The following is a 72,089-nucleotide window of genomic DNA, read 5'->3' as shown; positions in this document are numbered from 1 at the left end:
GGAGGAATAATAGACCCCCTGCTTTTTCCAGCTCCCTTTAAGCATTGAACGACTTGCCTTTTTGTGTATCTTTTGCCCTCTTGCCTTTTTGGAGGCAAAAAGCCTCTTAGACTTTTTGGAGTCTAAAGCTGACTCCATCATCAGGATCCTGACTCCTCTTCCCTATCTCTTATTCTTATCCAGGGAGGGAACTTAGTTTTATGGTCATGTCTCATAGATCAATTTTAGTATACTAATGACAAGTAGGATTTGAACTGGTGATCTAGCGGTGAAACGCTCTATAACCCCATTACAAATTCCTTAGCCATCCGTTGTTCTCCTCCATTAGGATGTTAAACAAAAAAATTTTTGGAAAAACTTTTCAATGTAATTAGTTCTGTCTCAAGCCCAGCTGATGGATTAGCGTAGAGATCTCTCTCTGTACAAAATACCAGGTTTCCAAAGCTCCTATAAGAAACCTCTCATGCTCACCCATTAGTGATTGCCTCTTGTTCACTACACCTAAATTAATTCTCTCTCAGCCTTTTAAGCTTGGAGAATTAGTACACACATAAAAGTGTGCCTGTCAGATTGGATTTACTAGTTTCATCTCCCAGCTATAGCCAACAGCTGAACATTCTCCATCCAGTGGTCTATGAAAGGGAAGGCGTAATGTACTATGAAGCAAAAAATTCAGAAGGCACAAAAATTGCAATGCAGGCTTTCTTCAGAAACTGAAATAATTACCATGTGGCTGTTGTGATTGCCTTTTATGAGGAGAAGGAAAACTATTCAAACCTCAGCCACTCCTGCTTTGGTTTGGTGGTAAAACAGAAACACAGAGTGTGAATTTTTTTTATGTACCATTAAAGTATCTCAAGCTGTAATAAAGCAGAGAGTGCATGATTTCATCATGTCTGTAAATGTTCTCTCCATAGTGTAATCATGCATATTGTTAATGTATTTTGTAACTCCCTCCTGCGCTTTTTCTTTGGTGATGATTGTAACATCATGCCCATACTATTCCAACTCCCCACCCCCATCCAAAAAATGGATTTTTCTGTGCATTTGACACAGTTTTCTTCCTCATATAGGGAATATTTCCACTTCTTCCTTCTTATTTATCACCACTAAATTAATAGAAGATAGAGAGGGAAAAGACCTATTAGATCATCCTTCTATCTACTAGTATATTATCTGCAATATATTTATAAGTGTGCAGTCCAGTCTAGTTTTAAACATAGCTTCTGCCACTTCCCATGCACTGTTCCATGGCCTAATATATCTCGATCATAGGAAGATGAGGCAAATGTATTCTACTTCCCAACCTTTATGGAGTGCTGTATATGTTTGTGTCCGGGGCGGACCACCACTCTCTGAACTCCAAAACAGCCTACTTCTTCCAGATGGCACAAGTGAGAAATAAAGGATGCTGAGACCAAGGTAAGGCTCCATGTCATGGTGATAATCATGGGAACAATTTTTCTTGCCCTGATGCTGTGGAATGGGAGCTTGCCTACTGATCTCTACCACTCTGAAGAATGAGAAGGGAGGCTGTAGGCTTCCTTTCAAATCCCCATGACTATGGCAGATGAGTGTGGTGGATTAACAGACACCCTTTAGAGAAGAGGGCAAGGAGGTGGCTTTTGAGTTTAATCATAAACAGTTCTTCACAACTCTGCTTGTGGACAGTTATGTGCTCCATAATTTGAAATTCATAGGCCTGTCAGTCTCTAACATCTATGATGCCATCTGATTATCTAGTCAGTTTTCCTAAGTTGTACATCACTGACCATCTTCAAGCTGAAGACAATTTTTTTCCTCGACTATCACAGTATAAGAGTAGAAAATGCTTGTCTTCTGTCTTTTTCATGTTTAAGTGATACCTTTATCTTGTGGCAAGGCAATTTGTGGTTAGCGAGACTCTGCAAGAGATATCATTCCATTAACCTTTTATCCAAAACATGGAAATGCATTAATTAACTATTCAGACTTCTTCTTTGTTGCTGCCTATTTCAAGCTTCATTACAAATTAGCTCTACATGACAATACTGGGAGCAAAACCACAACTAACAACTCTCATTCCTTTAGCTTCCTAGTTGTGGTTTTAATTAAAACATGATATGAAGCCCTTGAACCTCAGTCTACATCCCGAGAGAAAACTCCAGTGAACGTGTGGGACTAGAGTTCAGAAACAGAAAATGTTTGTAATGTCCTACAAACACAAAGTTGGAAATGGTGTAGCACAGCAATATTTACCTAAGGTACCACTACAAGCCAGCACTACTTTGGGTGTGATCCAATGCCCATTATAATCAATAGACTTTGTTGATAGGCATTGAACTAGGCCCTGCTACTCTATATTTTGTCGGGGACTATTGTACCCCAGTTGGCCTCAGGGTTTGCCATCTTTGCTCTTTTTTCCTGTGTTCAGAGTGCTGCTTCGATGCACCTGAGAATTCAGCCCAGTTGTTTGAAGGTAAGAGTGGAGGCTAAAGTGGGCAAGGCCTACCCAGAGATGCTTTGAGAGGCACTGTGAGTATTGCTAGATCAGAAGTCAAGGTTCAGATTGAGAGGCCATGGGGAACAAGCAGAGATGGTATAATTGTGATCTCTAATTGTGTGCATTTAACACACAAATGTCTGGTCATAACTGCCGTTTGAACACCATCAAAGCAACATAACTCTTTAACTTCTCCATGTATAAATATCTTTAGATCAGACTGGCTAAACAGTGAAAGAAAAGACTTGCAAATAGAAGTGCTGAGGGTTTGCCTCTTTTGATGGCCTTACTCATTAATCACATATATTTGACTGACAGCCAGGGAATTTGTGAAAATGTTCACAAATTTAAAAACATCATGAATTTTAGCATGAATGATTGTAACAAATGTTTGCTATTTTCCTGTTTAGACACCTTCTCTCATGGAGCAGAAATGTGATCTCATATCTCACAACATGCATAACAAATAACAAACAGTTGAAGGGAACATTTGATACCTAGTTAGCCAACACTCAAAGAACAAACACATTTGCAGAAACCAGAGTTGGTTTCCAGAAAAGTCACTAAGCAAAGAAAGGGAAAAATTTGCAAATTATATTATTGTTCACCGAGATGGACATCAAGCCCAGCATTGCAACAAAAGGGAATGAAACAAGTAAGACCCCCGTTCTTAAAATTGGGTATCGAAAGTTGGGCACTTAAATCCATATTTAGGCACCTATGTGTCCTGATTTTCAGAGATGCTGGGCATTTGCAACAGTGAAGTCAATCCAGGCCAGGACAATACTGTGCAACATTTTTTGCTAATCTCAGCAAGTGATTCCCACTGCCTGTTTCCGAGGCACTCCAGTTCCAAGTTTGATGAAATTCTGATCCCACATCAGTATGGAGTCTGGACTAGTAGTTTTATGACATCTATAGAGACTGCAGGCTGAAGCAGTCAAGCAGACTTGTGCAGTAAACTGAAGTTAAATGTGTTTAAATAAAGTATTTAAGGCTAAGGCTCTTAACCTTGAATTTTCATTGTAGACATTTTATATATATGTAAACTTGTAAGTTTAATGGTGCCTACCATCTAGTCAGATTAAATGACTTTAAGTCTATTTGTTCCCCAATTAAGGCCCCATGGTTTTTGACGATGATGATTCAAAGTATAGTAGTTATCTATACATTTCACCGTCAAAGCCAGCCAAACTAGAGATGTTGATTCTTTTCCTCATTAACTCTCATTTTATATAATTCTACCTGCCCTCCCAGTGACATTCTTGGAAACCATCCATGTTTCTGTCCTCCTGTTACACATCAAGGTTGTCAGAATCACAAGATAATAATTCATATTCTGGACCCTAGATAAAAGAGTCTTATAGTTATGAAGTGTTGTTGGAGAAGGAGACTGAAACCTTAGCTTTTTGGCTCCTCGTTTGTACAAAGGCTGTGTACTCTCACTAACCCTTTCTTTGTGCTTCTGCAGTAGGTCAGTATAGTGGAAATCATTTGGACCATGAATCACTCTCCACTTAGTTTAGACAGACAGCCCTGGTGGCCCTGCCTGTCCTTCTGCTACAGAAAGCAAGCTTTGGCAACAAACCTTGTAAAGTTCTACAGAGGCTTTCTTAGCTTTCCTTCATTGTGTGTGAAAAGTTTAGAGTAACAAGCCACTCTGTAAGTTCCTGGCCAAATCGGCCTGCCAAATGCTCACTACTTCTGCCTGGTTCACAAACACTAATCCATACCAGACTTCCTCTTACCCAGCCTTATGAGAGAGGAAGGAAAAAGAAACTCTATTTCAACCACGCCTCTTTGATGTTTTGGGGTTCAAGGTGGACCAGTGAGGGGCTGCATCATTGCCTGCCCTGCAACTCTGGGTGCCTTAAATGCTCTGCTGCTGTGGCTCACAGCTCGGACATGAACAGTCAGTATAAAAGCATGCAGGTCACACTCTAGCTTCCACCGCCCAGTTAAGGTTTGCAGAGTGACCCCAACACACACACCCCAGTCCTGAATTTCCCCCAAACTGTCTCCCTGCAGTGTCCAGCCCTCTCCTGGAACACTCACAGAAATTAAGTTTGCTGCTCCTTTAAAAAGACACAAACAGCAGCTTGTTATCTTGACTGGAGTTAACAATCACTTCTGTTCAATCAAAACACTGGGTTGGTTTAGATAAAAAATAAAACAAGTTTATTCAATCATAAAGAGAGAGTTTTGAGTTCAAATATAAGGGATAAAGATAGACAGGGTTTCAAACAAACAAAAGTACCTTTCTAGTACCTAAGCCTTCACTTAACAAGCTACAGTCTTCGTTCAAGGTGGTTTCCTCACCAATCTTCCTTTTCCAGCAATGGTTGATGAGCTCTTAGTCAGGATCCCCAGAGAGTCAAAGGTGCTGGTTTTTCTTATCTCGTTGGGTGAAGGACAATTTAGGGGTTCTCTGCCCCTCTCTTTATAGGCCAGAAAACCATTGAAAATTATCTCCTTCAAAGTTTATTGACCCTGCTTCAAGAGGCAGGAAGGCTTCCTGGGAGTGCAGTCTCCATCCCCCATTGAGATGTTAAGTGATCATTTTCTCCCCACATGTTCTCCTGATGGCTTTGTTTGCCTGGCCTGCATGATCACACCTTGCTCAATTTACATGGGAGACACTTCAGGCAGACGGAACCGCATTTCTTTGTCTGGAAGAAAGAAATGTTTATCAGTTTCCCCAGACATGTCTGGTTTAAACACATTTTAGTCACAATTCCAGCACATCTGTATAATCCTTTGTGGATTGACGGCAAGAATATTAATGATCAATGAACATTAGTTTCCAATGACGTATTACACAACACTTTTTAGATACAGATCATAGAAATAGTGAGTTAGGGAGCACTGAGCTGCTCAGGCCACTTGAAAATCACTGCTAGATACCTGGGGGGGCCCTTGCCATCTGTTACAGGGATGCTGTTAGGGTCACACACAGTCATCTAAGTCTCTTTGTGTCATGTCTTCTCTTTAGGACCTGCGGGATCGGTCAACGCTACGCACAGCTCATGCGGCGCCTTATGGTCTCAGACACCATCCGATGGTCCAGGGACATCTACATTGAGCATATCACCGGCCACCGATAGTACCAGGAGGCATGAGCCAGAGTGACATCGTTCTCCCACTACGAGAAAGGGACCAAGTGACCTTTTCCGTTGGATCATATGAACCGGAACCATAAACTCCCTGAACATTAAAACTCACCAAATTAGGGTCAATCCTTCCTCATCATCATATCCACTCATTATACCCCACACCCGAACATAACCACTCTATGAACTTCATACCCTCATATCTCAATGTCTGTACTTTGACCCATCAACCTTTTACCCCCAATCGCGGATATTGCAGATTATGTATTCCTTATGACACCCGATCTTAAACCAAACTTTGCACCCTCAATAATATGTACGTTATTCCCTGATAACCAGAAACTTCTATGCTCAAACTCTGCACACTTTTTTCTTATCTTAAAATTTTTTTTAAATCTGTCTGTTGGTCCCTGCTTCAAAGAGCCTGCAATCTCTATGTCTTCTACAACAGTGAACACATCCATCGTGGGCATGCGTGATGGGGTATATAAACCCCACACTAGCATGGAAATGGTTAATGAGCTGCTTTGAGTTGGAGTGGCACTGCCCGACTCCACCTACAAATCACGGCAGGACTGGAGGAGGAGTTTAAAAGAGAGAACCCCACTCAGATGGGGGCAACCTTGGGAAGGGATCAGACGGCTGAGTTTCTCCAGTTGGGGAGAGAGGACTGATGGCCTGGAGACTCTGTCCTCACAGAAGGAGGGTGCTGAACCCCTGAGTTGAAGGGGGAAAAAACAGGCTGGCACTGGAGCCCAGTGAGCTCTGAAGTGGACATTGATACACCCAGGACCCTCTGAAGTAAGGGAGTCCCATATGCTGGAGGGAGCTGCTTATGGGTTTTTCTTTACCTTTCCTTTGTTTAAGCTCTTTTGCTGACTATGGGCTGTTTGGTGGCATCACTGAGGACACAGAGTCAAGATTGGGACAGCCACATAAAGCAGATCATAGCAATGCTCCAGGGCCTTGCAGACGCCAGCCTAAAGGCTTATCTGGCAAAATGCAAAATAGGGAACAACAAAGGGACCTATTTGACCTATATCATGGAAGGAGGCCATCTGTGGCCACTAGTCTACTATATCTAAGTGTCGACAGACTGTCCAGTGACAATGAGGAAGAAACAAGTACAGGGATTTTTGCCACTATTGCAGGCCTCCTCACAGATCTAAAAAAATGGATGCCTAAGGAAGGCTCAGTGATCGGAGGCCTGTGATAAGGCCTCCAAGACATTGCAGGAGTGTTACGATGAGAGCTGGTCCTTTTTAATCTGGACTTCTCAGATGTGGGGTTTAGGGAAAGGCCTTTTGCAGGAGATTGAGGGCGAAGAACTTTATATAAATGGGAAGCTGTTTTCCTGAGAAAAGGTATACTCTGTCATGGAGAAGAAAGCAATGATGATCAATTGAGTCATGGACTTACTATGGTATTATTTTCCAGGAAACTTATTTTCTTTGTTCACGGACCACACTACACTCAGGTGCTACAAGGTTAAAACTGACCAGGTCTTACGCTGTTAAATATTTGTGCCATATCCAGTTTCTTTTTATCTGAAAAACTCTTATGTCCCTCCCAACCCCTTTTCTTATGGAGCAATACCCAATGAGACTCTTACAGTGTTTACTTCCTTGTTGTAAAGAGGGTCAAGGATAGAAACAAAATTTTGGAAATAGGTTTTTCGTTTGGTTACCTTTTGCTCCCTCTTCTGGCTATTCGCCTTAGCAGCAGCAGAGCAAAAGATTGGAAGTCTATGCATCAATGGTGGCATTATTTTGGTTTATCTGAAATTGCTTACATATTCAACAGCTGTTGAAAGTCCAGAGGACATTCCCTATTTGCTTTAGGACAATTTTAAACCAGCCCACATTCTTGACCTAAACCACAATAACTTCAAGATTTACTTTAAAGATTCCTTACCCCCTTACATACTGAATTGTCGCATTTCCTGGACTAGTGCTGAAAAGTACCAGAGTTCAATACATAAAGTGAACAAGAACACCCAAATTTATAAGAAACTGATTGGATGCCCAAAAATTGAATGTGTTGAGAAAAGTTTATGGGTTGAAGAGGAGGAGGAGGATATTTTGAATAATGATAGCAGAATTGCCTGAATGCTTAAGTAGATACCATGACTAATGGACTCCCAGCCTGATCGGAGTGGACCGTTCTTTTCTTGTTCTGTTATTCTGTTTCCTGACTCAAACTCTCTTCTGCTATGAGTGATAGTAAGCATTCTCCCTTATCCCTTGCCAGTCAGGATTAATTTAGAGCTGTCTGCCCCTATAACTGGCTAGGATACATAAACACAAGCATTACTACATTAAGTGCTTCTTCCAGTGGTAAGAAAGACCACAGAGACAACTGGACCCAGGATGTTGAGCATATGGCAGCCCACAGGACTTCCAAAGAGTGGCCATGATGATGAACCCAAAAACAGGCATCAGGAACCAGACTTTGCACCCATCAACTAAAAAGGCCAGATGAAGCAATCCCCGATACTTAAAGGAGTTAGACCAGAACTTTGGCTTCCTAGGATTAACAGCTGCTGTACAGAAGAGGTGCGTCATTGTGGCAAAGGCCTTATGGTTCACTGTCGGATATGAATATGGTTGCACCACAAAGGAGAGATGCATTTGTATACTGAACTGACTATGAAGACCCAAGGAAATACTTTAGCTATGTAGAAAATAATTCTACTACAATATTTGATGTGATTGAAGGCAAGAAGGGTGTAGCATCTATGAGTATACAGGATTTGTTGGGAAACCAAGGAAAGGGAGTTTATGTATAGAAGTTAATAGAGTCATAGCTTTTAAAGCCAGAAGTGACTATTAGATCATCTAGTCTGACCACCTGTATAATACAGGTCATGGAATTTCTCCATTATCTCTGCATAGAGCCCAGTATTTGAACACATATGCAATCTATAATCACAACCACCAGAAAAAACAATGATGAAGAGAGAGACCAAGGAACAGAGTCTATACAAGAAACAATCATTCCAGGCACCTAAATGTTGGGGTCCTTGTGTGGCACCACAACTCAAGAGTTCTTGGTCAAGGGAAAGAAACTCACCAAGTCAGTCCAGACCCATGGCCTGTCAAAGATCTTGCTTATCTTACTCTATCAATGAACTACATGAAGTAGCTGATATTGAAGACAGAGAACATGCTCTTTGTACCCAGATAAAACAGACTGTGGTGCTGAGACCTAGGTTTGGCTGAGGTGAGACCTTAGAGAGCACAGGGCAGCCCAGTAATACAGAACCCCAGTGGACTGAATGGAGAGTTGTGTCCCTTCATAGAATCATAGAACCATAGGGTTAGAAGGGACCACAAGGGTCATGTAGTCTACCGCCACCACCAAGATGCAGGATTTGTTGTGTCTAAACCATCCAAACAGATGGCTATACAGCCTCCTTTTGAAAATCTCCAGTGAAGGACCTTCCACAACCTCCCTAAGCAGTTTGTTCCATTGTTCGACTGTTCTTAGGGTTAGGAAGTTTTTCCTGAGATTTAGTCTAAATCTGCTATGCTGTAGTTTGAACCCATTGCCTCTTGTTCTGCCCTGTGTGTTTCCATCTTTTTTATGGTAGCCTTTCAAGTATTTGAAGACTGTGGTCATGTCTCTCCTTAATCTCCTCTTTTCCAAACTAAACATACCCACTTCCTTCAGCCTTTGTTCGTATGACTTGCATTCCATCCCTTTGATCACCTTTGTCGCTCACCTCTGGATCCTTTCCAGTTTCGCTACATCTTTTCTTTACATTGATGACCAAAATTGGACACAGTACTCCAGCTGAGGACTAGCTAGTGCCGAGTAGAGTGGTACTATCACTTCCTATGATTTGCATGCTATACCTCTGTTAATGCAACCTAAAATTGCATTTGCTTTTTTTGAAACAGCATTGCATTGTTGACTTATGTTGAGATTCTGCCCAGATCCTTCTCAGCAGTGCTGCTGCCAAACCAGTTATTCCCCCTTCTGTATTTGTGCATTTGGTTTTTCTTCCCTAAGTGTAGCACCTTACATTTGTCTTGGTTGAATTTCACTTTCTTGTCTATAGCCCAGTTCTCTAATTTATCAAGATCCCTTTGAATTTTAGCTCTACCCTCTAAAGTGTTGGCAACCCCACCTAGCTTTGTGTCATCTGCAAATTTGATCCGTATGCTCTCTATTCCTACAGGTCATTAATAAAGATGTTAAACAACACTAGACCCAGAACAGATCTCTGTTGAACCCACTTGAGACCTTCCTCCAATCTGACAGGATTCCATTAATTACTCTTTGTTTGCAGACCAATGCTCAAACCACTGCAGTTGTTTAATCCATTATGTTCCACTGAGCCTGCACTTCTTCAGCCTACTTATCCGAATGTCATGTGGGACTTTGTCAAAAATCTTGCTGAAGTCCAGGTGTATTATATCCACCACATTCCCCCTATCCACCAAACTGGTTGCCCTGTCAGAGAAGGAAATCAAGCTAGTTTGTCATGATCTGTTCTTAGTAAATCTATGCTTTACAGTGGAACCATGCGTCTCCCTGGAGGGGGCAGAGAACCAGAGCAAAAGTGTTAGCCAGAGTGACCAGGAAAAGGAGGGCAGGGCACTGGTGGATCAGGAACTGGGACAATGAATGAGGTTGGTGTGTGCAGTAAGCTACAGAGGAAAACGCAGGTAGCAGGAACTGATGGGTAGCCACAGACAGAACCCAGGAGAGCTGGGAATGTCTCTCATCTCTGCTTTAAAGTATATATAGCAGGTATTTTGTGGCACAAAAGCATATATTTGATCCCCAGTGATTATTGCTGAAATTCCTGAGAACATGACTCAACATGAGCCGTGGTTAAAGTAGAATGAAATAGGATGGAGAGCTCTCACTGCACCAGCCAAGGAGAAGGAGGAGCATTGCTTTCCCCAAGCCAGGGAGAAAAGAGGGTCACCCCACTGCTTCCTGCACAGAGGGATAGCGGATCTTGTCTCCCCTACTTTTCATCTTCCTTACTTCAACCCCTGGACATGAGCCATTGCAATAACAGATGGATGGCCAGCCTGCTGTCCTCAGTGGAACCAGTCCATTGATGCAAATGGTTCTAGTATATCCAGCAGCAGATCTTCAATACTGAGGAGTAAGAGTGCACACTGTCTTGTCAGCACTGCTGGGATACTGCAGTCCTTGCTCAGGCAAAGGCCCTCGTTGACTTTAATGGGGGTTTTGCCTGGGTAAAAAGGATCAATCCAAACTCTCCTTACAATGAGAAGCTGTGAGAAAAAGCATATTTGGCTGCCCTCCATAAAAGCCGGTGACCTAGTTCATATCCATCTCATCCCACTCTTACCCACGGTGAGTGCGTCTCAGTCATCACGCTTGCTGTGCTGTTGTCAAGTCCCTTGTTAACATTTCCCCTTAAAAGTTTGGTCTTTGAGGACTTGAGAATCACTAGTTTAAACCTCACAAAAGCTAGCTGTACAAAGGAATAAAAACCCTAAATACAGAACAGATGCTCAAGGGCATGTCGGAGATTAATGTATTTTGCATGTGGAGGCATCATCACACCATTTCACAATCATATCTTCACCTGGGCTCATGTGCTGTACATCTGTGGCTTGTTTGAAAAGCAGAAAATTATAATGTGGGAGACACTCACTTCTGAGGTGATCTTTTATCTTGTATTTCCTTTCTTTCCATGGTTTCTCCGTGTTTTTTAAAAATCTGGTCAAAGGAAAATGGCAGTAAAATAAGGAATCCTTCTGATTGCTCCATCTAATGACAAAGGAGATTAGAAGAGTTGATTACCTTAAAATTACAAATGGTCTCTTCTTTATTTAGCTAGATACATATATAAGGTAGAGCCCTTGAAAAGGGACTAGAGATTTTGGGTGGCTCAATGCTTGGGTGTCCAATCTGGCACACCATAAAGGTGCCATGCTTTTGGAGGGTGAGTACTCAGCACTTTCTGGAAAATGAGGCTCCCTTTAACATATCTAAAGTTGAGCCCCCCAAAACAGTCATCTGAAAACACGGGTCGCTCTTAACCGTGTGGGTCTAAGCCCCCATTGCTGCTGTACCTGAACACCTTGAATATAATAAGAAACGCAACCACAAGAGCTGTTTGATTCTTACTTATTGAATGTGCTAATTGACAAATGTTTCTCATTATTCATTGATAAAGCTACTGCCTTTTTTCCTTCTTCTTCTGCCTTTTCCCAGTATTTAACTAGCCTAGCAGGGAGCTGTCCTCTTCTGGATCCACGATTGAGACACTGGGAAATGCAGCTCACCACTGGGGTGCCTGGGGGAAGTCTATACTCTCAAAAGCTGCTAACTAAACTCTTTTAAATGAATGAAAATAAGTTTTCCATTTTAAGTAAATGAGTTAATTCAACAGGGGTCAAACCCCTGTTTCAAAAATAAATAGAAATGGTCATCCAGTCACTTGGAGAATGAGCTTCTCCCTTCTTTTCAAATGGTGAGCTATATTGCCTGGGCCTGATCCTTCTCTCAGTTCCACCAGTGTTGACTCACTAACTCAGGTGTAAAAGAGATCAGATCATCTTTGCCTCAATCTATGCATCTGAAGAAGTGGGCTGTAGCCCACGAAAGCTTATGCTCTAATAAATGTGTTAGTCTCTAAGGTGCCACAAGTACTCCTGTTCTTTTTGTGGATACAGACTAACACGGCTGCTACTCTGAAACCTTTGCCTCAATCTGCTTCCTAGTGGGAGGTTGTCTCTAATGTACCAGCAAGCTGCCAATCCCTAGTAAAGGAGTCACTGGCACCATGCACTGAATGGAGGTGCTGAAACAGCAGCAGAAAGTTTTAAAAGTAGATTGGACATTCATTTAATATGTAATAGGTATCCTTATTTGGGGCCTGATTCTCCTCTCATTGACACCATTGTAAATCAGGAGTACCATTCACTTTGATAAAAAGAACACGAGTACTTGTGGCACCTTAGAGACTAACAAATTTATTAAAGCATAAGCTTTCGTGAGCTACAGCCCACTTAAATGGAGTTACACCAGAGTAAAACTGGTGTGAGAACAGAATCAAGCCTTTTATTAAGTATTTCTCCAGATACCTAAGGGATTATATGTAATCACTGCAGTTTTCTTTTAATAGAAGGAAAAACAGAGCCCCATATCACATGGCCAACTCTCATAATCAGTAGGCTGTGGAGGGGAAAACACCCCATAGGAAGATTTGAACCAACGTCCCTAGGTTTGTAACGTAATCCAAGGGATCACTAGACCACCCCATAGCAGATAAGAAATAAGGTGTTTGGGAAGCAAATGAGCTGAATTTTTATACTGAATAAGCACAGTTATGTAGCACAGATGTTTCTGCAATTATACTAGTGCTGGGAAAATTCAGGGTTGACTGTCCTTTAAACTTTTACTTCCTCCTTTAGCATGGTATTACAGTGTCAGTATGCTCAGTATTAATAACAACACAGGCAGGAGTACAGTGGCCTGCTGAATCCCCACCAAAGGTAGTTGTCTTGCATTGCTTGTGCAACTTTTATCATTGTCTTTATTTAGCATGTAAATGAAGAAACAGCTTGTGACAGGTCCCCCCTCCAAGGGTGCCACCTGGAACTGAGGTACAGCTGAGCCCTCTGTTTCACCAATCTGGGTTCCCTCTTGCACTGTGAGGTTGTAACAAGCTGAAAAGCCCTACAAGCTTGCACTCACAGCAACATCCACAGGCAAGGACTACCCTCAGGTGTGTTCACCAGCTCCCCAGCCTAAGATCCCAGAGCTGTACCGTCCTGCCCTGGTCAAGACCTAACCAGTATGAATTTATTACCCAGTCCACCACTTCTACAAAGGAAAGAAGATGTAAACCAATTCTTGTTCGTGAGCTGAGATTTATCCACTTTGTACTTCAAACAACACACAGTGTTTTAGGTAAAGTATAAAATAGATTTAACTACAGAAAGATTTTTAAGTGATTATAAGTGGTAGCAAACAGATCAAAGTAGATTACCATAAGAAATAAAACAAAACTGCAATCTAAGCCTAATCGACTAATTAGTATTTGAACCAAGCAGTGTCTCACCCACTTATATAGTACAAGCAGGTTAGCTTTTACATACACAGACAGGCTTTCTTCTTTCCTGCCTGGGACCAGCACCCCCACCCCCCTTCAGTCTTTTTCCTCCAATACTTTAGGTGTGTTGTTGTAGGGAGAGTAAGGTCCAGTCATTATGTCATTTCCTACTTGCTGGAAAGTTCTTTTGCTGTGACCTGGATCAAACAGTTCCCATTGTGTGGTGCTATCTCTGAGAGGTTTCTATTGTACACAGTTTCTGGGGTAATCCTTATGCTTGTGTGTATTTCCTCAGTAAGCCATTAACATTGTTTGGCCTTTTTACTGTTGTACCTGAAAGGTTGCTTGGGGTGTTCTCAACCTCACAACATGTTTCAGTAGCACATACATAGCCAAACTTCATAACTTCACATACAATGATAGCACATACAATCCAATGAGATATTAATGTCTAGCAGATCAAGACTTGTAGAATACCTCACAAGGCATACTTTGTACAAAACATATCATAATTATATGACAGTGGTGAATATGGGGGTGCCAGGGTGTCACGTACCTTTTAAATCGAGGGATGGATGTGCACCCTGCAAGGTTTATAGCTTCATTAAATCTCCAATCTGCAAATCTCTCAACAATATGGACGAATGTCCAAAGCTTCTATAAATGTCTTTGATCTACAAATTTAGGTTGGAAATCTCTCAAAAGAGAGAGCTTTCTTTTGAGCTTGATGTGTCTTCTGACTTCCAGTCAGTGAGGAATTATCATGAGATCAACTGGCTGGAAATTGGTGGCACATGAACAGCAAACTGTTTTCAGGCTTCCAAAAAGGTGAGAGTTTTGTTTGGAGAATTGGTGAGGTGCCTATTGTTAACCCATTGTCAGTTCAAGTAAGGTACAAAGGAATCATCTAACTTGGCAGCTTCTGTGTAATCAATTAACAAGACACAGGTAGGACTGCAGCAGAGCAACTGAATAATACCTGATTGCAAGGGGATGTGGTGACATAGCGCTAGTACTGAGGTTTGCTTATGCATCCTATCGATGGCCCTGATTCAGAAAAGCACTTACATCCCATTACTAGTGTTTTCCCGAATAAAGGAGGACTAAAGCATATGTGCAAATGCATTCCTGGATTAGGGTTTGCTTCTCTGCTTAGCTCATCTCTGTACAGTCTGGAGGTGTCTTTGAACATACCTGATGCGATGGGATCTGAGCATGCATCCATCATACACTTTGACTTTTTTCATCCTGTGTTCAAAAAGTAAAATAATAGAAATGTTGGCAAACAGTGAGGAGACATGCAAAATGCTCTGAAGGGTGAGAATAGTAGATCTGGGCTAGAAGCTCTTAATCTCATCAAGAATTTAATCTTGTGATTTTTCTGTAGTGGTAAAGTGCCTGCGACCCATTCTGTCTGCCGAGAGGGTGCACATTGGGCAGAGAGAGGGTGAATAGACCATGGTTGTGCTTCCTCTTCACTCCTTGTGGGGAGATCTGTGTTCCTGGAGGTGCACAGATTCAGCACTCTGGGATTGTGACTGATCTTTCCATGGAGATATGAGGAGCAACTTTGGGGCCAGGGAAATCTGCCTCTCAGCTAGAAGAAGCAGAAAATACTGGCAATGTCTAACACATGTCTCGTGTGGGTAATATCACAAGCTATTCCCCAAGCCTACAACTCAGATTATGGGAAGTGTGTGCGAGGCTCTGCTCTGAAAACATTATAGGCTTTCTTTGTTGACTGTCAGGTTCAGTTCCTTCTAAAACCAAGTTGTGCGCTAGTTGGGACAGCTCACCTGAGGAGAGAGACAGAGACACTCTGAAAAGTCACAATCTTAGGCTATGGCTACACTACAGAATTTACAGCGGCGCAGCTGCAGCGCTGCTAGTGCAGATGCTCTGAGCCAATGGGAGAGAGCTCTTCTGTTGACTTAATTACTCCAGCCCCCCCCAGTGACATTAGCTATGTCAGTGGGAGGACATAGCGCTGTCCACACCAGTGCTTAGGTCCGTGTAACTTATGTCACTCGGGCGGTGGCATATTCTCATTCCTGAATGACATAACTTATACCTATTTAAGCTGTAGTGTGTACATAGCCTTAGAAACAGAGAGATCTTGGGTATAAAGAACTGTAGTACTAGGTAAAGTAATTCCACCCTGCTCCCCACCTTAGAGCAAGAATAATCTGCCTCGCTGCAGGCACAGCTGGATGCAGCTGATGAGGATGATGGTGATTGACATTTATAGCCTGTAGCACCTTTCTTCCAAAGATGTCAACAGCCTTGAAACACTTTAAAAATGATATCTATCTATATCTGTAGACATACACACACATAAGGATCATTTCACCCATTACCTGGAGTGAGTCGCTACTAGGATGGGAGGCAGCAAAGCACAGCAATGCTACAAACTCAGGGCAGAAAGTTAATTACTCGCCTGAATTTCTAAAGAAAGTGATGTAGTCAAATGGCTATTTATATGTATTTCAGTGACATCTGAAAGAACCAACCAAGACCAGGACCACATTCTTGTAGGCACAATTTGTATACAAAGTAAGAGACGGCCCCGTCTCCAGAGAGCTTATAGTCTAAATAGATAAGACAGATGGGAGAAAATGAGTATTATCCCCATTTTACAGAGGCACCGGAGGAAGAGGAACTGAGATAGAGAAATTAAGTGATTTGCCCAAGATGTCACAGTCAGACTGTGACAGAGCTGGGACTAGAATGCAGATCTCCTCAGTCCCAGGCAGTGTCTTAACCACAAGGACTTTATCTGAAAAAATAGTTGAACTACAGTTTTGCCTCTACTTTAGAAGTATGTACTTGGAATTTAGTCAGGGGGAAATGGCTGTCAAATGGCAGAGCTTAATAATTGCATTTAAACGCAAATTTGGGGTTCACAAAACTGGACCAAATCTTCCAAAGAGTACATGTCTAAGCTGTGCGTGTAGCTTCTGATGCAGGCAGCCAGTAAGGGACCTAGTCATTACAGCATTGTAACTTGATTCTGCAATGTGACTGTAACATGGCTTAGTCCTACCTACACAGTCACAAAAACATCACTGGGGCACTGGCCTCTTATAACAGGGCCCCAGTTTTTGGTTGCATGGTTTCCCCTGCATTATATCTAGGTGAAGTTATCCATGTGTGTGTTTACGGGCTCAAACCATTAGGCTGGGACTTTTAAAAACATTTATTTATAATAGCCCCCATGATATGTGATGCACTTTCCAAACATCCAGGACTCAGAGGAGCTTGCCATCTGAGGACAAACAAGAAGCCAAAGTTTAAGGGAAGGAGAACTGGGTAATAACAGGTAACTTATATACAAGTTGTATCAACTCCCTATAAGCAGCATGGCTGAAGCAGCTAGCAGTCTGGCAATGAGCTATGGGATGGTACCATGTGTAGGGAGTTATATGGAAGAAGGCACAGATTTGGTGATTGTAAAAGGAGCTGACAAGCAGGGAAATGAAGCTGGGAACATTAATGGAGTGAAGGGGATGAGGGCAATGTGAATCATACACCACATTCCTTATAATGATTACACCACTCTTTGGTTCCATCTACACAAGCAAAACCAAAGCATGTTATAACCTGGCTGGAGCGCTATCATGTTGTGACAACCTTCATTTTGGTAGTTTCTACTATCTCTAAGGTGGTTTCAGAGTAGCAGCCGTGTTAGCCTATATCCGCAAAAAGAACAGGAGTACTTGTGGCACCTTAGAGACTAACAAATTTATTAGAGCATAAGCTTTCGTGGACTACAGCCCACTTCTTTGGATGCATATAGAGTGGAATAAATATTGAGGAGATATATATGTACATTGGCCAAACCGGACAGTCTCTACGCAAAAGAATTAATGGACACAAATCTGACATCAGGAATCATAATACTCAAAAACCAGTGGGAGAACACTTTAACCTGTCTGGTCATTCAGTGACAGACCTGCGGGTGGCTATATTACAACAGAAAAACTTCAAAAACAGACTCCAACGAGAGACTGCTGAGCTGGAATTGATATGCAAACTAGATACAATCAACTCAGGATTGAATAAGGACTGGGAATGGCTGAGCCATTACAAACATTGAATCTATCTCCCCTTGTAAGTACTCTCACACTTCTTATCAAACTGTCTGTACTGGGCTATCTTGATTATCACTTCAAAAGTTTTTTTTCTCTTACTTAATTGGCCTCTCAGAGTTGGTAAGACAACTCCCACCTGTTTATGCTCTCTGTATGTGTGTATATATATCTCCTCAATATTTATTCCACTCTATATGCATCCGAAGAAGTGGGCTGTAGTCCACAAAAGCTTATGCTCTAATAAATTTGTTAGTCTCTAAGGTGCCATGAGTACTCCTGTTCTTTTTGCATCTCTAAGGTGAATACTTTGATAGAACCACATTCAGAAATCTTGCCAGAAACTTGATGAGTGATACTCTGTCCAAAGCATGCTTGTTCTAAAGGCAATCCCTGTCCACACCTAGAGAACCAAACCATGATAAAACAACGTCAGCTTCACAATGTCCAGAACTGTGTCTGGCAAACATTTTAGTGTAGAATTCTCTGCTCGTGCAAATTAGTATAGCTCTACTGACTTCAATGGAATTATGCCAATTACTATGATCAAACAATTTGACCTTTTTGATCTTCACAGTAGTTTATCAGTGTCTGCTCCAGTATAGGTAGAGTCTGTTCTTTCGGTGGTCCAGGTATCAGATGGAACAGTGATTTTGTTTAGGAATTAAGCCCTGATCCTGCAAACACTTTTATACTTTGTACATAACTTGATGCACAGGGTTAGTTCCATTGTTGGGTTGAGTTGCATGTATAAAGTTAAGCATGTGTTTAGAAGAGTTTGTGAATCAGGGCCTTAGTCAGAAAGGATTAATTTTTTCCTGCATTGAGAAAACCCAATCATGAAGGGTAAGGATCAGATTTTTAGGGCAAATTTTGTACTCAGATTTGTCTGTTTGCTGCAGGTTTTTGTTTAATAAACAAAACAAAACAAATAAAAGAACAGCCTAATCCATTTATTACTTTTTTGCAAAGGCCTTGTTACAAAGACACAAACTTCACCACAGCTGCAGACGAGGGTAACCAGTCCTCTGTATTATCAGCAGAGCTTGGAGTGTTGGGGATAAAACCACCTGGTGAGTCCACTTCCTTATTCCCTCATGCACAGAGGGAATTGTGTTAAAGTCAATCAGAATATCAAACGGAGGAACATAAGAGGAAAGCAAGACAAACGGAAGATAAAATGGAAGTTGGGACCAGTTCCAGAACTGTGGAGCCAAACACTCCTGAACTTTGGTGACAGTTGGTTCCAGATTAAAATCTTGATCTGAACCTCCTCTAAATAAACTCCAAATCATTGACAACATTCTCCTTGCTTTTCCTGATCTCAAACTCTCTGAATACATTGAAACGTGTGTTGCATTTTGCCCTTCATTGACATCTTTTCTCCTGTCTCCCAGGTCTTTTATGATCTGCATATGTCCAAGTGCTCCTTTGAAGCTTAATTAAAAAAGGATAATTCTTCAGACTGGAGGAGTCTGAATTGTTTGTGATTGTTCAGGTTTGCCTCATGAATGCTGGGATGTTTACTCTCTTCTTGCTGGGTGCTCAGAACTGCCACTAAAGCTAGTGGGAGCCATGTGCATCCAGTGAGAGAAGTATGTACCCCCAATGTATTTTTTTTTTACATCCCGTATTGCTCAAGCTGTGCTCCCTCTCCCCTCTTCTGATCCACCCTCTCACTAAAACAATCAAGCACAGAGGAAGTTCACAATACAGTGCTCTCCTTGTGAAAGTTTCCTTATAGTTTCAGTAGCTCTGTCATCTCGGGGCCTTGCAGCAGTTTCAATTTTCTGGCAGCTTGACTGCTCAGTGGCTCAATTTTTTTTTTGACTTGCCCTTCATTGGGAGCCTAACTATCTCCAGATGTTCAGGAGCTTTTGTAAGTGAGCGGGAAAGGACTTGATCGCCAGTTTGAGTGTCTGGCAAAGAGCTCACTGCAGCCCTTTGTTTAGGCATCTAGTTTACCAGGACAAAGCATGCAGCATAGCCTTACTCCTTAGCACTGTATATATTTAAATACTCATTACAGTCAGCATTAGGTAAGCAACCCTTCCTTTTCCCACAGCTTAGTTATGTCTAGGCAGCCAAATAGAAAACTAGTAACATGTCATTGCTCTTCGTAGTATTTAAAAGTACGTCAGTAAAGTGTACAACAAGAAATGGCCTACGTGGTATAAATCAGTTTCAGATTAGTAGGATGGCCACAATTATTGAAAGTGATGTAGCTTTTATACATGTGTATACCAAAATCCAATCCCCAAACCACACTCTAATACCAGCCAGTATTTCAGAGAATGAGGGCATAATTTTCAGTTTGGAGGAATGGTTAGTAAATCATAATGCTGGCAGAAGCATTGATAGTTATTAAGGGCTAGATTGTGACTTGGCCTATACACCCACACAAGGCAGATAGGGGGAGCAATCCCTCTTGTGTCCTTGCCGGAGCTACTTGGACCTTAAGTTCAGGCATGTGAGAATAAGAGGACGTTGTGCCAGGAGCAGGGGGACAGGGAATAGGTAGAGCCTTGGCTCCACCCCCACTTCATGCCGGCCACTGTAGCTGAGCAGACACGGGGTGTTTTCATGTGCTACTGTACAGGCCTGCAGCAATTTACTCCCATTGGAGCAAGAAGGAAATAGGGAAGGAAGCATGATTCAGAACTGAGTCACAAAGCCTCCTGCCTTGAGCCTCCTAGGGCTGCCTTGAGGACAGGCAAAAGGGGCAGTTTGCCCCAGGCACCTTGGTTTAGAGGGCCCTCAAACCAAGTGGTGTTGCGATCTGGTGCACTCAGGTTTGGTCCGGCGGCCCGGCGGTCAGGACAGAGAGGTGGCTGGCTCCTAATCTGAATGAGTGGCGCCAGAGCATGCTGGAGCAGGGAACCAGGCCCAGCCTCTTGGGACAAGAGCCGCTGTTGTGGTATGAGTGAGGGGTGGGCTCGCTCTCTGGCTTTATCCTTTCCCCATCTCCTCACCCCAGACCTCCCCTCAGTGTTTTTGACCCTGGGTTTTTTTTTTTTTTTTTTTTTGGAAGGGTGCAGGAGCCTTGGTTTCAGAATTTGCCCCAAGACCCCCAGACCTCTGTTTGGCCCTGCATGCACCATCCTTGTCTCAGATCTGTGTAGAGTTACAATCTAGCCTAAAGGTGTGGGGTGCATTATAAATATTTCAGATGATTTTGAAATGTTGGCGGGATTATAAAAATTGCCATGACGCAATCAAGAAAGTGAATATAAACCTTCTAGCCATGCTGTGCTACTGAAGTGGATTTCTTCAGGGACGCATGGGAGAAATAATGGTACAGTCTCAGGAAATGAACAATTAAAGAACATGTCTTTAATGTAATGGAATTTTTCTTTATTTTCTCTGCCTGGTTAACGGCTTGCTTTCTTAGGGATGGAGGAAATGTAATAGAATACTGTCTGTGACTTTGTAATTGAGAGAGTCTATTGAGTTAATGAAATGTTTCTTATATGCCTATGTTGCTTTGATTCAATGAGGTCTCTTGCCAGGGAGAAAACAATAGCACCCATGTAAGAACATTCCAGTACACACCTGAAAGGTGGCAGAAAAGGTATGGGCTTCAAGGATCCTGCATCCTGTCTCCAGATTGCAAGACTTGGTCTGCCAGTGCTGGGAGCTAATAGGACTATAAACAGTTAAAAAGTGACTTGGGCCCAGATCCCCAAAGACATTTAGGTGTCTAACTCTTTGGTCCCTGCAAGGAGGGTGAGATTAAAAGACTGAGCAGGCATTAAAGACACACACCTGAAAGCAAAGGGAGTAAACTGGATTGTGAATGAAGGGAATGGACTGCCACCCAAATCCTAGAGATCTTGGGGAGTCTCTTGAAAGCTTAGACCTACCAGGATTCCCACATAGTATATGAATAGACACCTGGTAAAGTCAACATGTTTATAGTCTGTTTATTGTTTCCAGATGTTTGTATCTGAAATGCTTTGGTTATGACTAAATAATACTTTGCTTTCAGAAGGCTAATTGGTCAATGGATGCCACAGATCATAGCTTCTGAGGACCACAACTGTAGATACTGAACCTAAGGTGGGACTATTGAGATAATCACAGTTAGCACCAAAGGAATCCAGCTCAAGGCTAAGTCTGAGACTGGAAGAATCTTGTGAATGAACCCTGAGAGAGAGGTGACCTTTGAGACGGAGATGTGAGTGGGGGTGAACTCAAAGGGACAAGAGGTCCGAGGTTCAGACAGCCTTGTCATGGTGACAACACCATCAAAAAAATATCCCAACCCCTTTATATAGTATTACTATAATATTATAAAGTCATTGCTACCTACTGTTTGCTTGTTTATTTTTAAGAAAACCAATGGTTGTTTTTCTTTCTGTTGATCAATGGAGCCATGTTTCAATTATCACATGAGTAATGGTTAAACACTCTGTCAGTTTCCAAATGGTCTGCCTACAAATCCCTCTAAAACTCATTAAAAAAACAATTCATAATACAGGCATGGCACTGCCATGCTTTAACATTTTGACATCTGTTATGACATTATGTGTCTCATTGAGTTACAAGACAGAAAAGAAAACTAATGCAAAAAGTGTGTGTGTGTGTGTGTGTGTATGAAGAAGTAAATAAATATCCATTCCAAAGAGCTACAGCCAACACCCATTGGCTGATATTCAGGCATATTAACTTGGATGTGCTCCCCCAACTCCTGAGCTTGCCCAGCTAATATCTTAGTATTGGCAGCACCCTTGATCTGTCACAGGAGGATAAAATAATGAAACCCCATAGACCAGACTCTCAGCTGGTGACAACTGGCATAGCTCCATTGATTTAAATGGAGCTATATTGATTTACATTGTTTGAGAATCTGGCCTCATGTCTTATTTTCAGAGTAGCAGAGAACCTCTAACAACTATGATAAGATAATTTTTCTGGCATGTACATGGCACTGTTCTGCATGTCACTCTATGTACATGACTGTCTTTGATATCAATGGGACTTCTGCGTGTGGAATGATTCCAGGATAAAGCCATATCATAGACCCATCATTTGTATGTGGTAGCATTAGGGGAGTTGGGCTTCAAATCCCATATTTGTATCTGTCAAGTATATCAAGAATTTGTCTCCAAGAATATGGATGAGTGTTCTCCTATGGGAGAAGGTGGAAACAGGACAGTTGACTGAGCAAGGACTGAAGAAGTTTGACTGGCAGCTGGAAGCATTAGCAGGAGAAAGGGTTGTTATGTGAAGGGAAAACTGGGGGAAATTTTTTACTGTACTTGTGGTAAATTGCTTTTTTTGTTTGTTTGTTTTATCTTCTCTAGGGTAAGCTGCTTGGGTCACAGACTACCTTCCGTTCTATGTTTGTAAAATGCCACCGCACAATGAGGCCCTGCTTGGTACTACCAGATTACAAAGAGTAAATAATAAACAAAAGTGATGGGGCATATTGATTGATTGTTCTCCACATCCCTGAAGGCAGGACAAGAAATAATTAGTTTAATCTGCAGCAAAGGAGATTGAGGTTAGATATTAGGAAAAAACTCCCTAACCACAGGGATATTTAAGCTCTGGAATAGGCTTCCAAGGGAGTTTGTGGAATCCCCATCATAGAAGGTTTTTAAGAACAGCTTAGACAAAGACCTGTTAGGGATAGTCAGTCCTGACTCAGATGACCTCTTGAGGTCCCTTCCAGCTCTACATTTTTATGATTGGGCCCACAGGTACTTCTTTATGGCTGGCTCTCTGTAATACCATTAATTTCACTGGAAGTTTTTTAATTTAATTATGGAGATATACCTATCTCTTAAAACTGGAAGGGACCCTGAAAGTTCATCAAATCCAGCCCCCTTCCTTCACTAGCAGGACCAAGTACTGATTTTTGCTGCAGATTGCTAAGTGGCCCCCTCAAGGATTGAACTCACAACTCTGGGTTTAGTAGGCCAATGCTCAAACAACTGAGCTATCCTTTAGTTCCGCCAAAAGAAGGCTCTGGTCCTACAAACACACATTTACCGTTATGTACTTGGGCCACTCTAGTGTGGTCAATAGGATTACTCACATCTGTAAGGTTTAGAACATCCATAAGTGTGTGTAAAATGGGGACCCAAGTGAAGATAGAGTTGGACCTATTGACTCAGAGTTGCATGGACATAACTGAAAGTGCAACTTGAGCTAATAGCTCCTTGGCTCTTTGCGTTACCCCCCACATCACCCTTGTGCGCAAACCTTGTCCTTCTGTCTAAAAAGTTGTAAGTGACAGTTCCAAAAAAGGACAAATATTATTTAAAAGCAAACACATCAAGATATAACATTAGAACCATTTTCACTGGTGCAATTATGATTGTACATTCTGTGCAACTGGGTCACGTGAAAAGAAAGACAGTTCAGGAGGAAGAATGGCAGCTTTTTTCTTTTTCCTTTAAACATTGGGGCACTAGCAGGGGGTCTGGAAACTTAAATCTTCAAAGAAAGAGAGAGAATCAGCATGTCATATTTCTCTGATGGCTGCCATGTCTCAGTTTACATCTGTTTCCTGTACAAGGAAGCACAAGTAGCAATGAAATCACAAGGAATAATGCCAGTGCTCATTATTTATTTTAAACTGATAATCTTAGTTGAATTTACAGTTTGATTCCATGTAGCCATAAAGCACCTTTTAAAGAATACAGTTGGGAAATAGCTTTAATGCCTTTTAAGCCGGGGCCCATCTATGTTAAATGGACAGACTTTAAATCATGCTTCCACTGGATGAAGAAATGGACAATTAGGATTTCCCAGAAATTTAGTGCTGTAGGTCATGTGACCCATCTAGTGCATTCCTGCTTCCAACTGCAGACACAAAGCTCACATGAAACAGAGTCTATGTATGTTCCTCAGGGTGACGAGGAATCTTGGATGCTGAAGGGAGTGGGGAAAGAGTAAAATTAACTAATTTGAATAAATTAAATTACGTGCACCACAGAGCAATTAGCAAAAGTATTTGTGAATTGTTACAATAGAGCATAGAAACAGGGTGGGCTTTTTTTGACATTGGCCTTACATCTCTATTCATGCAGCTAAAGAGACAATAGGAATTGTATGAGCCAGAGTGACTCTTGGTTAGCAGCATCACAGAATATCAGGAAGAGCTCTATTATGGTTTTATTAGCGGAACAAGGACATTGTAATCTTTGTTTTTGTTTTGTTTTTGTAAATATACAAATTAGCGACGTGGGTATAATATAGAAAGGGACCTATGTTCTGTACAAATTGTTCCACCAATAACATCACGACGTACATCACTGAAACATCTAGAGAGTGAACAAGTAAGACCACATTTGTTTTGAAATACAATAGTTGTCAATGCAGCCAGAGGCATAACTCCAGAACATCCTCTGTCTCTGGCACCTGGCTACCATCTTTATTTTACTTTCAATTTCCATCCATTTGTAAACCAACATGGGGTTGGAGGTAGGAAACACAGTAATAGACTCTTCCAGTCTGCCCTTTCCTTATGGAAATAATCAGAATGTGGGAAATTCTCACGGTCATATAATCCAAAAAACTGGATGATTTAAACACTTCGGGACAGATTTATAAAAGTGCCTAGGTGCAGAGCCTCAAAGGTATTTAGGTATCCAATTCCATTGAAGTTAATGGGAGTTAGAATTTTCAAAAGCTCTTAGGGCCCAGATCCTCCAAAGGTATTTAAGCTGATGCTAGGCACTTATCTGCATCTTTAGGCACCTAAATACTTTTAAAAATCTGGCCCTTTGTCGTTAGTAAATAAGTGCACGGTCAAGATTTTTAAAAGTGACTAGCAATTTTCAGTTCCCAAGTTTGAGATACCTTGAAGGGACCTGAGTTCCAGAATGCTGATGCCCAGCACTTTCTAATAATTGGGTCCCTTTAAGGATTCTCAGGTTGAACACCCACAATCACTGGTCACTTTTGAAAATCTTGAACAAAGCCTATTTCAAATTCTCTTCTGATATCTGCTATAGCCTCTTCAGGAGCAGCAGCAAACATCCACAATGCTATAATGGCGGCCATCTTGTTAAAGGCCACAGTCCTCAAACTGACCCCTTCCTGCCCTTATGCTGGGGCTGCAAGTGGAGAGAAGGAGGGTGGCATACCAGGCAGCTATATTGCTTCTATAACATCCAGGGACTCCATACTGGGAGAGCCTCCATCTAGGAAAATAGAGGAGATTTCTGCTCTCTTTGCACTGAGCAGAGCAAAGGGAATGAGAATCTGCCTCCTGACCTCTTTTATCTGGACTCCTGGGGCTGATCGCAACAGTCATGGCATTTTTGTATAAATTTCCCACCTCCCATCCCAAAAACAAGATAAGAACATGAAAAGTGCTTGGAATACAGAGTTGTTACGCTTGTTAAGTCTTTGTATACATTTTCTTTATCACATTGATCAATTATTTGTAATAGTTTGGGATATAGAAAAAATATGTAATGATGTTTTTAACACTATCGAATGTTTAGAATTAAAAGCCATTTAGGGCTTCACAGAAGAGAGATTTAGCTCTATGCAAATAAATGGTTAAATCTGTTCTGCTGTCCCTCTGCCTCGCTCCTTTAGCAGTGAATGGAGAATTGCCTGGCATACAAGTGTGAGATGTAGCAGCTGAACATAAGACCCCAATGCATGCTCTTCCTGTGCTCATCAGACAACGGTGCTAGTGGTTCAGGAATTCCCTTTGAGGTCATGTAATTAGAATGCTGGGCTAATAGCTTGTTTGCCCCAAAAGCATCATTACCTTTGACTCACCTTTGTTCTTGAGGATAACTTGCATTATCTATAAAATCAGTTCCTGTACCAATTCCTTATGATAATATATGCAGGACTTCTCTGTCATCTGGCTAAATAGATGCACTGCCTTTGGGGATCATTCATATCCTGTTACAAGGGTCACTTGTTCTTCAAATGTTTCTTTTCTGAAGAGTGAACTTCACAGCTTCTGTGTGTACAAAATATTGGGCAGCTTTTCCCTGCCCCCAAATTGCTACATGGGAAATTTCTATGAACAAAGAGTTTGGCGACGTGGGTTTTTGAAGGCCATGTGCAAGTTAGATTGGACACTTTGCACTCCTTTGTCTTAGCTTCTGAGACTGCTTAACCTGCTTTGAGAGCTCACATTATTCTTTTACTTTCCCAGAAGCAAAATCTATCCACTGCATGTTTATGTTGCTATTTCCCCCTCTCATTTCAGTTAAGACCAAAAGAAGTTGGCAAACTGATTTCCCACTGGAAGGAAAATGCCAGTGACAACAGTAAAATGTAAGACAGGAATGAGAAGAATAATGGTGTAAACAGAGATGGGTCCAGACGAAAACCCTGGATAGGAACATACCCAAATCGTGTAGCTCAACCTATTTCTGATAAGCATAAGGGGGGATTTAACTACCCAGTCATCAGCTACCATAGTGTGTGTGCTTACAGGCACACACACCTGGCAATTAGGCTGTTTGAAACGTGGTATTTGCAGATAACTTCCTAAACCGGCATGGGAGAGAAGGTATCAAAGAACAAACCATACATGACCTTTCCTTTTAAGCAGTGTGAAGGATGCAGTCACAGAGATAAAGGCAGACAAAAATCTTTGACAAGAGTGACCACAATGTAATAAGTAAGGTACAGGGTAAATACCAGGGTTATCAGTAAAGAGGATTAGAGGAGATCATTACCCATTAACAGGGCAAGCTTTGAGAAAATGACAGTAGCACTGGAAAGAGCTGACTAGGATAGGGGAAGGAGGTCTAGGAACAGTGGAGGGGAAATGGAGGTTTCTAATAGCAAACATATTCCAAGCTCAAAAATGAGCACGTTGGTCAGAAATAGTAATACAAGAAGAGTGAATTTGATTGACAAAGGAAGTCATAAATACTAGGACTGGGGCAGAGAAGGGCTACTAGGTGATCCGAGGAATGGAAAACCTATCTTAGAAGAGAAGACTCAAAGAGCTTGGCTTGTTTAGTCTAACCAAAAGAAGGCTTAGGGGAGATATGAATATATAAATACATCACAGGAATAAATACCAGGGAGGAAGAGGAATTATTTAAATTAAGCACCAATGTGGACACAAGAACAAGTGGATATAAACTGTCCATCAAAAAATTTATACTTGAAATTAGGCCAAGGTTTCTAACCACTAGAGGATTGACATTCTGGAACAGCCTTCCACGGGGAGCAGTGAGGGCACAAAAACCTAACTGGCTTCAAGACTGAGCTTGATAAGTTTATTGAAGAGGTGGTATGATGAGACTGCCTACAATGGCATGTGGCTGATCTGTGACTGCTATCAGCAAATATCTCCAACGCCTGGAGATGGGACACTAGTTGGGGAGGGTTCTGAGTTACTACAGAGAATTCTTTCCCAGGTATCTGGCTGGTGGGTCTTGCCCACATGCTCAAAATCTAACTAATTGCCATATTTGGGGTCAGGAAGGAATTTCCCCCCGATCAGATTGGCAGAGATCCTGTGGATTTTCCACCTTCCTCTGCAGCATGAGGCATGGGTCACTTGCAGGTTTAAACTAGTGTAAATGGTGGATTCTCTGCAAATTGAAGACAAACCATTTTTTGAGGCCTTCATTAATTGAACCAGAAGGTAGGGACCTATTATAGGAGTGGTGGGTGAGGTTCTGTGGCCTGCAATGTGCAGAAGGTCAGACTAGATGATCATGATGGTCCCTTCTGACCTTAAAGTCTATGATCAGGGCTGCTAATTGATATGGTAATACACATGAGTAAGAATGAAGTCAATCCAGTTACACCAGTGTAATCCTCATATGAGAGCTGAATCTGGGCCAGAGACATTATGGGGCACATTTTCAAAAGTGTCCACTAGATTTGGCATCTCAAAATTATTTATTCCCCAAAAACGGAGGCACCAAAAATTATTGTTTGCATTTGAAAATTTTAGCCTAAGTGACTAAACCAAGGCCATAGCACGAATAAGTGTCTAAGGCAAAATTAGAATCGCAGTCTTCCCCTACAGTAACCACTAGACCACAATAACAAGATGCACACATGCATAAAAAAAGTTCCATCTTGAGATGAAATGCTGAAATTTTTCACAAAATATTTTTTTTTCAAAAATTGTTTCAGGTCAATTGAAATGTTTTCATTTGCATTTTGACCCTTTAAAAAAATATATTATAAAATGAAGTCAATTTCTACATGTAAAGTCATTTTAAAATGAAAAATTGAAACTTTTCCTTCTGTAAAGGTCAAAATGGGACATCTACATTTTTAATCAATTTTTAAATGATACACCTCTACCCCAATATAACGCTGTCCTCGTGAGCCAAAAAATTTTACCTCATTATAGGTGAAACTGCCTTATATCAAATTTGCTTTGATCTGCTGGAGTGTGCAGCCCCGCCCTCCGGAGCGCTGCTTTACCACGTTCTATCCGAATTCGTGTTATGTTGGGTCGCATTATATTGGGGTAGAGGTGTATTTCATTAAAATCAATACAGTGTCACAAAAAATGGTTTAGTTGAAATGCCATTTTCTGATGGAAAACTAAACTGGTTTCAAAACCAACTTAAGTTAAATTGATGTAATTTTCTCATCTTGATAGGTCTTCATAGGTGCAAGCTAACCTAATAGAAACAGTTTTAAACCAGTATAAAAGTGTTCACAGACAAAAATTGCGCCGGTTTAACTAAACTAAAGTAATCTGCAGGTAGACAAGCACTGAAGCCCAGTGATGACACATTGATGGTAAAACAAAATATTTCATTGCTGATCATTTTACCAGGGAATGTGGTGGAAGACAATGGAGAAGAAAAAAGCCGTGTTGCCAACTCTCATGACTTTGTCATGAGTCTCATGGTAATTATTGTTTTCCTTAAAGCCCCTGCTCCTGAAGTCAAGTGGATATGTGATACTTTCAGAGTTCGTTCTTAAAGAAAAAGTAAATTTCTAGCTCTCATGACTGTGGAGAAAGCTTCAGAATGTGACCTCAGTGCACCTTAAAGGCTCAAAAAGCAGAAGGAAAATAAAAAGAACACTATATCTATTAGTTTTACATGATCTCACGATTTCCAAAGCCAATCTCATGATTTTTAGTGAGACTGACTCATGATTTTTGAACATTTGAGATTGGCAATATTGAAAATGTGAAATGGCAGGAATAGAAGTCTTGAAGGGGAACGTATTTTCCCCACTCAGAAATGCTGAGTGTGACCGCAAGGTACTGAACAAACAAATAGCTAAGACCCAGATTTTTCAAGGTATTTGGGTGTTGCAGCACTCAGCATTGCAGTTCCTAACTGATTTAGGAGCCTAACTCTAATTTTTAAAATGGGAATTTGGCTCCTAAATGCCTAAATTCCTTTTGAAAAATGGACTTTGATACCTAAGTCAGTTAGGCTTTGCAATGCTGAGCATAGTAGTGCCTAAATATCTTTAAAACTCTGGGCCTGAATTCCTTTTTACTATATAAAAGCTATATTCTACACTTGATATATGTGCAGACGTCCCTGTGAGGTCAATGGTGCTCTAGTGAAGGACTGAGAAGAGTATGTAATTTTAAATTCATACCCCAGCCTCCTGAGAATAATTAAAAATGGAATTTGGCATTTTCCATGGACTGAGTTTGATAATCCAGTTCTAAGCCGTTGAAGTGCACAGATGATGTACATTTAAGGCATAATTGTACAGGTTTTTTTCCCTCATGTGCTCATCAAACTACTTGTTGTGAATAGGTTATCCAATGAAATTAGCACTTTTTTCTGTTTGCAAACCATTCCTGGCTTCAGTTATCTAATGCAGGATATGGCTGTTTCCTTGTTTCCACTTAATCACTTAAATAACAGTATATGAAATAATAAATGAAGTACAATGGGGCAGTTTGTACAAAGTGTATTTTGCATAATGGGTCATATCCTGATCCCATTGAAGTACTTATATGACCCCCATTACCATAGTAACCGAGCATCTCAATCTATAATGTATTTATCCTCAACATCCCTATAATGGAGGGCATTGCTATTATCCCTATTTTGTAGATGGGAAACTTAGGCACAGAGAGAGCAAGGTTTTTTCCCCAGGATCACACAGAAAGCTTCTGGAAGAGAAGAGAATTAAATCCAGGTAGTTCCTTAACCACTGGACCATCCTTCATCTCTGCAGGGAGCTAGCTCACATTGACTTTAATGAAACCAGAAGTTGACCCGGTGAGCAAATTTTTCTACACAGTTCTAGTCAATGTTACTTTAATTATCATCATTGTTTTTATTTCTTGTTAATTCAAGTCCCAATTGAGAAAAAAAAAACTTATGTCTGTGCTTATCTCCATCCCTCTTTAACAAATGAGTTTAGCAAATGCTTAGGTCCTATTAGTGGCAATTGCGTTCCAACATACATATATACATACACCCGATATAACGCGACCCGATATAACACGAATTTGGATATAACGCGGTAAAGCAGTGCTCCAGGGGGGCGGGGCTGCGCACTCAGGTGGATCAAAGCAAGTTGGATATAACGCGGTTTCACCTATAACGCGGTAAGATTTTTTGGCTCCCGAGGACAGCGTTCTATCGCGGTAGAGGTGTATATAACATGAAAACCATGAATCATAACCCGCAAACTGAGCAGCATCATTTGAACAATGGGTTATTTGGCATGATATTGGGGGGAACTGGAAGAGGGATGTTCCCATATGTATCCCAACAATGATCATTTAAAAAAAACCCTTTTGAAAGCAAATGGTGGTATTTTCAAAAACTAAAGTCAATGATAGAATTGCATTTGAATTCTTTGGGAGCAGAGTTAGGCCAATTTTGAGCACTTCTGAAAAATCCCACCCAAAGGAGTTTTTAGAGTTAAGAACACAGGAATTGCCATACTGGATCAGACCCAGAGTTCATTTAATCCCATGTATTGTCTCTGACAGTAACCAGTTCCAGATGTTTCAGAGGAAGGTGCAAGAAACCCCATAGCAGGCAAATGTAGGATGATCTGCTCCCCATGAAAGTCTCATTCTGATCTCTAATAGTTAGAGATCTCTTCCTTCCATAACTACTTCTGGCATTAATTATTATAGTTCTGGGTATTCATGGCATCTATATAATAAATGTCTAATCCAGGGGTAGTCAATAGGCAGCCTGCGGTCCAAATCCAGATTGCAAGAGGCATTTGACCAGACTGCAGGTTGCACCAGGGCTCAGGGCTGAGTGGTACCCAGGCTGGGGGCTGAAGCCCTGCCAGGCGGCCCCGAGACTTAGGGCTTCAGCCCCAGGGCAGGCACCAGGGCTCGAAGCTTCAGACCTGCCTGGAGGTTCCCACGGGTTTGAAAATATTTACCAGAGCTCTGCTCCAGTGGGCTTCAGCTGAATTTAAGCCCCATACAGGGGTGTGGGAGTCCCACTGCCTGGGGCTGACAGCCAAGGAGCCTCTGGAGCCTTGGTTAAAGTTGCTGCCCCCCATCCCAATCTGAAATGGTGCCCCTGCAATTAAAATGTCCACAATTCCTACTAAGCTCCTGAGGGGTGCATATTTCCTGTCTGTCTTGGAGAAACCTCCTCTGATTGGCTGCTTTTTCCATTGCTGCTAGTCAGGGCTGCTGCAGGAAGCAGGCAGTGCTCTCTGCCCCTGCCCCTCAGCAGGCACCATTCTTACAGGAGACAGGAAGGAGAAGAAAGCGTTCAATGGCTTGTGTCAGCTCTGCTCTTCCCTTCCCTCTACTCCTGTGACAAGGGGAGGGCTCTTGTGCCTCTCCCTCTTCTCCTCTCCCTCTCTGCACCTGTGGTTTTGAGGGAGATTAAGAGCCCCAGGAACTACAGGAGGAGCAAAGGTAAGCCAAGGTTGTCCCACCTCCGGCACTTTCAACGTTTAACAGCACTGTGTTTAAAGATGGCAGCAAGAAAAAGGAAAGTCGACACCGAAAATCATTCATTTAAAGAGTGGACCGACGCTGTTGTTAAAAGTGGGAACATCAAACAGTACTATGAAACGAAGCACATGATTTTGACCACAAATATCCACTGGACTCCCCTTTAAGATCAGACAAGATCACTTCATTAAAGGATGCATATTTTCAGAGCACAAATATTATTTCAAAGGCTACTTGTGCACAGGAAAAGGCAACTGAAACTTCATTAAGGTTTGTGGGGGTAATGGCAAAGCACAGGAAACCTTTTCCAGATGTGGACATTATTAAGCAGTGTATGATTACTACAGCTGAAACCCTTTTTGCGGAGAAGACAGACATTGTTGATGCCTTCAGACAACTGCCACTCTCAGACACAACAGCTAGTAGGCATGCTGAGATGATGGTACAAGATGTTTTCAAGTAGTTGTGTGAGAAACTGAAAAATAGAAAATTTTCCATGGCAGTGGACGGATCCTGGGATATCAGGGACACAGCGCAGCTAGCTCTCTTTGTCCGTTGTTTTTAATGGAGAGAAATTTGTGGCAGATTTATTGTCCCTTATACTGCATAACAATCACACGACAGGTGAGGATTTGTTCAAACTGTTTTGTCTAATGAAGGTTTTGATGTGACTCAGATTGCGTCAATTACAACAGATGGCGCTCCTGCCATGATCAGTACTCACCGAGGGCTTGGGAAACGTCTGCAAGATCTGAACCCCAATTTGATTTCCTATCACCGTGTAATCCACCAAACCGCATTTTTTGCAAAGCTTAGCAATGGGTATGCTAATGTCATGTCTATAGTTATTAAATTTGTCAACTTCCTTCAGTCCAAGTCATCACTGCAACACAGACGGTTCAAAAGCTTTCCTTCAGAAGTATCTGCCGATTACGATGACCTGTTGGTTCATAATGACATCCGCTGGCTGAGCAGAGGGCAAATACTAAGAAGACTGTGTGAAATTTGAGTTCATTTGAAGAATATCTACGTAACATTCTAGGGAAAAAAGCAGACGATCTACATGCATTTTTGAGGGTTGCCACAAGCATGAGCATCCTGGTCTTCCTTTTTGATTTCACATGTCACGTAAGTGATTTCAACTTAAAGCTACAGGGGCAAAATTGCAGTGTAGTGGATTTCCACAGCAGTGTCACTTCATTTCAAAGCAAACTGAGTCTCTTCAAAGTGATTTGGAAACTGGGGAGATGCTGCATTTCCCGATGCTGCTAAGCTGCCGGGACACTGCAGACGTGAATCAGATGACATCATCTCTGGACAGACGTCTTCAAAACTTCCAGCAGGGGTTCCAAGAAGTTGAAAGAGTTAAAGACATCTTCCTGTTTGTAAGGAGCCCATTTGTGGTACAAGCAAATGGGATGTGGTGTGATCAAGCAAAAGCATCTTTTCCAGATGTTGAAAAAGCAAAACTACATTTGGAGCTTACTGATTTACAACAGGATGAAGTGCTTAAGGTGTGGCACACTGAAACTACCTCTGAAATTTTCTGGACAACTCATGTACTGGACTCCACATATCCATGCTTGAGGAAGATGGCACGTAGCGTTTTGACTATGTTTGGCTCGACATACATGTGTGATTCAGCATTCTCAACAATGAACAACATTCAACTTCATAATCGCTCCATTCGGACTGATAATCACCTGTGCAATTGCCTCCGTCTTGCCTTGACTGAACTCACTCCAAACTTCAAGACCTTTGTCCAGCAGAGGGCCTGTCGCATTTCCCACTGATGGCAAGTAGTATAATTATATATTATTCACGCATGTTTTATTTTAAATTTGCATTGCTGTATAAAATTACATTTCAGTAGTGATACTACAGTTTTAACAATAATTATTAATTATTTAACAATAATAGGTATTTCACAATAATTATTCGTGATTCTTTTGCTTATGATATGAGGATGTCTGCCAGGGGAAAAGTCATTATGGGACTTAAGATGGCTGAAGATTTTTTCACAGGTTTTTTCACATATTTGAATGGTGGTTGCTTAGAGACAGCACAACTGCTGGCCAGGATGCTGTACCCTTTCCTATCTCCTCTGCCAGTTCTCAGCTTCTTGAGCTGAGAGGGTCCTCTTACCATGACTAAGTTGAGAAAAGAGGACTTGCTTAGGAAGACGAGTATCAAGCCATCTGCACACAATGACCAGCCCAGCAAAGTTGATGTTTCATAATCTTCGCCTCAGCACTGGTGATGTTAGCTGCACAGGGAATGCTGGCACTGGTTCGATGGTCTTCCCATCGGATACAGAGAATCTTCCTAAGGCAGCACAGTTGGTACCACTCCAGATGCTTAAGATGGTTTTGATATGTCACCCATGTCTTGCACCCATAAAGAAGAGTGGGGATGACTACTGCATTGTAGACCAAGATCTTAGTTTCCATCTGCAGATCTCTGTCAATAAAGACACAACGGAGCAACTTTCAGAAGAATAAACTGGTACAACAGATCCTATCTTCAATCTGCACATCAACATTGGCTATTTGGGAGAGGTGGCTACCAAGGTAAGGGAAATGCTCAACGTTTTCCAGGGGTTCACAACTGGTGACAAATGTGGGAGAAGGGGGGCAACTTGTGCTGGGGCAGGCTGGTGGAGCACCTTAGTCTTCCCAATGTTGAGGGAAAGTTCCAGGCTATGTTAGGTGCCTGAGAAGAGATCTAGGGTGGATTGCAAGTCAACCTCAGCGTGCGGGAGGATAGCACAGTCATCAGCATGCTGAAGTCATACACAGTCAGTATGTGGTGGGTGTATATTTGTGCAAGGTAGTTGCGGTTCTCTCCCAGTCCATCTGGGAGGGAGACCCTGCCCTCTTGTTGCAATGATCCTAGAGCAACTCCATTTGGGGGGAATTAGTCCAGGCTGGGCAGCAACTGGTTCTGGTAGCCCCGACACTCAGCCAGAGTGGGACAGCACAAAGTTAAGCCAGGCAGGGTAGCAGCAAGTCTATAGGCCTGGAGCCCTCAGTCAGGACAGGGCCACACTCAGTTAATGGTTCTGGCTTGCTGCTCAAGGCCCTCAATCAGGGTGGGGCAGTAATCAGGTAAGGGGCTCTGGCCTACTGTCAGGCAGAGTAACACAGCAGTCTAGGGGAGATTAGCTCTCTGGTGGGAGAGTCAGCAAAACCATCTGGTGTCCTAGGGTGCCTCTCTGCTTCCAGGTTGTGCCTACCAGGGGGCGATCACGGTTCTCTCCCCATCCGTCAGGAAGGGAGACCATGCTCCCTCGTTACAATTTGTTATTGGAAAGACTTGAATCATAAAAGATAAAGAGTTCATATGTACTATCATTTTCTTTCAAACTCTGATATTTATATTAAATAAACCACAAAATGTTTGAAAGTTTTGAGTATATTTATCTATCTATATACATATATGCCTACAATAATTTTTTTTGGAAAAACACATTCAAAACTTAAAACAGTTGTCTGAAAGTGTTTTAATGCTAATATTTGCATCTGTTTGACATTTTATCTATGTACTTTCTCAAAGTCTCAGATGTAATTTATTAAATCTTTTGTGGAGGTTATTTTTAGGTTATACAGTGGTTTGATTCTATTTTTCATTTAATGCACTAAAAATATAAGCAATAGGCCCTTGGTATATTACACAGCATTGTATGTGTTGGTTGAACACGAGCACTTGCGGTGTAAAAAGTGTTTCTCTGAAGTCCAGTCCTTGACTATTCCTTGACCAAAAAATTTTGACCTTGACAAAAATAATTGACTACCCCTGCTCTAATCCTCTAATCTATGAGCCGTCATAGCAAACAGTCACCTGCACACCTACAGAATAATAGTAATAAAAGAGGAATTCCTAAAAGGTGGATTGTGCCAGAATACCTGCTAGGAAGAGGTTTAAGGGTAAGTTCTTGAATCACCTGAAATTAAGGCAGCAACTCTATGAAAGAACTTCACAATGTTAAGGAACACACCACCTAATTTCTTACAGGCTACAGATGTGGCCTCTCTGAAAATAATTTGTTCATAAGAGGGGAGGATGGCTGGCCTATCTGGCATATGCATTAAATATGTTTCAGAATTGGATTTTTTTTTCACTCCCTTCACAATGAATTTGGTCCCAGGGGGGAGTTTAAACTCAATGTGACAGTGTGCCTGTCTGTGCCCCAGCCTTGTCAATCTAGTTGTTGACAAGAAGGAAAAACTGAATTGGAGAGTCATGCTGCTTTATTTCAGTTGCTCTCTCAAAAATAGATATTGATATTAAGTAGCCATGAAAGGGCTTTTTGTGTATGGCTTTATCCTGTCCTAGTAGGGGTTTCTGCAATGAACTGAGGAAATGTGAGATGAAGTGGGAATATAGGCATGGGGGGTGGAGAGAAGTGGCTAAAATGTCAGGAATTCTTTTTTGTAAATCTAAATGTAGAACTGAAACCAGAGCTAAATGTATTAAATAACTACCAGAGAATTACTTGGAGCTGCCTTTGGTTCTATGTGGAAGATGCCTTTCAAAATACTGAGTAGCTTCATTTGAGCTGGTTAGTTATAAAACCATGTCTTCATAAAGCAGTAGGTGGGGATATAAACTGTGAGGCAGATCTTCAGCTCTCTGTAAGCTGACATAGCTCTATTGACTTCTGTGGAGCTATACCGATTAACGCCAGTTGGAGGGTCTGGCTGTGGATGTAGAATAGCCATGGACATCTAAAGAAAGAGATTGTATAGGGAATGAATAAGAGTTCATAAAAACACTCCCTGTCAAAGGCTGAAATGCTTATTAACTACTCTGTTCCAGTCTTCGTAGCACAAATTAAAAGTAACAATACTTTAAGACAATAAAATCCCAGAGTCTTTCTGCATGTATAACTCCTGTAGAAGTCAATGGGAGTTCTACATATGAGAAGACTGCCTGGGAAAGGTTTACCATGCGAAAATCAGGAGGGAACAGGCCCCAATTAGATCAATTTTTAAATATATCAACCGAAGCACTGAAACCATTGGCATTTGAGGTCAGTGGGCCATTCTATCAGTGACCTGATGGATCAGTGTGAGTATTTGCTGTTCATGATCTTCAATACAATGGTCCTCTCTTGAGCTGTGTTAGCTATTTAAAAATTTGTTCCCCCCCCCCATTTGGAATGAAAACAAAAAAATTCAAAATTCTCTGAGAAAGAGACTGAGAGGCTGTGGGGCAACGAGCCTGGCACTCATCTATGGAGCCACAGACCCTGGAAGCCCTGGGATCCCCAGCTCAGGGTCACCTTGCCTGGCAGCCTGCCTGGAAGCCCTGACTGAAATGGGAGCTCAGGTGACTCAGAGCTCAGGAAAGCCCTTGGAACCCACCAGGTGAGCTGCAGAGGAGTCTGGGAGCTAGGAGTTTGGCTGGCTGCCAAAGAACTAGGAGCCCAGGCTCTCCAACAGCCCACCTGGGACTGTGTGGATGAGGTGGCAGGAAATCAGGTAGGTTTTGAAACCTGTCTTGGTTCCATTACAACTTTGTCAAAACCAAACCGTCTCTGTGAAGCATTTCAATTTCGATGAATCGGCAGTCTCCAATGAAAAGAACATTCCATTGGATAGTTTCCAACTGGCTCTTCTCTTCTCCCCAAGAGTCATCCTCAAAGGGCAACGTGTGCTGTTACTGGCAAAATGTGTGGATGGCGTTTGGCGGAGTGGGTCTCCATCTGTAGATCTCTTGTTCTATTTGGGTCACAACTGCCACATTTCTATAACAATGGCAGGCCTGTGGTGTTAGTGAATGCAGCATAAACTGGTCTCTTGAAAAGGCAACTGGACTGGTGTGTTGATGCCACAGCCCCTTTTGGCCAGCCAGGGCATTGCACCAGAGTACACTCGGTCTGGCAGGGTGGTCAGTTGGTCCCTCTCGCCCGAGTCCTGCTCAGGTGAATGGGTTTTCTCCTTATTCCTGGCATGGTCAGCTCAATCTGCTGTCCAAGGGGCCTGGAAACCCCCTCAGTTCTCAAGTGTCTCAGGCAGTTAGTAGGGGAACCCAGGCCTTCCCACTACTGAGTTCCAGATCAGGGCCCTTAAGTTAGACAGGCAGAAACAAGCCTCAACATCCCCAGCTGTGCCTTGAGCTCCTTCCTCTCTCCCCTGGTTTCTGTAGGCTTTTCACCCTGTTGGTCTGGTCATCCCTTCTCAGGGTGCTTTCTCTGAGCGGTTTATTGGCAGCTTGCTGGCAGGAGTTCCCTTCTCCAGCCTTGATTGTTCCTCTGACTGCCAGCCACCTCACCCAGCTGCTTCTCAGCGCTTTTATCCTCTCAGCTGCTGTGAGATTGTCAATCAGAACTGGCCGGTAGTACCTGCATTAACCCTTTGGTTGTTGGGCCAGCATGGGGTATATACACACCATGACAGCAACATATCAAGGTATGGAAAGAGACAGTCAAGACTCTGAAGCCTAACGCAAAGTTAAAGAAGGCCATATCAAGAAAGAGTGAGGACAATGGCCTGGCTTTCAACTTTGCCTTTACTGGCAGCACTGAAGGCCTGTATCTAATGTGTATTTTCCGGAATTGCATCCTCAACCTGTCCAACCATCCAAGCTGTGCAGACACTGCCAACCAAATCACAAGGATGATGCCAAGACACTGTAGCTTTTTTAACAAATGAAAGCCAATAAAAATGTCAAAACACAAAAGCTCTTTATAAAAAGCTTATCTATGTCTCTGAAAAAGCCTTAATGGCACGATATTCTATATCCTTCCTAATCACTGAAGCTAAAAAGGCTTATCTGTTCAGCAAGGAACCACCATCAATAACTGGTCTCGCTGAAATTGTTTGATTAATCAAAACCACAAAAAATTGTGGACACGGGTTAAATCTCCCTCAAACCTCTTGCAGTATTGTCATATGCCAACCTGACGAAATGGTATTTGATGTGACACTGTAAGTGATTTAAAAGATACCTCATAAAAACGTTGGCTCTTCAATTTGACAAGTCAGCCATCGCTGCCCAGACTTGTTGAACTTAGTGTTTTGAATGTTATTTGATGAAAGGGGGAGGTAAGATCCTTCTGCTATGCAGACTAATCCCCAGATAGACCACAGGTGAGCAAGCCTTCAGCCTCAGAGTTTTTATAAAGAGCATGACATTCACAGGTGATGGTCTGACTCAATCTGCACAAAAGGCACAACTGTTGGGATGAACAGAAAAAAAGAGTCTTGTTGCAAGAATCTGACTGTGGCACTTGTAAATTGAAATCATTGCATCATTCACATGGAGGCATTTGCATCAGGACAATTGTCTGTGGACCTTAACTCCATTCTATGCAAAGCTTTGGAAGTGGTTAATTTTATCAAATCAAGGCCAATGAATGGCCAGCTATTCTGTGTACTGTGTGAGATGCTGGGTTTCCAGCACCATCAATGCTGACAGAGGCTGGTTAGTCTGAGGAAATGTTCTGAGTTGGCTGTTTTGACCATGGTGTCTTCTGAAGCATTCCATTATTTTGCCCTCTGTTTTATTTTCCTTCTGTAAAGTTTAAACTGTGGGAACTAAGAAATGTATGTGGTGGTGGAGGGTGGGGTGACAAAAACTGACACTAGTTTGCACGTACCGTGATTTAGCATTTGCTGATAGGCTTGGATTGTTTCATTTAGCCTGGATTAGATCTGCCTGCCTTTTGATCCCAGACATGACTTGAACAGATATGCTCTTTTTTTTTTTTTTTTTTTTTTACTGCTTTTAAATGGTATTTACTTTAACTAAGCCTGGCGTGAGAGTGTTTCAACTTGAGAAAATGATGAGTCTGTTTGTTCTGACATTATTTATAACATGCTTTTGTTATAAGTGGGTTCAGACAGTTGTTCTGAGGAGAAATGGCCCAAAATTCTGAAATTCTTACAATCCAGGTGAAATTTCAGCCCAGTGAAATCCAGACAAAAATCATGCATGAAAGTTTTACAGTTTAACATATTAACAGAGCTCGGATTCCTGATTGTTTAGTACACTAATGGGCACAGAATAATGAGGATGTAGAGACAGATGTCCCAATTTTATAGGGACAGTCCCAATTTTGGGGTCTTTTTCTTATATAGGCTCCTATTAGCTCCCACCCTCTGTCCTGATTTTTCACACTTGCTATCTGGTCACCTTATGAGGATGTGAAAAGGAGTAAAGAAAGGGTTTCCAAGGCAGTCTAATCAGACTGTACCCAACCACAACTGGAAGTCCCAGAGGCCACAATAAAATCCTCTGCCACACTTTCATTCCTGTCTTTAGAGACCTGTTCATTTCCTGTGAATATGCAGACTTAGGGCTTATCTACATTTACAGCACTGCAGTGGTGCAGCTGCACTGATGCAGATGTGCTGCTGTAGCACTTAGTGAAGACACTACCTATGCCGACTGAAGATCTTCTCCCATCAGCGTAGATACTCCACCTTCCCAAGAGGCTGTACCTATGCCAGTGGGAGAAGCCTCCCATCAACAGCGCTGTCTACACCGGAAGTTTGGTTGGTATATCTGCGTCCTTCAAGAGTGTGGATTTTCCACACCCCTGAGTGAAGTAGTTATACCAACATAAGTTTGTAGTGTAGACAAGGGCTTAGACATGGTAATTTACAGTGGATTTGACTAATGCAAAGGGACAATCCTCTACCATAGTCCTAGTCAACAGAGGCCCTTGCACTATTTCCTCCTTGATTTAAATGAGACAAAGCTGCTCAAGACCAAATCTCACTCCACACCCTCTCTGAAATAGTCAGGACAGCCTGTAAAGTGTATCTATTTGTGCTGGCTACCACAGTGGAAACAATTTGACCGGGTTATATCTGTGGGGGTAGAGGCAGATTTGTGCTGGGGGTAAGTGGTTAATCTAATTTAATTTAATTTTGTTCTTGTTACTTATGTCATGGGTGTGCATGATAAACACCCCTTTCAATTATTGTATAAATCCAAGTAAATAAATAAAATTACCTCTCTTGGGGTCTCTGGGTTTGTCAATGCAGGAGATTTTTCCAATTATACCAGTGTAAACCTAGTTAAACTGTTGTAGTTATACCTGGATAACTTCCTCATGTGGAAATTCTTATTTTGGAATAAAAATGACTCTTTTTTGACTTAACTTAAATCACCTCCTTAGCAACTTGTAAAAGGTACTCATATTGGAATAAGAGTTTCCACACCAGGAATTATACCAGTATAACTAGAGTGGCTTAAATTCACACCCTACCTTATCTTTTCCCAGGTAGATAAGCCTGCAGTCTTTTATATTAGAGAGCTCTATTATAGCATAAGTAAATGTAGAACTATTAATTGTGATGTACAGGAGAGAAAGGATGGTTCTGTGGTTAAAGCACTTCCTGGGGTGTTGCAGACCTGAGTTCAAGTACCTGCCCTGCCATGGAATTCTTGCATGTCCTTAAACAAATCACTTAGCCTCACTGTGCCTCAGCTCCCCATCTGTAAAATGGGAGTAGTAATGTTTCCCTACCTCACAGGAGCCTTGTGAGACTAAAAACTGTGGAGCGCTTTGCTATCTACTAATGAAAAGTGCTACATAATCAATAGACTTTATTATTAACATGCAAAACTACTTGTTTAGAAGGAATCCTCTCTGTATTTCAACTTTTCTATGTGTCAACTTTCTAAAAAAAGCATTTCCTACAAGACGGTAATCTCTTTGGGTCCAGCATTGTCTTTTCGTTCTGCATGTGTACAGCACCTAGCACAATGGAGTCAGAAGCTGGGAGTGAATGACAGGGGATGGATCACTTTATGATTGTCTGTTCTATTCATTCCCTCTGAAGCACCTGGCATTGGCCACGGTCGTAAGACAGGATACTGGGCTAGATGGACCATTGGTCTGACCCAGTATGGACGTTCTTATGTTCTATGACTAAGTCTCCAAGGCTCTACAGTAATACATATAGTAAGTTACTACAACCAATAATGATATCAAGGAAAAAAGGTGTGTTTTAACATGTCATAATCTTCATGTAGACATGGCAAATTGTAATTCAACATGTGTTAGCTGGTCAATCTCAATTAGCTATCAATTAACTCGAGTTAAAAAACTCGAACACAGGAAACCCCTTAGAGTGCTGACAGGATATGCAAACAGCGTACTCTTCAAAGAGAACACCATATGGGCTGCATTACTTAAGGGTATTGCTTCCACTGGATAGAATAATTGCAGGGAAAAGAAAGCTAAGCCAGGGGCACACAGTAATGACATTCTGTGCCTAGCTAGTAACAGCTCTTTGCTGTAGCACTGTGTTTCGGGTCCACTGCATGGCAGCTAACAGTAATTCTACAGTAGAGTGTGTTCTGTGACAACACTAGGGTTCAACAGGAAAGGGAACGCGATCCTGCTTCCTCCACCTTCCTTTTCCCACAAGCACTCTGAATCAGTAAAGGCAGGTACTGTGTCTGAGTGCAAGCTCTTTCGATAACTTCGAGTTACATTTCCAGTTGAAATGAATTTTGAGATGTGACTGTAATTAAAGGCTTATGGAAAACTCCTAGTCCCTTCTACAATATCTGTTTTACTTGAAATTGTGCAAGGCACTCAGGGACTTACAGGCCTTTGTTTGATTATACAAGTAATTAAATTTAAAATTTTATTAAACTTGTTAATAAAGACATAAAATGTAGAGCCCCATGTGATGCTTTGATTTGTTGTGAGCTTTCACTAAATCCACAATTTCCTGGCACATGAATATGCTATGCTTAATACTGCTCCGGTTTAACCATGTAAATTCAACAGCAGTGACATCACATCAAAGGGGGAAGAAAAGAAACCCAGGGAGCAGGATCAAAAGCCCATTCTTAAGGCATGCATTGAGTCCTATATAAAACTGCAGCGTGAGCTCAGGGTCAGAGTGTATAGGCATTGATCAACTTTGTGGTAAAGAGCGAAGATTGCTATTAGTTCAGCAAAGTGGCTCACATAGTTCTAATGAAAAGATCAAAAGGCCTTTTTGATCATTGCTAGAGATGGGCCGTAGTTATGAAGTTCAGATCTAGATACAGATGCAAGTTGTCCTGATGTTCAACAAGGTTCAGATCTGGGATTCTGGTACAGTTCCACCTCTTTCTGTCTATCTTAAGGAAAAGGTCTGAGAGGCAATGTGAGTCTTTGGTTGGGACACCAGAGTTGAACTCTGGAGGACCTGGGATGAAATCCTAGCTCCATTGAAGTCAATCGGCAATTGTTCTTTCCATTTCTTGACTTATCTTTTATGACTCAGCCTAGTAACTCCACAGGAAGTGCTTAGTAAATTGCAGGGTCAGGTCCTCATTTTAACTAATGGTGACCAAACATGGAACAGGAATAGGATTTAAATCTGAATTTTGCTCAGATTCCAGATTTGAAACTTTTCTCCTGTGGACCTTCTCATCAATGCAAAGCCAAGTGGTGAGCTTAAAGCCCAATAGCCCTAAACTTTCCTTCTTTTTAAAATGTTTCTTTAAAAAATAAAACAATGGAATTAAAATGCAAACTCTTAAATAGTATAACCATAGCTTTATGAATGTAAATGCTTAAAAGCCATCAAATGAAAAAACAAAGTTGTCATAACAAAGTTAAGATACTGATGTTACATGTCTATTGCATTTTGTACTCCTGTGTTGCTTTTCAAATAGGAATATTAACATATTTGTGTTTGTAATTACATGTATAGACCAAACATACAGGCTGTGTAGTGTGGTCTAATTAACTGTACTATGATTCAACTTTATCACCTGATTTTTAAGCATTCCAATTTGTCTGCTCAATGGGATATTAACATACATTTTTATATTTTACATCCTATGTAGAAAATTCTGCTCTCACAGCAGTGTGAGGGGAACTTCTATTGAATCAGACAGTTACTCCAAACTCACACTGATGTAACTCAGAGCAGAATTTGGTTTTGTGTGTGTGTGTGTGTGTGTGCATACTCAACCCATTGATATTATATATAGACCGACAGATAATATGTGGGTCTGTATGTGGATAGATGGATGGATGGATATATAGATAGATAGAATGTAGGTCTGTACCTGTATAGCTAGCTAGTTATAGCTAGATAAACAGACACACTGACACTGGTCATTTAGAGAAATAGGGTTTTCCAAGAGCCATCTCAATAATGTTCTTAGTAAAAAAGTTTAAATTATATCACTATAACTTTATATGCTCAATGTTTTTTCTTACATAAAGTTTCTGTGGTTTAGAAAGGAAAATCCAAATATTCTAAATTATGAGTAGTGAATTAAAATGGCTTGTAGCAACACAATATATAAAGCCCTATCCAAGCAACTGCCTTTTTTCACACATCTGGAATGGCTCTCCGGTTTTTATCTTACAAGGGAAGTTTGTTATATAAATAAACATAAGAATATATGTGGTCATAGAAAGTCTGAATTGAGTATAATCTTATGAAAACAAACCCAGTCTCAATACTCCTTTGTTTGTTGCCTTTAGGCACTGTTATTGACCTTCTCATGTATACTGTATAACCATTACTGCACCCACTTTATCCCTAATATGAAATGAGACCATAACTCTCTAGCCTGTCTGCCAATGTAGCTCTTTAAACCTGAAGAAGTAGCTACTGCATGCATCTTGTTTGTTAGAAGGGATACTTTCAAATGGAAGGTAGGTGCCTAATTTTCTGTGACTTTCAGTGTGAGATAGACACCCACCAGCCATTTGTGCCTTTAGAAATCTCTCCCTTGAGGCTCGATGTTTTGTCCAATTTCATGACAGAAATTTGGCCCAATATACCGTATATTGTATTTGTTGCAAACAGCAGAAAGCCCTACAAAGAATTGGTCCTGGTTAAATGACAGACTTTCTCCTTCCATGGCTTTGACCTTCCATTGGAGCAATATTACGGCTGACCAGCAGGGCTAGGCTCATGTCACAGATCCTAACAAGTGCTCCTTATTGTCCACCCACTAGGACAGCCAGGAGGGAAACCCAACCCTCGTCTGCTCTGGATCCCCAGGTGTTTCAAGCACCTGGAGTCTGAACTGACTCCAGCCACTGACCCAATATCAGGGTCCCTAGAAACACTCTGAGGGTGCAGAACTGCTATCTGGCACTCCTTACTGAGTCTTGGAACCCACAGTCCAGACACCTAACCCTTCAGACTGCCCAGGATTTAAGTACACCCCCCTCCCAGAACTCTACCCCAAAGGTGTGAAGTTTCTGGTTACAGGATAACTCTCACAGGGGCACACTGCATTTGTAAAACAGTTAACACGTGTATATTTTGCACAGATTAAGACCATTATGTTCTGTTATACTTATTCCTGTAAAACACAGGAGAGTACAAAACAATAAACACTAAATGTAAGTCCCTAGCTTAGTTTCTTCACTACTAAAGGACACTCTTTGGATTGGGATCTGAGCCCCTTGGGTTGTCCAAAGTCTTTGGGGCTATCTGGGCTCAGGAAAGCAGGCAGTATCCCCCTTCCCCATGAAGCTGTCACATGTCTCTCCCTCCTGGAGTCTCTCACTCAGCTTCTGTGAGGTTGGTCTCTCTTGTCTCATGCTTCCTCTTCTTGGCTGTTCTCTGTTCCTGTGCACTGTGTTTCTTTATTTTAACCCCCTCCTAGTCACCTGACTTCTTTTGTTCTCCTCCTGATAAAGTTCCACTGCCCCTATTCTCCCCCTCCCTCCAAAGGAATCAGCTAAACTGGTTTTTCTAAGGATGCAGCTGCTTTTTTACATAACCTTTGTGAGCTTTAAGTACCACAGTTAACCTTCAGTATTTCCCTTTGTGTCTGTTTGGTGTGTACATGCTACAGGCCATGTCAGCTTTGGTGGATCCCATAGGCAGACACTCATAATGCAGCATTTTTTCATAATACAACTTTACAATATCAGTCACAATTCATAAATTGTACAGACATTTTTGTTACTGAAGGGGCTGGAACATTCACAGGCTCCAGACCAAGATCAGAGAGCTCACTGCCAGAAAAACAGCCACTCATCTTGCCATATTCACAGCCAATGTTAACCCCTTCTGTGCCCAAGACTCACCACAATACTATCCTCATCCTCAGATTTTTTTCATTAAGAAATGTCCCCCTAAGATTGCTGCTTAGTGTCAAGGGAAGAAGAAAGAGAGAACATTGTCATTTTGTAAGTAATGGGAGGTACTCAGATACTATGGTAAGAAGAGACATATAAATATCCGGACAGACAAATAGACACTGCTTGTGTTTCGAATTCTTCTTATCATTTTGATTGCTGCTATGTGATATAGGGGCACAGGAAATGATAGAAGTTATCCACAATATGTTTTATATTCCCAAGGAGAAAATTACTGAATATATTTGCCACTCAATAGTATTACAAGTTGTGCCTCTAGTTCATGGTAGTGTAAAGGCACTGAGAATTTTTTTGCAAAGCCACTTGTAGTAAACCTCAGATAGTTTTGATCAGATGAAATCTAATGAAAACCAAATGGTCAGTTCCTCTTATTATTCTTTGCTACACCCTTTTGTCCTTTACTTAACAACATAAGAACGGCCATGCTGGGTCAGACCAACGGTCCATCTAGCCCAGTATCCTGTCTTCTGACAGTGGCCAGTGCCATATGGTTCAGAGGGAATGAACAGAACAAGGCAATTTATTGAGTGATCCAATCCCTATCATTCAGTCCCAGCTCCTGGCAGTCAGAGATTTAGGGAGCATGGGGTTGTGTCCCTGACCATCTTGGCTAATAGTCATTGGAGGACATATCCTCTGTGAACTTATCTAATTATTTTTCTGAACCCAGTTATATGTGTATACCTTTCTAATGATCACTCCAGTTATGAACTCTAGTCGGCCAACCAGGAGTGGCAGAAGACCCCTAAAAGTGGGGGGGGGGCCACCAGCACCCAAGCCATGGCCCCGGCCTGCATGCCGCCCCTTCTTCCGAGGCCCCACCCTCACACCGCCTATTCCCCCTAAGGCCCCGCTCCCACTTCCTCTCTCACCCCGAGGTCCTGCTCCTGTATTGCCTCTTCTCGTCAAGACCCTGCCCCCCGCTCACTCCTCTTTGCCCCCTCGCCCTCTGTTGCTCGCCCTTAGGACGGTAAAAAGTGGGAAGGCATAGTCCTCTCACCTTTAAAAGTGATGGGGTCATGGCCTCCTGGTTCCTCCTATTCTGCCACCCCTGCATCCAACCCACTAGAAAACAGCATCTAGCTTTCACCTCTTACAACTACAAGAGAAAAGGGGGAAATTACTCACCAGTATAGTAACTCCTCACTTAAAGTTGTCCCAATTAACATTGTTTCGTTATTAAGTTGCTGATCTATTAGAGAATTTACTCATTTAAAGTCATGCAATGTTCCATTATAAGGTTGTCTGGCTCGCCCTGCTCCACCCGCCCGGCTCTCCTGCCGGGGAGCGCGGGCTTGCCCCATTCCACCCACCTGACGCTCCTGCCAGGGAGCGAGGCCGGGACGCGGGGGCTTGCCCTGCTCCGCCTGCCTGGCGTTCCATCCAGGAAGCGGGGTCGGGGAGTTGGCGCTTGCCCCGTTCCGCCCACCTGGCATTCCAGCTGGGCAGCATGCAAGCCCCCGACCCTGGGAAGCTGGGTCGGGGCACAGGGGCTTATCCCACTCCACCTGCCCGGCATTCCAGCTGGGCAGCATGCAAGCCCCCGACCCCACTCCCCGGCAGAAGCGCCGGATGGGCAGAGTGGGTCAAGCCCCCATGCCCTGACCCCACTATGCCCCGCCTCAACCAAGCTTCACAATCATCATTGATGAATACAGTATTAAATAGTTTGTTTAAAATTATTTAAAACTTATACTGTATATGTATATAATGTCTTTTGTCTGGAGAAAAAAATTTCCCTGGAACCTAACCCCCCTATTTACATTAATTCTTATGGGTAAATTGGATTTGCTTAACATCATTTCACTTAAAGTCGCATTTTTCAGGAACATAACTACAACGTTAAGTGGGGAGTTACTGTAATTATGTCTGAAATAGTCTCTTCTTTCCCATTCTATGACAGGTTGACATTCAAGGCAGTTAGCATTATGATGCCATTTAATGAGAAGGGAATTGTGAATCAAACATACAGAAAAATGCGTTTAAAGCAATTAAGGTGGCTAAGGAGAAATGAAGTTCAGCTCAATACCAGAATAAGGCCCCGATCCTGCATCTTCTTGTGCATGGGTAAATTCTTCTGCTTCACGCAGGAATATCAATCTGGAAACACAGGATCAGGGCCTAAATCTGTGCAACTACACACATCACCTTCTTACACATATCCACTCCTTGCAAAAACACACCATCAAATCAACAGTCATCAAGTTAAAACCCACTCCCAACCAACAGGAAATGGGACAGACTGCTTGGCGACACTCAGAGAATGAGCACTGCAGTGCAGTTGCGATGAGGTCATGGAGGGGAAGATAAACTGATTCATTGTAGACCTAGAAAAGTGTTGGATTGTTTTGGAGGATGGGCAACTTATTTTCATGAACCAAGTTACTTAAATCCCACATCCTATTGAATAGAGCTATATGAATAACTGATTTTTCTGCTTGCTGGCAATTCCAAAGAAATCAGGAAAAAAGTTGTTTCAGGTCAACCCAAAACCAATATTTTAAAAAATTTTCAGTCAATCAAAAAGTCAGAAAAAAATTGTTTCAGGTCAACTGAAACATATTGCCAACCCAAAGCTAAGTTTTTATTTTTAAAAATAAAATTGAAAGAAATGTCTAAACAAAATTTCTAAACAAAAAGTCATTTAAAATCAAACTAGAAAATTGAAACATTTCAACTTTTTGAATTTTGGTGGTTCTTTATAACTAAAACAATATGACAATACTGACATGATTTGTCAGACTGTTTTGGTGTTGCTGAATTTGCATTTGCCAACAAAAAACACAGTTTCGGCCAAAAAATTTTACCTAGTTCTAATATTGTACCCAGTTTTCTGTGTTTGTAAAGCTGAATATTGAGCAGGTGTGGTTTGGGGGTATTTTTGCATGGACTCTTGCATATTGTGAGCTTAAACATATTCATTATAACTTAGGTCTTGTGTTTTCTGCATTTTCTCTGTCTGAATTTTGTGCTGCAAACAGTCTCTCTCTTCACTATGCTTCTTCGTTCCAGATCTACCTTGTCATTACAATTTGTTACACATTTCTTTCGATGTTCCATATATCACTGAAGACCCTTTTTTGTTTGTTTTTTTAATTGTTTAAATTTCACTGGGATATATATTCAGGGGACTCTTCATACCAGCTTTTGCATGGGAGTGAGATCTTTTTCAGAAGGGCATTTTGCTGAACATTTGCCTTAGAAACAGCTTATGTTGATTTTCACATGCAACCAACCGGGATCCTTTTTCACCCTTGACGGTCCTATCATTGGGGAACTGCTGTAGGCTGATAGTCTGTAACAAAGCTCCTAAACATGAAGAAAAAAAGTGGAATTGAAAAAGAAAATGTAATGGTCACATAGTATGTGCTCTACTCCTCCTAAATATTTGGTTGGTATGGTACAAAACTTTCAAGGTCACACTAAAATTGCTGAATTCAGGCCAAATGATCATCAAAAGACCTCCTTTTGGATCAAAAACTAGCATTTTTCCTTTTTTCTTCCTTTTGAAGAATAAGCCAAAGATGCAACAGAAGGCAGTCTTTTCTTGATTGTTTAACTGTTTTAGTGTATGCCTGGTATACTTGATGCTTTAGGAAAGTTTATTGGATGTGTATGTCCCTCTCCTTTATTGCCTTTTTGTGCCTAGATTTTATGGTGATTGGACTTTTATACATAAAACAGAAAGAAGGTTAGTCACACCGACTAAATGGGACTAGCTGGCTTTATTCCCAGCCATCCCCTTTAAAAAGATAATTCATAATTAATTAATAATTTATACTAGTCCCTTCACAAATGGTACGACATATATCTGCTTTTCTTAGCCAGATCAATTCAAATTGCTTCAGGAGTTTTGGCTCTCAGGAATTCAGGTGAGCCTTTTCTATGGTTTCAGTTTCACATGAGCTTGTGCCCTCTTGAGTTTTGGCTTGGAACAAAACTGACAATGAAAAGCAAAACTCATTCAAACGTAGAGCTGTTTGGGAACCAGAATTTCAGTTATATGAAAAGTTTTGAGATTTCAAATTTAATTTGTTATGAATTGGAATGAAAACATTTTGGAATTTTCTATGAAATGACATTTTTGAAAAATAAATCATTTCAGGTCAATTGGAACATTCAAGTTACTATAAACATGAAATGTTTCATTCTGATTTTGACACAAACTTTTTCTGTTTTTCAAAAGTAAAAACATTTTGCATTGAGAAGTTGTTTTGAAATGACAATTTAAAATGTTCCATTCTGATAATGCCCAAATGGTTGTATGCAATGTAGTTTTAGCCATGTTAGTCCCAGGATATTAGAGAGACAAGGTGGGTGAGGTAAAAAAAATGTTACCTGACCCACTTTGTCTCTGTAATGCCCAAATTGAACATTTCAGCATCATTGAAATGCTTCATCCAGATTCATTTTTGAAAATAAAATTTTATTAAAATTGATATGTTCCTGGGGAAAGCCTGGGTTTCGACACAGACACATTTTCTAATAGCAAAATGTTCTGTTGGAAAATTTTCAAAAAACTCTTTTCCAAACCCCATTCTACTTGCTGAAGCAAAAATCCAGATCCAAACTTCTTGGGCTGAATACTGGGTTTCATGAGGAAAATGAATTCTAAAATGCGGTTCAACAGGTCATTTGGTGTCATGAAGTGACACCCGCCAGGGTCTCTAATAGTTTTTACACCAGAAATTCAAAAGGGGTGACAAAATCTTTTGGTTAATGGGAGAAGCCAAAGTCTTGGGCCTTGCAACCACATCTTTGTTCCCCCTGTTTCTACAGCAGCTTGCAGGGTATTATAATCCTGGAGTTGATGGTCCTATCATTGGGGAACTGTGCCAAGGGTGAAAAAGGTTCCCGGTTGGTTGCATGTGAAAATTAACATAAGCCGTTTCTAAGGCAAATGTTCAGCAAAATGCCCTTCTAAAAAAGATCTCACTCCCATGCAAAAGCTGGTATGAAGTTTCCCCTGAATATATATCCCAGTGAAATTTAAACAATTAGAAAACAAACAAAAAAAGGTCTTTTAAAAACAAAACAGTCCCGCACAGGCTACAGCTCCCCTACAGGCTTTCAGCAGTCTGCTTCCCAACTGAGCTCAGTTAGAAACTGTGCATCATTATCCCAGCCCTTTCCACCTCTCTGGGGATGGGACCCTGGAGATTTGAGCAGGGAGTTACCTCCTTGTCTGCCAGATGCAGGGTGTGTCCTCTGCAACCCTTCCACCTTAATATCAGATGATTTCTTTTTAAATGACTATTCCATGCAGTGTGTTGACACTTTTTGAAAAGTTTATGACTTGTCCCGGGGTTTTGCATTTTGTATCCAACTGTTAAGAGCTTTCAGACTGACTAGAGCTGGTTGAAAAAACTTTGATGGAACAGTTTTTTGAAGGAAAATGCATTTCTGTGGAAATTGAAATGCTTTGCAAAATAGTGCCCATTGCGCCAGAATTTTATTTGAAAAAAAGTTCCGACGACGTCCTAACTTCCTGTCCTATTTCAATCTTTTCAGAATGAACCGTTTTGATTTTTCCTTTTGAAACAACATTGTTTCCATTTTTTAAAATTTTGTAGTAGATTATATGTTATAATTTAAAAATGTTTAAAAAGTCAAAATCAAAATCAAACCTTTTTTTGATTGATCTGAAATTATTTTTTTAAAAGGTCTTGGAGAATTTCAGATGTTCATATTTTGTCCCAAATTGGAATGAAAATAAATTCCAGAATTTCAAAATCCCCTGTGAAATGGAATTTCAATTCTCTGCACAACTCTGTGACTAACCTAAAGGAAGCAAGACATGAAACCCAGGCAAAACATGCCTTTGCCCACGCAAAGGAAGTGGGGGAGTTGCGTGTGCAAAAGGATTATTTCCTAGCACAAACACCAGCTTGAGACCATACATACCAGAACCAAGCTGAGGTCTGGCTCTCAACTGTTTTAGATTTCGGGGTGTGTATCCCGGGGTTTTGCTTTGAGCTCATCTCTAATAAATACCTATCTCGGCTGCTGTATATTTCGTAAGTGCAATTTAAGTGCTAAGATTTGAAAATTTGCTCTTTCAGGAGAAAAGTTTCCATTGGCTCCTCAGCTGTCTCTTGCACTCTCCCCTTCCATCCAAAAAGGCTGCAGACTTGGAAGTAAATCTAGGCTGCTTGAAGTTGCAATAGTCAGGGAGGGAGAGAATTGTGTCTGAGCACTTAGGGCCTGGTCCAAAGCTCATTGAAGGCATTGTGTAGGTTCTTACTGCAGAAAGACAGGGTGAAAAGCTTTGCTCCCAGAGGGTGCCACTGCTTAGGACTCAAATCTAAGTTGTTTACAAGTACAAGTGTGTTTCGAAGCCTTCAGATAGCCACAGAAGTCAATTTTTAAAAAGGTTTTAATACCACCGAAGGAATTATATTTCTGCCTGAAAAGCAAAACATCTTAATTTAATCATCAGTTTTACCTCACAAAAGTGTAACAAAACCCGGGAAAACCCTTTAAGTGCTCCCTTAATGGAAAGCAATCCCGAGAGGGGGAAATGTTGTGACTCATCTCCACGGCAACCAAGAAATGATGACATAAGTGGAGCAATGGATTATGCTTGTTTAGCAACAGCTGTACAACACATAAATATATATTTAGTGACCTGGAGGTCACTGAGGCCTAGATGTATTATCCACAGCTCTTGGACAATAAGGTTGGCAATGGCTGTCAGATACCATTTGTGCTAATGTTGTGGGTTGTTTGGTTCAGTTTTTGTTTTTAATACAAACAAAAGGGTAAGTGAAAGGGAGGGCGGGGTGGAGAACACTATTAAAGAATGTTTTTTTCAAACAAAATAAAGGACCTGAGTTTTAGAACTCAGTCTCTACTTGTGATCAAGAAAATCTGTGCCTGTGTAAAAACTCTGATTCTGGGCTGTCAGTAAGGTATGATGCAAGGACTTTCATCCCCAAAGCACCAGACCGCTGCCACTAGGTCTCAAGTTCACCAGCTGGCAGCAGTAGGAGGCAGCTATTCACTGTGAACCAGCCCTCATGGGGATGTTTTTGCATGTGTCGTATGGGCACACTTCCAGCCCCAGCAGCTCCCTATGCAAGCTACAGAATTTTCACTTGCAAACCTCCCATATTACTTTACTTATTATGAAAAATACCCATCAAATATAATAGACAATGCTAATCTTTTTTTACAGTTTTTTAAACCAGTGTATAAAATTTAATAGAAAACAATATTCCTACTGTGCAGAATTCTATAGGATGGTTTTAAAAAATCTCTATAGAAATAATATATGGAGATATACCTATCTCATAAAACTGGAAGGGACCCTGAAAGGTCATTGAGTTCAGCCCTCTACCTTCACTAGCAGGACCAAGCACTGATTTTATCCTAGATTCCTAAGTGACCCTCTCAAGGATTGAACTCACAAGTGTGGGTTTATCAGGTCAATGCTCAAACCACTGAGCTATCCCTCCCCCCTTTGTAGCAAATTCTATAGGTCTTAAGAGTAATTTCTATTAAAACAAAGACAAACTTTTCATTTCTATAGGACCCAGTTGTTTTAATCTGAATCCAATTTTATGGAACTTTTCTATGTGGGTGGGGGTCCCAATCGATAGTGTGCCTCTCTCTAATATACGTGCGAGGCTACTGTAACACTGCACCCCATATTCATCAGAGTGGTATGATTATGATATGATTATGACATAATTATGATGCATTTTGTACAAGATGTCATGTGAGGTGTCATTGGAAAAGTTATGATTTGCTAAATACGATTATCCTATCTGTATGAATGTATCATTTTTGTATCTGGAGTTATGAATATTGACTGTGTATCTGTATTTCAAATGTAGTTACACCTGGGTGATGCCCACTTGGCAAGATGCTCCCAGTCTACACAGCTGATTGTGAAGGGCCTAGTCAAGGTAATGGGCCACTAGGGAAACAATAGGCCTTAGAAGAAGCTTATCCCCCACCTGGTGAGCCTTCCTGGGAACGCTTCAGACAGCCTATGGATAATGGCTGCTATGACTCAGCAAAGCATTCAAGGGCATGTGACCAGATCACATGACACTGAACTCCATTTTGGAACCTGTATTTTTCCACAAACTTGTCTGGGAACTTAGCTTGACTCAACGGGTTCCCGCCACATGGAGAGACTATCAGGTGGGAAGTGACATCATGATTTGTCTTCACTCCCCCACCTGGAAGAACCTCTGAATGTCAAAGGACTTGGAATGGAGGAGGGAAACCCAGGCGGCATAGCAAATGTGATGAAGCGGGGGTCGAGCACCCCCCGGCAACTAAGAAAGTTGTATAGCATTGTATATGGCATTATATAGCCAGAATGTATACACTTGCTCTGAGTCCCAAGAGGAAGTAAGCAGCACACCTACTGAGAGTATCTGGGTGAGGATAAAAAGGGAAAAGAATAGTAATGATGTTATGGTGGGGGTTTATTATAGACCACCAAATCAAGAAAAGGAAATGGATGAAGCATTCTTCAAGCAGGTAACAATATTAACTAACACATATGAGCTAGTATTAATGGGGGATTTTAATTTCCTTGATATCCGTTGGAAGACTAATACAGCAAAACATAATATGTCCTGCAAGTTCTTACCGTGTGTAGGGGACAATTTTCTGACTCAGAAAGCTGAGGAAACAAGCAGAGGATCATCGATTTTGGATCTGGTTTGGACCAACAGGGGTGAATTAGTTGTGAATGTGAAGGGGAATTTGGGAAGAAGTGATCATGATCTGCTGGAATTCAAGATCCTAAGGAAAAGAGGATGTGAGAACAGAAAAAAACAGAACACTGGACTTCAAAAAGGCAGATTTTAACCAGCTGCAGAGAAATAGTAGACAAAGTCCAATGGAGAGACGAATTAGGAAGAAAAGGAGTTGAATGGGGCTGGCAATTCTGAAAAGAAGTAATACTAGAGACCCAACATCAAGCTATTCCGATGCAGAACAAAGATAAGAAGAGCCACAAGAGACCAATGTGGCTGCACAAGGAGCTTTTTAGCTATCTAAACTCCAAAAGGGATACATGCAGGAAACAGAAGGAGGACCATGTCACCAAGGAAGTATACATGGGAAGAGCGCGAGCATGTAAGAGGTTATGAAATAATAGCTTAGGAGACGCTCCCACAATAATATTAAAAGCAGGGATGTCAAGTGCGACAATGATAGAGCTCCCAGGAATTGTAAAGGGTACATTGTGTAATGTCTTATTGAAATATACACAGAGCCAAACCCTCAGGTTACTCAAGGACAGGGAAAGACAAAGACTGCCTCCAAAATGAGTCTCCTTCCAAATGACTGTGACTTTGCAGTTCTGCTCGAGTGACCAGGTGCCTGCCATTTGGGTTCACTAAAAAGGATATTAACTAGATAAGAATTTGTTTTGTTTCTTAAAGCTGAATTAAAAAATAGCATTCCTGTTGATGATTTTTTTAAGTGTATGCTGGGGTTTTTTTGGAATTTAACAGAGGCCTAGTAATAATTACTAAATGTCAATAATTATCAGCAAATGGGATATTTAGATCATGACAAGATTTTCAAAGGTGACTAGTGATTCTGGGTGCCTTGATTTCTGGTACCTAATTTGAGACACCTTGAAGGAGCCTGATTTTCCAAGGGTGTAATTTATCTGATTAACCTGTCATTTTGTGTACGGTTGGTGCTGCGTTTATGATCATGTCACCATCTCAGTACTGCCAAATGCCAACCCCAAGAGTTCAAAAATCATGAATCAGCCCCTCCCTGCAAAAAGCAATAATGTTTTCCAAAAGATTGGACCAAGTTTGGTCTGTCCCCTGATTTTTCAACTCTTCATGCACACACCCTGTGTATTTGTGTGTGACAGTTAGTATTGCCAGCTCTCCCAAACATATAACACAGAAGGTGATTTGGGCCCCTGAAGCAGGCACTCCTGCTTGAGGACCCAACTGAGATTAAGTTATACACATTTTTACAAAATCCTGCCTGATAGTGTGGAACTTCCAACTTCTCCCCACATGACAGTTAACTAATTCTGCATCCCCTACTTGCCCATCTGCCCATCTTCCAGCCAATGAATTAATTAGGCACTCCTCATCAACTCATTTTGCATCCCCAGCACCCACATCTGGCCAAGGCCCCCGACCCACATCAGTTCTGCGCCTCCTTTGCCCCATCTCTTTCCTTTTACCTCATCTCTTCCCTTCGCACTCACCCCACAGCACACCTCTGCTCTTCTTCCAGCTGCAATGACTGTTCAACACCCACCCACCCCTGCTTTTAGACTACAAGGGGCAGTGCAAGGAGCTTTTCACTCCCCACCACCACAAGGGACTACCAATTTAATGGGACTACTCTTGTTCATCAAGCTGAGTAAGGGTTGCACAATCTGATTTTTGCATACTTAACCAATATGTAGAAACCATAAAACATACTAACATCCTCCTCTCTCAGCTTATTCAGGAACTTCTTCATTAGGATAATGTCCCATATTCTCTTGAAACAGATAATATTATCAGGGCATTTCCTACTCATCCAGAAATGTTGTCAAAGCACCTCCTGATGGTATCCAGAAATCCTCAAATACTAACTGGTTCATTTTCAAGTTCATAACAAAATTCTTAACCACATTGAATTTCAAGTTGTTTTGCATTTCATTGCAAGTAACATCAAATATGGCTGTGTTGAAGCCAATATTTTCAAACTTGCATACATCTTGGCAGGGGTTTTACTAGATAGCCCTTGCGGTCCCTTCTAACCCTATGATTCCATGCCCGAAGTTAGGCATGAAAAAACTCGGGTCATTATCCAGTGAAAAGGGGATTTTTTTTTTACCAACATTGTGTAAATTTGCATTTTCATTTTCTTCTCTTTTCAAGGCATTTCATCAAAACTATGAATGAAGCAAAAACTGTGGTGGATGAAATTGAATAAAACAAAACTGTGAAGATTTTTTTTGCAATTAATTTAGCTCACCTCTGCTTACTACTTTTGAGGCACGTTCCATTAATGAAAATGGAGACAGATGTCTGGGGTGAAGCAGGGATGGGAAAGGAGCAATGACCAAAAATCAGAGTAATGTTCTTTTTGTTTGGATGGTTTTTATATGAGCGAAGATCAGGGTCTGTGAAGACCATGTTGCAGAAGCCCAGAAAGCATCTGTATCCAGTACCCAATATGAATTCCTGCTAAGCAGAGCCCTAGATTTATTACTATATTTGCATAGGAAAACATGTCCCCGTGGAGTGATGGCCCCTGCTGTTTTATGGCTCACTGGCACTTTGACATGAGGGCAGCTATTTCTGGGTGGCTGCAGGCTAAGACAGATGTGTTTCTCTAGTAACCATTTACCTGCTCTCTTGTGGATTCGCCTTCCTAAATGTATCAAGAGCTTCATGTGAAGTGTTATAGATTCGACATATGAAAGTTTGTAAATTCATGGGGGAAAAGCAAAGTGATTGACGAACAAAAGGCCCAACAGGCTTTTATTTCTGTACTCCTTTGTAAGTGTCATCTAACTGAAATCTGTCTTGGGAACCTATTTCAAAGGAGAGAAAGCCCCAACATGTTCATGCTGGCTGGCTGATCTTTTCTTCTGGCTTATACATGTGGATACAATGCTGAGTGACAAAAAAGAATTTTAGTTATTTTTATTCTGATTATACTTTTCACTGCTAACTAAGAAGCAGTCAATCACAGTCTGCAGCTTTTCTCTGTGTAATCAGCCTGAGAGGGGATGACTGGTGAAAGATTTCTGCAGAAATGCTGAAAAGCATATTTGTTGAAAAATACAGAATGGGCTTATTCCAATTAAGAGGGAGGTTTGGGTAGGTGAGGCTTGTAAATTTCAGTTCTGATCTTACTGCAGGCAAATGTTTCCATTAAAATATTAATCCAGGAAACATTACATTGAGCTTATTATTATTTGTGTTACTGTTGAGCCCAGAGGATTGAAATTGAGGGCTCTGTTGTGCTAGGCATTGAGTACTATTTGTATAGACACACAGTATGAGACAGTCCCTGACCCAAACAGCATTACAATCTAAACAGGTAATAATGATTACTACCTAACTCTTACATAGCATTTTTGATCTGTAGATCTCAAAATGTAAAGAAGATCAGTATCACTATTCCTGTATTACAGGAGGGAAAACTGAGGCCCAGACAGCCTCCCAGGCAGTTCTTATTTTAAAAGACTTTATACTCCCATGTGTTGAAGAAACATCATGCAGCAAACAAAGCTGTCATTCCTGCAATCAAATCCTTTTGGATGGACCCCTGCACCCATGTGGGGCCCCATTAATTTCAATGGGATTCTGCACAGGTGTCAGGGTCTGTCCATGCACCTCTGATGGCAGGATTGGAGCCCTGGTTTTGACTCCACTGGTAACTTATGATTCTGTACAATTTCTATAACATTGATAATAGTTGACCCCAAATTTCTTATTTTTGGATCTTTCCAAATAACATATGTCAAACTGGCACCCTGACTAACCAGCGTGCATCGTTGCCTAGAAGAACACATTCGAACACGTGTGCAAGAATCCATCAATTCTTTGAATGGCTTTCTATTTTTGATTTTTATTCTTTAATTGTGGCTATTTTAAATAGACATTTAAAAACTAGGCAATAGAGATCTTAGAGCTATGGGAGGGAGTTTTAAATATAAATATGAATAATGAATAAATCGTTAAATGAATAAATTAAACTATTTCTGACAACTGCTGCAAAGAATTGGGGCTATTTATCAAAATCAGACCATTAGGGACAGATTCTGATATCATTAATCACATCATGTAGTACCTCACTCCTCAGGTAGACTATTGGTTTGATGGGGACTATTTGAGAAGTAAAGCACTATTAAGTGTGAATAAAGCCATTGGGATCTGGCCCTTTAATGTCTTACCTAGAAAGTTACAACTAAAGCTGGCTGGAGAATTACAATTCTGTTTCCCAAAAAGCTTGAGAGGTTTCGGAATTTGTTTTCGCTCTGATGAAGATCAAAACCCAAACCTTAGACTGTTATCAAGAAACAGACTGTTATCAAGAACTTGAATCATGTCTCTGGGATTGACCAAAAAGAGTACACTTGACCAGAGATACTTTCCAGTAGAAACTTCTTTGAAATCAATACGTTTCTGCAAAATGTTTCTGTTTCAATGAAATGGCATTTTTGACTAAAAAAAAAAAAAAAAATGGTCAAAATTTTCTCAACCAGCAATAGTTATAACAATCACTTCCCCCTTTTTTTAAAAAAGGGATGTGTATGTGTTAATCTTCACTTGGTCAGTTCAAAAAGTCTACACAGTCAGCGTATGTATCCACTCTTCTTTTGCAGTCAGAAAGCCAGGGGATCCTAAAAACATTATTTTGTTCTAACTCTTTGTAGACAACTTTCTTGTACTGGGGTGCAATCTATCTTCTGTCTGTAATCAAAAGCCAAGGAGAGAGTAAAATACTTTTTTTTTTATGTTTTAGTACTTTATTTTCTCAGGAGGTATAGAAGTACTAAATTAATTAACGCACTTTACAAGTACAGTGGATTATTAACAAGTTTTGGTTAATAGCGACATTTTCCCTGGAGCTGATCCCATCCCATTGACTTTAATGTTAACGGGATTCAGATATTGGCAATAGAAATGCTGCTTATTGACAATTTTATTAGAAGAGAGGTTCTACCTGTAATTGATTTGCTGGCTCCAAGTCTGCAGAGCTGAGCATCCCTGCAGCATGTAATGGCTTCCAAATATGTGGCTCTGTCTCTCGCCAATGCAGCTCAGCTTCTGGAGGCCCTGTGTGAGCATGGTGCTAAGCAAGTGTAAGTAGCTGATAGATTTGGGGTCTCAAAATCTGTTGTTTCATGCATTTTTAGGAACAGCAGTAACGTTTTAAAGGAGAACAAGATCAGCACAAGCTGAGGCTGCAAGCGTCAACGTGATGGCAAGAAGGTGGACCTGAGTGAAATCCTGTGACTCTGGTTTCAGCAAAAGCTTGGCCAAGGTGCTAGTCAATGCTGCAACAGAAACGGATTCAGCTGGCAGCAGAGCAGAGAAAGGAATGCAACTCTTCAGACAGCTGGCTCAGTCTTTGGAAAGGCTGACACAACACTGTTCAGCGTAAGGAACACAGTGCGAAACAAGATACTGTCCTTCTGGCAGCTAGTGAATGGAGGGTGGAAACCCTGCCCTGCATTCTGGCTGACTTCCAGCAGCGTGATATCTGCAGTGCTGATGAGATTTCTCTTTTCTACTGGACCTTTCCCAAAAGATCATTCAAAGCTGCCCATGAGCTACAGAAACTCTGCCAATGCCTGGATGACTAGTTTGTTATTTCAAGAGTGGCTCAAGAATTGGAAGAGGGAGCTGCACCTACAAGACCATCATATGTGCCTGTTGATTGACAACTGTCCAGCTCATTCAGTTAAGGTAGAGCTGTCGCACATTGTATTGAAATTTTTGTCTCCCAGCACAGTGATGTCATGCAGCCACTGCACATAGGTGTCATTCAAAACTTCATAGGTCACTACCGTGCTCCTCTGAATGCACAAATCATTGCCTCTCTTGATGCTGACCCCCACCTTTGCGCAATAGATGTTGCCAAAGAGACAACTCTCATTGATCCACTTTATCTCACTAAGGAGATGCTGTCCTGCTGTTCTCCCCAAGACTGTACACAACTGCTTCAGAAATGGAGGGTTTTGTATCAACCACAGATAATGGTGGACATTGATGTGTTGTCTGGTGTTGCCATTCCCGATAATCTGATAGCAGAAGAACTTGAAGCCATTGTTGAGTTTGACAGTCATATGGAGATGGCAGGTGAGCTCACCAATGCCAGACTTCTCAAAACAGTCTCAGATGTTAAGCACCCACAATCTGAAGAGCCACAAGAGTTTAGCTGATGAACCCAAAGAGTCTTTGCTTCAAGAACAGGTGTGTGCAGTGGACATTTCCACAGGATATTCCAGAATCATGGCTTTGACAATGAGTATGAAGCTATTCATAAAATTGAGAAGGATTTACAGCTGGAGGGGGCAGATTGTAAACAGCAGGTAACACTGGGCAAATTTTGTTCCTAAATAATTTTTTACTAATGTAATACACTTTTTTGTTTAAATGCTTTTGTGCAGTTTACTTTGTGTGACATGCCTGGAACATTGACTGTAAGTAAGGCTAAGACTTTGTGATTAATATTTTTAGTAAAAGTCACAGACAGGTCATATGTGGTATTAAAAATATATTTGTCAAATGACCCATTCTAATAACAAGTGACTTATGTCTTCATTATATACTGGGTGGTGGGGGAAAGGGAATGATAAGAAGGATGACGCACCTAGGGGATTAAAATAAGTTGTTTTGAGAGGGCTATACAACCAGGCGAGTATCCTTAAGATGTATTGACTGCAGAGGAGAACAGCTGTTGTCATTCATCCCTGTACTTTGGCTGGCTGTGCTCCCATGCAGTCATAGACCCTTGAATAAACTTTCTAGTCTGAGCATCTCTTCCAGGGGCCAGTTGAATTGTGGTGTTTTCATTACAAAAGACTAACTATCATAATTACAGATTTAAATCTACTTACTAGTTAAATATCTTACTAGCACAGACATCCATAGAGGCCCAAGGGCCTGGAAAGCAAGGTTTGGTGTTTTCTCAACAGTTTAGGAGCTTAAAGTGAAACTAGTTTAATTTCAGGTTCATAACTGGAGCTGTTCTATGCATTGCCATTTTGTGACTGTTGTGAGAAAGGCTTTGTAAGATAAATGACGAGCCTATTAATAGGAATGTTAGTAATAGGCCAAGCCCTGTGAGACAGTGAGTGCCCTCACCGCACATCTCAGCATTGGGCCTATTATCTCTACCAGTCCTCATCTAATTTACTGTAGAAGCTCCCACTTAGAGGAATCCGGGGTAAAATCCTGGCCCTATTGAAGTCAATGGCAAAACTCCCATTGATTTTAGTAGGGACAGGATTTAACCCCAAGTTAAAAAAATAGATATCAGTCTGTTCGGAATAGGGTCCCAAAATAGCGGACATGTTCAACAGGTCATAATTAAGCTGCATTGGGATAGGAGAGTTTCCACAGTGTCAGCCCAAAGTATGTCAGGCTAAAGCAAATGCTGTCCATCCTTTACCCATGCAAACGCTAATATGATTTTTGTATGAAAGGGAGAGAGAAAAATCCTCTCTGTAGTTTTCAAGACTTCTACTAAATAATGTTTATACCTGGGTTTTTGAGCTCTTTGTTTAATCGATAGAATGAGTTTAGGTTCTTTCCACTGTGTTTTTGATTATTGCTCATTGTTATGTTTCTATTAATTATTTTATACACATTTCAAACTGATGTTTAATCTTTAAAACACAGCACACAGCCTGTTAGTCATTATGGGCCTGATCCCACCCCCATTGAATAAAAGGCAGTTTTACTCTAATTGGCTTGAATTTGCAGCCTCTTATATTATCATTTATCTGTGAAAATAAGTCTTCTAGTGTACAAGGTCCAATGACAAAACAGTCCATTTTGGAACTGCAGACTAGCACATAAATTCCCACTACTTCTTCAAATAGTAACACTTTTAAAATAAGTGGCCAATCATGTTTCAGTAGTTCAGAAATGGTGCTGTGCATGAAGTATCAATTACTTAGTTCACTGGTAAAACAGCGAACTTCAGAAAGCTCCAGAGGCATCAGAAAATAACTGCCGTGTCTCTGGCTGGCCCATTATAATAATGCCAGCTTAAAAAAAAAAGAGCCTAAAGGGCCTGTAAAGAATTATTTCCATGTGAGAAACAGTCTATCAAAGAGACACTCCAGCCTTCTGTATTACATACAGTCTCCTCTTGTCTGCTAACATGAATGGATGCTATCATTCCATCAGACTAAAATGATATGAATGGATAGTGAGCAGTCTAAAGTTTGATAGGGTTTAGCGCCTCCGTTATACAGGGTTTGCCAATGAAAGTGACAAAGCACACAAAGGTATCTTACATCTTAAATCTCTCCAATCAATATAATTCCTTGTGAAATATCACTACCAACAAAAAATGGCTATGAAAGCATAAAGTTCATCCTTTCCGTAACCACTATGAACTCAGTGAAAGATTTTTTTTCCCCTTCATGTACCACAAAAGAAATATTGTAGATGCTTGGAATTCAAAATAGCTTTTTGGTACGGTGCTGTTGTGTAGTTCACAAGGGGTGACAGTAAACTCTAAGAGAATTTCTAGGCCAGGATAGCAGTACACTGATCCGCAACTAGGCAGCTACTAGGAAGCACCTTCATGGCTCTTGTAACTGCTCTTTGCTATGCAAAGGTTTCTGTGACCAAGTATGATCTTCTTGCAAACAACAATAGTTTCACCATCTTAATTATGCAGATTTGTGGTGGAAATCTGACATCCCGACAGTGACAGAGTTATGGTTGTGATGCATGGTCTGTGGCGTACAGTAGCTGCAGAAGAGGGAATGTGAGTTTCTGTGGGTGGAGGAGTAGATGGTATTTACTGCTAGGTGACTTATTTTTGTATTTCCCTGCTTTTGTGGTTTTGTGTCATCTATGTTATCTGTGTGACAACCTTAAGTCTTGCAAAATTAGGTGTGTGTGTATAAAATTATATATATATTCTGAGTATTTTTAATAGGAATAAACATTTGTATCTATTGTAACAAACACAAAAATGTGTACACACAAGAAACATAAATAGTCTGTTTAGTCCAGTAATCAATTTTAGACTTTGACTAGAACCAGTTGCTTTGACCAGAACCAGGTACAAGAAATCCTGCAGTTATGGAATAACCTGTTCATGGGGGATGTTTCTTGCTTAACACACCATCAAAGGTTGCTTTATGTGCTGAAGTGTGAGGGCTTACATCCCTTGCAAAACTCTTGGCATTTTATTTGTGTTTGTCTCTAAACTGTTCTGGTGAAAACCACTGGGTTTATCATAACAGAACTGTTTGATTACATTACATTTTTATTAGGTTGATTTTGATGTACTGTATATTATTTCTCATATCCTAGGGCGTTGGAAAGGCGGCTGGTGCACTGAAACCATAGCCTATCATGCTGACCAATACTGTCTCAATGTTTCCTTGTGCTTCCCCATCTGTCTGTATCCAGCTGTTGTCTCTTCTTATACTTAGATTGTAAACTCTTTGGGGCAAGGGCTGTCTTTTAATTCTTTGTGTTTGTATGGTGCCTATCCTAATGGGGTTCATCTCCGTGACTTGGGCTCCAAGGTGCTACCACATTACACATAATAAATAATAATTAATAATAATATTTTAGACATGTTAAAGGAGAATGTGGAAAAGCAAAGTAAAAAATAAGCAGCCGCTCTAACATCCTGCAAATCATCTCTCTCTTGTTCTCCCAATGACACTTATGATTGATCACAGTGAAGTCAACCACATGAAAGTTGTGCACAGATTTTTCAGCTCTCCCTGTAGTTCAAACTATGTCCAGCTGACGTCTTGCAAAATTCTTGATGTAACTAGAGAGAAGCCCCTCCTTACACTGTGCATTAGAAGGGTGGGATGAAGGGCAGATTGCCCATGCACATTCCTGATTATTTTCTTTTTCCTTATGACATGATTAAACAGAAACACTTGTGGCCTCTTTCAGAAAGGAACCCTGCATTCACGCAAGCAACATAGCATTCCAGCAGCAGGACAGATGCATCTGGACAACTTGGTAACTTCCCAAGCTTTGATTTAACAATTAAATCTGTTACTATATTTCTTTCCAGCCCATGTGGAAGTCGTCGGGCTGAAACTACAGAGGATTGGTGGTGCTGACACTACTGATTCATGCAGGGCGCTCCCTGATATTACAGATTGAGTGATGCACCCGTCTGAGGTTCGATGTCAGCTAAAATTTGTAAATGTTGTAAACAAAGCAATCGTAAAATATGCAGATAAGCTGATAGAACCAAATTCATTTGGGACTGTATCTCTACTGAAGTCAATGAAGTTACACCCAGAATGAATTTGGCACAGGGTATTGATTTTGAAGCAGACTACAGCGGCAGAAAAGCAGAGGCCCTGAGCAAATGTATTCTCTGATATCAAACGACTTGTGGAGGGAAAATACAACGTAACCACTTATTCTCATAGATAAAATCTATTAGACGAGCCATTTTGTGAAGAAAGCTAACAGCACCATATACTGTAACATCAGGGCCATATTCCTCAATCATTTACAACCACATAGCCCATTGACTCCAGTGGGGTTCCGTAAGTGGGTATGAGAGCAGAATTCTTCTCTGGGATTTTAGCTGACAAAAATCAAAGATATTGGGTTAGATTTGCCTTAATTTACACCCCCACTCAAGTGAATTCAATGGTGTTTCATAGGGTGTAAATCAGGGCAGAATTTAGCCCTGTACAGTAAATTAACCCTACAGATTAGCCTGTTTGTTTGTCCTTTCTTATTAGAACCTAATCTCTTGCTTTTGTTGCTTCTCCCCAGCTGGTTAGTTTCTATGATACTGCCATTGAAGATTGTCTGGGGAGGGTGGAACTAGGGAAATTTAGGGCTAGATCGTACACTGGTGTAAACTAAAGTAGCCTGACTTCAAATAAGCTATGCAGGTTTACACCAGATGAGGATCTGGCCCAGAACATTTATGCCTTTCAGGGTATGTCTACAATGCAAAAAAAAAAAAAAAAAAGGTAAGCCTCAGAGGTCAATTGACTTGGGCTCATACTAAGGGGCTAAAAATAGCAGTGTACGTGTTTTGGCTCAGGCTGGAGCCCAGGCTCTAAGACCCACCCCTTTGCCATGTTACAGAGCCGTGGCTCCAGTCCAGGCAGGAATACCTATGCCACTATTTTTAGTCTCATACCTGACACGGACTCTCACGGACTCAGAGTTGCTGCTCACTTATTTATTTATTTTTTGCACAGTGTAGACATACCCAAGAAGTCTGCTGTTTTGATGATTTTCACACTCACTGAAAGCAGAATTCAACTGGTTTCATCAATAAGATACATCTGTATATGGAGCCATGAAGCTGATGTTGTGCAAGAGATTCTTGGCCATTATTATGGGATAAGATGAGTCTGAAGAAATAGTGCCAGACATCTCCATCCCTTGAAGTCTTTGAATCAAGCCTGGATGTCTTTCTAAAAGAGAATACTCTAGCTGAGCCAGATGTTAGGGGCTGGAAGCAGGATTTACTGGGTGAAATTCTATCATCTGATTTATGTAGGAGATCAGACTAGATGATCATAATGGATCCTTATGGCCATACAGTCTATGAATTTATGAAGCTTCTGAATTTGAAATACATGGTGAAGAACACAGATAGTTTACAACTGATGAATCAGTCTCATCTTTATTATTTTGAATTATTATTATAGAATAATTAGAGTAGTAATGTTATAATGGTGCTTATATGAGCATCTGTATTGTAGAATCATTGTAGTACTCAGGGCCAGCTCCAGGGTTTTGGCCACCCCAAGCAGCCCAAAAAAAAATAAAAAAGCCACGATGGCGATTGCGATCTGCGGCGGCAATTCGGCGGAAGGTCCTTCGCTCCGAGCGGGAGTGAGGGACCGTCCGCCGAATTGCCGCCAAATAACTGGACCTGCCGCCCCTCTCCGGAGTGGCCGCCCCAAGCACCTGCTTGCCAAGCTGGTGCCTGGAGCCGTCCCTGGTAGTACTGTGGCTACCGCCCACCTCTACTTCCCTTTCAAGAACTCAAAAGTTTCCAGTCACCTTCTCAGCCCAAAGTCCTTTAATTCAGTTTTCATCAAGTTGGCAACAGAGCTTGTCCAAAACAGAACTCAAAAAGTCTCAATACAAATGCAAAGTCTTTCTTCAGTTCCAGCTTCACCGGTCTCAGTCTCCTGTCCTAGGCTTCCCCAGCTCGCTACTAGGTCACCTTCCTCTAGCAATCCCAACTACCTCTCTCAGTTACACTCCCTTTCTGAAGCTCCCTGCTGCCTTTTATATTTAAAATACCTGATTCTGCTCAGGTTGGGCTCATCTTGTAATCAGGGCTGGCTTAGCCCCAGGCTTTTCAGTCCAGGGGCAAGCCGCACTGTAACAATCACACACACACACACACACACACACACAAAAACAACAACTCAAAGACTGTGGGGTTGAAATTCTGGAGTTATTTTTACTCCAGGCAGTAGGATCTTTATGACCCAAATCTAACTCAGGTGTAACTTAAATGGACTCCCCATCTGAGCAAGATCTGCAAGTTTAGGAACTCTAAAGAGCAATTTTCATTTATTTTTAATTGATATTTTTGTTTTAGCCTTTGCAGTCTTTTTCTCTACAGGGGTCATGAGTCTTGATGACCCAGAAATGCCTTTTGGAAAGCCAATATTTTCAAAGCTTTTGCAAATGATGGAAATAAAAATAAGTAGCAGTTTCTCTGATGGTGAACTGTGTGGAGGTGGGACATTAACTGCCATCTAGTTATTTGGGTTTCCCTTGTTTTCTTAAAAATAAATGTATTAAACATTGACACTTAGCTGTTGTCCACAGTTGGCTGATTGTATTGTGTGTATGACGTGATTGAACTTTGCTGAAGAACGCTGGACTAGATGCACAAAGGGACTTAGATGTTGCACCGCAGTGTCTAGGTGCCTAGAAAAATCACAGGAACAACATTGCAATTCACAAAGCCTGAGTTACGTGTCTGGGTTCTCTAGAGGCTCCCTGTACCCAGAAGTCACCTCCTACAAGACAGGCCCAACAAAGAAAATAACAGAACACCACTAGCTGTCACCTTCAGCCCCCAAGTAAAACCTCTCCAGGGCATCATCAGAGATCTACAACCTATCCTGAAAGATGATCCCTTACTCTCACAGATCTTGGGAGACAGACCTGTCCTCGCTTACAGACAACCCCCCAACCTAAAGCAAATACTCACCAGCAACCACACATCACTGAACAAAACCACTAACCCAGGAACCTATCCTTGTAACAAACACCGATGCCAACTCTGTCCACATATCTATTCAAGTGACATCATCATAGGACCTAATCACATCAGCCATACCATCAGGGGCTCGTTCACCTGCACATCTACCAATGTGATATATGCCATCATGTGCCAGCAATGCCCCTCTGCCATGTACATTGGCCAAACCGGACAGTCTCTATGCAAAAGAATTAATGGACACAAATCTGACATCAGGAATCAAAATACTCAAAAACCAGTGGGAGAACACTTTAACCTGTCTGGTCATTCAGTGACAGACCTGCCGGTGGCTATATTACAACAGAAAAACTTCAAAAACAGACTCCAATGAGAGACTGCTGAGCTAGAATTGATATGCAAACTAGACACAATCAACAAAGGATTGAATAAGGACTGGGAATGGCTGAGCCATTACAAACATTGAATCTATCTCCCCTTGTAAGTATTCTCACAGTTCTTATCAACCTGTCTGTACTGGGCTAGCTTGATTATCACTTCAAAAGTTTTTTTTCTCTTACTTAATTGGCCTCTCAGAGTTGGTAAGACAACTCCCACCTGTTCATGCTCTCTGTATGTGTGTATATATATATCTCCTCAATATATGTTCCATTCTATATGCATCCAAAGAAGTGGGCTGTAGTCCACGAAAGCTTATGCTCTAATAAATTTGTTAGTCTCTAAGGTGCCACAAGTACTCCTGTTCTTTTTGCAAAATCTTACAGTTGACAGTGTGCTACATGAATAACATGAGCACATAAATATCATCAATAACTGTGTTGTATGGCATGAAATGTGTGACATTTATTTTACATAGCTTGGATTAGAAAGGCACATGTTTTCAAGTCAACTCAATCCGCTAGATTTGTAAACAAACTTCTTGTCTCTTATTGCTGCCCATGTTTCCTTTGGTGTACCACGCTTTCCTATTATATCATGCTGTGCATTTATGCCCTGCGTGGGACTACTCATCTGAGCAAAATTATGCACGTGCTTGGCTCGACTGGGGGCTGAAATGGCAGCTCAACTTTCTAGCGGTAGTTAGAGTCCTTTCCTGTTGTGTCCCAGTTTCTTTAGTTTTCCTATAGCAGTCTCAAAACCCACAATCTTTTTACAGGGTGGATTCCCAATGAGAGTGATATTTTTGAAAGCTGCATTTGTGGATAATTACCGGTATTCTGTATCTGAGCTTGCCAAAGGGGCTTTGTTGGGACTAGATTTTTCAAAGAGGGATGCAAAGGTAGTGCCCGTAAAATACAGCCTCACTCCTAGATGCACAAGAATACACATTTGCTCTAGCAAAACTGGTAAGTGGGGCTTGCAAACTGGGTAATTGCATGAGTAACACTGGGCAAGTCATTTAACCTCTCTATGGCTCAGTTTTTCCAGTTGTATAATGAAGATAAAACTTACTTCACCAGTGTTGAGCTTGATTCTTCCCACCAGCTATGAAGGTTAAAAGTGGTGATTTTACCAATAGGTATTTGTTGTTCTATGGTTTTCTTATGGTGCCTTATTCACTAAATTACTCTGGTTACGTACAATATGATTGCTTTTCAACTTAAGTTTCTGAGGGGAATTCTCCTCCTTTTCCCCAGCCAGAAAGCTATCCCAAATCTAGTCAGAATATGGGATTGATCCTGTAAAATGCTGAACCAACCTTGGAGCTGATAGGACCCATTGGGAATTGAAGGTGCTCAGGACCTCCAAGTATTATTCTTCACCTTGCATTGGGCCCTATAATTGCTGAAGACAACTTCATAACATGTACATTCAGCCACTAGAAGAACTGGTATGACAACATGGACTCAAGTGCTAGAAATGTGCAGATGATACACATCTCTATCTAACCTTCATCACATACAAGCATACCACTACCACCAAGGTGACCCAGGACTTGGATGAGATCAGCTTGTGGATGAAGAATAGCTGGCTGATGCAAAAACCCAAGCAAAATGGAAATTATGCAGCTGGATGGAAACAAGCACTTTGAAGAATGTACAGCCACTGTGCAGTTTCCTTAGGTTGAAAGTGCATGATCACAGCTGGTCATTTCAGTAAACTCCATAGTTTAGGAATGCTCTTGGATTCTTTGCTAACATTAAGCTCTCATGTAGCAGCATCCACAAATAACACTTTCTACTGTCTCCGGTTTGGTAGGAGACTCCATCCCATGCTGGTGGACAATGACCTGGCTTCAGTTACACGTGCCTTTGTCATCTAGACTACTACAACTTTTTCTTTTATTCCTATCTGCCTTTTAACAGTAATGATAGGGCTTCATGAAATCTTTCCACCACTTTCTGTCTTGTACCAGCTTATTGGCTTTGTTCATCATTAAACCTTTTTTTCCCATCATTCTTCACCATGTATATCCTATGCATTGTCAGTCTTCCTCTATTTTGAGTTCCTTGCACTCTGGTATGTATCATATTTTTTCTGGGTCCATTCTTGACACATCTCCAAATCATTGCCGTCATCTTCCTTAAATCTTCTGTAACCATGTCACTTCTTCCCCTTAGCCATTTTCTTATCACTTCATTTTTTTATGGGTAGTCTTGAAACTCTCTGTTCCCCTTAGCCAGTCATTTCTGCAGTCAACAGCTTTCATTTCTTAGCTTTCCTCAGACTCTGATATTCTGATCCATACTGCAGTATTGGCACAACAATCCTTTCAAATACTCACCTTCTATTTTTATCAAAATGTCTTTAGTCTTTCAGATCTTGCAGACTTTTCTGAATACAATGGCAGCTAGTCCAATTCTTCTTTTCGTATCATCTTCATAGTTCCCATTCTTCAATACTAGTCCTCCAAGCTCCACAAACTTTCCCACTTGTTCTAGTTTTTTGTCTCCAACTTTGAACTCTATCTCTACTTCTTGTCTTCCAATTGCCATAATTTTTGTCTTCGTCATACTGATCTTTAATCAGAATTTTCTATGTTCCCTGTCTACCTTGTCAGTTATTCTCTGTAAATTCTCCTTGGTCAATGCTATGAGGTCAATATCATCTGCAAATCGTTTAGGTTATTCACTATCCTCCCACATAACATGCCTCATCCCATTTCATCTCTCAGTGCTACAGCCATTACTGTTTCCAATACCCAGTTGAACAAATCTGATGATAGTATGCATCCTTGTCTCACTCCTTCAGTCATCCTTAACCATTCCATCAGCTTCTTGACTATTCTAACTATATTCACTGACTTGCTATAGATATCTTATCAGTTTGATCAGTGTATCTGGGTTGCCACACATTCTCAAAATTTGACATAACCCTTTCTGCCAAAGGTAATCAAAAGCCTGACTGAAGTCCACGAAGATGTTGTAACAAGTTCTATGTAATTCTATATGTCTCATCTTAGCTGCTCTATTGCACTACTTTTCCTTGTCTAAATTGGGCCTGTTTCTCTGCAAGCACCACTTTCACGTACCTCTTCATTCTCCTCTGCAGAGGCTTGGTGAATGCTTTCCCCAGTACATTCAATAAACTGATTTCACTGTAATTCTC

This window comes from Trachemys scripta, chromosome 2 (genome assembly GCF_013100865.1).
Source record: "Trachemys scripta elegans isolate TJP31775 chromosome 2, CAS_Tse_1.0, whole genome shotgun sequence".
NCBI lineage: Eukaryota > Metazoa > Chordata > Testudines > Emydidae > Trachemys > Trachemys scripta.
The sequence above is the reverse complement of the archived record's forward strand: the minus strand, read 5'-3'. Positions refer to the sequence as shown.